The following is a 65739-nucleotide window of genomic DNA, read 5'->3' as shown; positions in this document are numbered from 1 at the left end:
GGTTCCACAGATTATTTAGGGATATAGTATCATCACTGAGTGATCCGGACTCGCGACAGGGGAAGCAAATACAGACATCACAACACGTACCTTTACGGAGCTTCTAGGGAGATCGTCTCACCATAGCTGTCAATCTGATCAACATACGTGTTCAATGGCATTAAAACGAGAAAAAACGCGGCTGAATCGGTCTATCCATAGGTTTTTAACGTCTCTGTATAAAAAAAATGATTTAATTTATGATCCATAATTCAATTTTTATGTAAAATTCGGAGAGCGGAAATGTTAGCTGCTAATGGTAGCCACCAGAGTGGCTGCTGCTTCCGGTCTAGGCTATGCGGCAGTCTCACACACACACACACACACACACACACATTACCAAATAAGGACTATGTGGGAGTTCCCCTCGATTCCATTGGCTTTTTTTGCTAAATCTGTCTAAAAAGGTCAAATATCACTTGTTTTGCATCAATCTTGATACAGGGTACTTATTATATGTTGTACTTTGGATTCCTAAAGCTTTTAGTCTACTAACCCATCATCCAAGGTGTATAAAATAAAAAACATCTATATTGAATCTGACTTTTATACATCCAACTCACAGGTTTATCATTACTTTGAGAAAAAAGATTATTAATGTAACCCTTTTAGAAGGGAAGATAGGTCATTTGTTCTGGGAATGTCATTTTCGAGCCTGAAACCTGAAAAACAGGCTCGGGGTTTAACCATTATTTCACACACAGTGACGTCACAGCTACCCACAATGCAACGCGCGCCATATATTTTTTTATAAAGACGCCATTTTTCTGGAGGTGCAAAAATCCTGGTGATGCTAATATAAACAGCTAGCTAATGTTGCCAGGCAGAGCGCACTAGGTTTTTTTTCTGAATTAACGACCGAAGAAATCGCTGCATGTCTTCGGATTACATCTCTGGACTTGAGGGGTGTGCTCTAGGTCGTTACCAGCGTAAACTAGAGCTGTGTGGGTTGTTGGATGTACAATGTATGGAATTACGACCCTCAAAAGTGGCCTTCGGTCGATTTTGGCAGCATCTACGTCTATCTTCTGGAAACACCAGGTGAATACCCCACTTGTCACAATAATATTATCATGCCAATGCATATATGTGGTATTTTAGAGTTGACTATATTGATTAAGGCAATAGACTATGATATTCTGTATGCACCTCGTGTGAAATGGTTGATACCGGAAGTACGGTGTCGCCCTCGGCCCAAAACCCGTATTTGTGTGTGAAAGAATGGATGTATAATAAGAACTGGATACAGCGTGGGAGGCGGGGCCTCATTCATTCCTATGAGAGCTGCTCATTAGCGCATGATGATAAAATGGCCCAACTTTTGAGAGAGTGAAACGTCACAGATTACCCAGCATGCCTGAGAAGTACCCGTATGTGCACTCATAGAGCATGCGCAACTTTAACCAAAATGCTCGTTCACATCAAGCACGTCAATTTGCGTACACGTAACAGCACCGCGCATTCATGACAGCATGGTAATAGATTGTTGTTATCATGGATTTGATATGAACGAGGCGGCAGTTAGCAGCTAGCGGCTAGCTAGTAATGATGCTAATGTACACATCAATCGTTATGTACTTATATTACGCTGTAACAGGATCTAGTGATATCCAACAGAGCTTCATTTAGCATGAAATAATTATTGCACTGTATATATATATATATATATATATATGTTTATATATAGCCTATTTATATACAGTGCAATAAGCTTCTTAGTGCAATACGAAGCTTAGGGACGTTAATAATGTCGGTAATATTAACTCTATTTAATACAACATTTACGGTACAAGATTTAATCATACAGCCCATGTAGTATGACAATGAATTACAGAAAACATGTGCAATATATCCATTATTACAGCTCCGTGGGATGGCAGTAAGACGATATGGATCCGTTCTTATCCATGGGTAAAGATAAACGCAACTCACATTGGTTTCTCATACAGCATCTCTGTAAACTACGTGTATTCACTGAATTTCACTCTCTGCCTTTAACGGCTCGTTGTAGCTCCAATAGCTCCAGCCCCACCCTCCCTGTGAGCACAGTGTGCTCTGATTGGTCGGGACACGTAACATGAACGTGCCGGGCGGCGCGGTCCCGTGGGTTAGATGCGCGTTCATAATGCAGAGGGAAATAACTCTCAGAATAACGTTATTAGCACATTTTTACAACTTGAGGAACGAATGTTTTTAATAAGGGCTATACAAGTGTTCATACTGGGTAGTTTATTTAGTTTAAAAAAAATTATCCAACGAGTTCCAGACCACTCTTTCCCCATGTAAGTCAATGGGAAAAAGTGTTTCCGGGCCTGGCAACCAAACGGAAGTGTAGTACCGCCGTTTGGCCAGCACAAATATTTTCATCTGAGTCCGGCGCACCTCCTGGGGGCTTGGGTTTAACAGGTGAAATCGTTTGTTTACGTCCCTCACTTCCGTTTCGCTTCTGATTCGCTAGCTGAACAGCCAATCAGAGTGATTGCTTGGTCCGACTGCCTGACCCGATGCATGGCCGATTCAACATGTTGAATCGGCCATGCATCGGGTCCATGGGATCGGGTCAGGCAGTCCAAATAAGGCGTGTCACGGCAGACGGTGCGGGGGACACCAACCTGACTACGGCGCCGCGAATGCCCGACAGCCTCTGACGGCCTCTGACTCCCAAAATCGGGTTGGTGTGTCAGGGCCTTTACATGTATATATCTTTTCTCAGAACAGACCAGGCATGGCAATCTAGTAAAATGCTAGATTAATCACTCAATTATTTCTCAACATCAGATGATTCAAGAGTACCATTTGCATATAGATTGGATTTGTGCTTTACGTGAGAAGAACAGTGTCCTAACCCCGGCCTGGTCTAAAATAGGGTGTAGTATTCACGCTGGCCCAAGGGAGGGATAGTAGTGAGGCGGGGGGGGGTGGGGCTCTCATACTGGCAGACAGGTGGTGTTTAAAAATACTTAGTTCTGCTGTTCCCAGACTGGAAAATGCATGAAACTGAAAGCAATACATTAGTTGTAAAGCCAACATTGAAAAAGGCTAAATAGTGTTGTAAGGAGATTAGTGTTTTCACAGGTGTTAAGGTTTTTTAAATGTTCAGTTCTGTAATCATTCACCATGTTCAGTTATAAATGAATGCTTTTTCTTGACATTAAGCAGGGATATTTAATGTCATTAAAACAGAAACAAAATGGATTCTACAATACACTGACTTAAATGAATACATTCCTATTGCATTTTCAATTGCCTCTTTGGTAGTTAATGGATTTTGTACATTTATGATCAGTTATTGGGCAGAAACGCATGCCAAATAAGAAATGTATTAAAGCTAACTTAATGTAAAATGTCACTTAATGCGTTATAACAACTCCCAACCAGTTTGTTCATTTGCAAAGGAAATTAAACTTAAAACCTTTGTTCTTCTCAAAAGCAATGTGTTAAATGGCTAAAAGATAATATAGCATATCTGGAGGGTGCTCTTCTCACTGTAAGACATGGAGTTAAGAACCATTCAATATGTTTTTCTCCATCTCACAATCATCATCAGGTAATTGGACTGTTTGGGAAATAAATTAATTTAGCTTTGCATAACTGCCTCTGACAAAAAAAAATCATACAACAGAATATTTTGAATGCTGAAAAGATGTGCACTTCAAAATGATACAAAAATACAGACGCATACACACACGGTTCCCTCATGCGTACACAAATTGACGTATTTGGCTCTACTAAAACGCCCTTAAAATAAGGCATTGTGAATCAGAACGGACGGTTTACTACACTAAAACATACATCAAATTGTTCATAGGCCAAAACATCACCTTCTGTTGTGTATCGATATAAATTGAGGAACTTACATCATACAGTGATTGTTTTTTTAACATAAATCCTCTCTTGTTTGCTCATTCTATTGCAACACATACACAACTCTCATTAATTAAAGTGAAGTACAGTGACTACATCCCTTATATCCCTTCACAGAACTAAAGTAGGCTATGCTTTTAAAAAAGGTTTAATGAGACATGCTGAAAACCCAACCCCAGAAGGGGGGTCTGGGGGGATTCTCTTAGAAATACTAACATATAAACTACGCATTCTGGTACACAGAAGAAAATAAATACATCTATTACTACCCGACACATCACTTTGTTCTGACAGCTGAACTTGCTGCTCGTCACAGAGAGAAGAGCAGAGAGAAGAGAGTCTGTGTGAATTACTTTAAATAGTGGGTAAGGGTAGATAGGCTAGCTCTCATTGTTCTGTGACCTGTCAATCATCAAACCGGGCATCATATTTCATTACGTGTTCATTTTTATCTGAAGTTGTGTCAAAGCTTTACGTGGCCACGTATTCATATTTTTCTCACCAATGTCACCAGGGGGGCTCCGTACAAATCTAAAATAGACCATCAGGAATTGACCAGAGAAGGTATGTGTTTTGGGAATATCCGTGAAAATGGCAAAAGCAGAAATCGGTCATGTCTCTGCTTTTCCATATTAGTCTATCATATAATACATTCAGCATGGTTTTCCATAAAGCACATCCACTTTTCATTTGAACAATGCAAAAACCACTTGCTGGGAAGATTTGTTTGTTTGTCAGCTAATGGTTTATCTGATGAGTATGATGGAAATTCTTCTTATATCTGTATCTTTTTATTACTCAAATGGAAAGCAGTGTAGGAAGATAGACAGGAAAAAACAGAAACAACACCGTGTCCTTGTGGTTGGAAGGTAGGACAATGTCAAGTCCTAAACTTGATGTGTCAAGCCCATAGACTGGTCAAGCCCTGCTCCTCTACCCAATTTGATGCATTATACCAGAGTAAGATGTTGCTAATTTAATTAAATAATCAGGAATTGGTTAAAAGATGATAACTTAATTAATTCATAATGGTAGAATCATAGGGTAGAATCTATTAAATAAAATGTAAAGAATGAAAAACATAACCATGACAATTCAAAACCAAGTTCATATTTTTGATGAAAGACGGAAGAAATGGCTGAGTTACAGAACACTAAACATTTATAATGACCAGGTGGTAAGATCGGACAATTAATGTACCTATTAACATTGTATCCATTATGTGCAAGCTACACCTGAGTTATTATCAATTTTTTCTTCTTTTACCTGAATTGTCGATTTTTATGAAGTTATTTTATGTTTCTAAATGTTTATTTTGGAATGTATAACTTGAAATCAAATCTTAACATGCAAATAAAATAAAATATCAATGCAAAAATGTTCTGATACATTACCTTAACTTTTGTATGTTCACACACTTTTTATAATGCTGCTTTTGTTTTACTCCATGGATGTGTACTTCTGTTTCTTAATGTGTGCTTGCTGTAACGTTTGAAATGTGCCAGTTTTAGGATTAATAAAGGATTTCTGTGACAGTTACATGTGTTCGGTACGTGTATCTTTCCATGTAGCTCACAAGAAGTAAATGGCTAAACAATTATTTCGAAACATATCTTTAGTCATGAAAGTGAAGAGTTGATTCCCAGCCGGCTCTTTAATATATCATATTTGATAAGTCCAAACCTCTGTGGTTTACTCTGTACAAACAGGCTATTTTTATTTTCATCATATTTTTATGAAAGACAGTTCTGTGCATAAAGACGAAAACATATCTGTCTGTTTCTAAATACATATTTGCTTATATAATACATAGATTACAAACTGTATGAAATCAGACCAAATCAAAAATCTTCAATTCACACTTAGTCAAGAAAGAAATTGACTACTATTGGTCCATATTTATGTTTTGTAGTCTTCACTTTGACCTAATAAACACTGCTCCCCAACCAAAACACAAAACTACATTTAAAAAGTCCCAAACATTTTATTTCTTTAGCGTCATTTCACCTTAATGTTTATTCTAAAATCAGCATTTGTTCACCTTGATATAATGCAGTATTTTTCAATATACAAGTATCAATAAGCATGACTAAAGGATCACAATGACTTTGTTATGTCTGTGTTAAAGAATTTCCCATATCCTATTATATTAAAATATTTCATATAGTCTGTATTTAAACAGAAGTTTAATAATAAAAAGTGACTTCCCATACAAGGCAATTATAGAATTTAATCAGAGTGGGAGTCTCATAAATTATTAGATAATCAGAAACAAAAAGAAGAAATGGACAAACGGAACAGGGATGTCGTCAGAGGAGTTCTGAATGAACGGAGAGAAAAGATGACAGTTTTTGAAAGGACAGATCAGACTGATGAAAAGGACTTTCCACACATTCAAGGCAGCGACAACCAAGAGGTCCACCGGCCTCCAAACATCTCAAACGTCCCTGCCTTCTACAGATGAGATTACGAATTTGTTCGACACATTATAAGGACTAAGAAATAAAAAAATCACACGTTCTGTCCTTCAGGTTTGATATTAAAGAATGTTGTTAGAGCTCAGATGCCGTGTGTACAAATACTCCTGGTGACACTCAATAACAGTCTTTGAGCGCAGACATACTCATCTTCCCCATAAACCTAGTCCTAAGCATACACACGTTTGAATTGTTTTAGTAAAGACTGCTTTTTGAACAAAAACACTTCACACATACGTTTGCCTGGACTGTATCTGAACGATACCTCAGTTTGACAGCATTGTTCTATGAGAATAAACACTGATTCATTCAATCATTAACATACATAATCACTATCATCATCATCATCTTGGATTTCTTGCTTTTTTTCTCATCTTCCGACGCACAGCTGCAGCTGGGTAAAAAGTTTCAAATAAGCATCGGAATCGATTTATTTGTCTCTCTCTCTCAGTCTTTGCAGTGTCCTCCACATAGTTTGATTTGAGTGACGCTTCAGGTCAGTTCAGCTTTTCCTTAGAAAGAGATGGTGGACCGGAGCTGGAGCAAGAGGGTTCCTTGAGTCTGACTCCCACTGCTTTCACACACACACACAAACGCACGTACACCGATTCACATCCTCACTTCAGTGTTCCCTAGTCTCCACAGTCCCACTGAAGATTATTTGGAGATTTGCTGTTGGAGGTGGAGCAGGAACTCGTAGTACGACAGGGCCGACTCTGTTCGGTCCTCGATCATGTTCTGCATAAAAGTGGGTTTCAGCTGGCTCTCTTCCCTGAGAGTCAAACGAAAAATAGTTGTTAGTCGCAATTGCTCTTTCATTTCAAGGAAGTGATAAGAGGAGTGTTTGTTTGTATTATCAAAACTCTAAAGATCTTTGGATGGCATCATTCTGATTCTTCCATGTTGTTCCCTTATTAAATCATAATATTTAAAAAAAAAATGCCTTCTGGATTCTGTTCAAGTTTTAAAACCAAAAAGAAATAACCCTCATGAGTAGCTTCAGCGGTACACAGTTTAATGATTTTGCAGCTACGTTTTTGGTCAGTTCAGTTGTCACTGACTGTAAGCTGAACAGCCAATATGTGAAGATGTAATCTGTTTTTAAGGGGTTTTGTCAAATTTATCTTAAAATGAGATAACACAAGATCACCTTCCAAAATGTGAATCTACCAGCAGCTGTTGGCTGGTTTTAATTCCCCCACACTCTTGCTATTTGATTGTTTACTCTCTTATTCAGGATTGTGTCTGTTGCCCACCTGATGACATGCATTGGGGGGAAGAAGGGCCTCTGATCCCTCAGCCAACCGATGAAAGCTCTGGTTCTCTGCGACTCGGCCGTGTCCAGCTCTGGGAGCAGATACTGTGAGAGGAGAGAGCGACAGTCAGGTTTCATCATCAGGGAGGAGGATGCCTTGGGTAGAACTTCAAATATACTGTACACAAGTTGTGACTATCATTTGATCCTCAGGACAATTTCAGGGAATGTGTTGGTGCAACATGAGGTTTCCTACCAGGTTATCAGGCACAGCAGCGTAGCTGGGAACTCCCAGGACTTGTGAGAGGAAGTTGGGGTGGCAGTTCCGTCCGATCCACAGATACATCACCTTTCGGAAAAGAAGAAAGTACATATTGAATACAATCACAAACTAGGATGGAAATCTGGAACACATTTTTTGTATGCAAAATGTAATTAATGCCGTACAAATCTTCCATCTTACAATGTTAATGAAGGTGAAACATTATTTGTGTATCTGCTAGGGATGTAACGATACCAAAAACTCACGGTACGATAATATCGCGATAAAAAGTCCACGGTACGATATTTATCGCGATATTGAAAAATAAAGGAAAAAAATGTGTTATTATTAAATAATAAATCTGATTTGTACAGCATTTTAGTAGGATAGTAGTATTTTAACCCTCTGAGACCCACATAGGACATTTCCGTTTTTGTATATTTTTGTGTTTTGCCTAATAAATTGTCATTTCTTTGCAGTAAAATCAAGTTTTACACATCCCAGAAATCAGCACAACCTCAGCTAATGATATATGTCATACATTAGAGACTTATATACACTATAATAGGGGATATTTGCCCATAAATAAAAAATAAATAAAAAACGGAGCTTGAATGTTTTACTTATTTCATTAAAAATAACTGCTAACCATAACATTGAAAGAAACATTCAACACAGAAAATTGCACACATTTATTATCATCATAACAGATTAGAAGATTCTAACTTATTCTGTTCATTAGTTATGCCCATTCTTTTGGGCAGTGTCCATGGGCGCTTTTTTTGCGAGGAATTGTAATTTTTTGTCCTGCCAATTTTGAAGAGTACACATGATATATCATGTCCACAATCACACATGGCATGCTGAGCAGATTCGTCTGAATTTTCATCAACATTGTCCCCTTGAAAAATCTGCTCCAAAGCCTCAGCTGTAGTAAACGTCCTTGCCATACCTCAGGCTACTTTCAAAACACTAAAAGAACGTATTCCAACTTTTATTTTGTTTTCGCGCGTGGAATTATACCGGCTCTCGTTTCAGTAAACATAACAACGGAACTGACAGGCAACCCTCTGAATCAGACTCCGATTGGCTGTGACTGCATCCACTCAGAGTGTCCGATTCAGAAACGTGACTCTTTCATTCTTTACGTCACAAACAAAGATGGTGGATGAGAATAGATCTATAAAAGAGAAAACGATAAGCAATGCGCCAGAATCAAGGTGAGACTATCTGCATCTTTTAAAACTCTACGCTCATTCGCTTCACCAAAATAAGTAAACACCTCTCAATGAAAAACTTAATGGAGTTGTTTATTGCCGTTTCTGTAGTTTAAGAGGAATAACACGGCATGTCTCTGGCTGAAACAGCTGAGAAGTTATGACGCTTTGAACACACCGTGATCTTTGGGATCGTATACGGCCCCGTGGGTCTCAGAGGGTTAAAGTGTCAACAATATAATAATCAGACCCTGCAATAGAATAAATAAAGTTTCACTTTAGTTTTTCAAGTAACTCAACTCTAACTCACTCACTCACTCAATCACTTACTCACTCACTCACTCACTCACTCACTCAGCATCATCATGGTGATCTTTTAGGAATATGAGCATGTTCACATTTCCAGGTAGAAGCTGGGATGTTTGGGCGTTTACAATATCCCCTGCTGTGGAAAAAACTCTCTTGCTTGGTACTGATGTTGCTGGGACAGAGAGATATGCTTTGGGCAGTGGGTAAAACTGAGACATCTATTTACTGCGATATCGCGATATATCGTTACATCCCTAGTATCTGCCCCGGCATATGGATGCAAACCAACATGTATAGTATTGTAGGCCTACTATTGGAAGTTAATGTTGAATGATAGAAATTAGAGGCTTGAACAGGGAAAATCACACAATCTGTGTTTATTATCCCTCTTGTAACATACTATAACACTTCAAGACATAAGCAATCTTTTTTCAAACCAAGCTTCATACCGTTCCAGCATCCATGAGGAATGCTGCCTCCCTGCTGAGCTTCTCAACAGACAGCTGCAGCACTCTGGGCTGAGGGATGGTCCGCTCATTGATGTTCAAAGCTCCCTGAGGACACAGGAAACACAAGGTAAAAGATTACTCAGTAACAAGGAGACACTTCAAATAAGATGGGAAACTATTGAGAGGAATGTTCAGGTTCATCCCACTCCTAAAAAAAGCTGTGAAAGACTAAATAATGGTCTTTGTTGACAGAAATCTCAGAGGGAAATGTTGATCCTTCTCACCTCATCGGTCAGATCGTCGACACGGTACAGAGCAGGGTGGATCATCAGCAGAGAGTAGACCAGTGGCTGGTACTTCAGCTGAAGCATGGCAAACACACGGTCATCCAGTCTGGTGCTGGTGCCCGTCCTGAAGGCTTTCTGCAGGATGCACACACATCAAAATACTAATTAGAGTGGCTTAAAACAGAAGATCTTGGGTTTAAAATGAGTTTCGTTAGTGTGGAAAGTGGTGGACAGTTCATTTTAGTGTTCTGTGTTTATTCAACTAGTAAATTAACTAACAAGGAAAAATATAACCACATCATATAGAACATTTCCTCTGACTTTGAACAAATAAGTAGTTTTAAGGGTAGCATTTGTCAGCAGTGCATTTGGCGTGTAATGACAGTTTTAGGGGAAGAGCAGACCTGTTTAAGCAGGGCGAGGATGAAGAGAGGGAAGAGTCTGAGGCAGGCGGGGGCCAGTAGGCCGGGCTGCTGGATGGTCAACACGGACTGCCGGTACGACGTAAGCGAGTCGATGGCAGCGTTGGTCATCGCATCTCTGGCGTCACTCAGACTGGCCGTTGCCGAGCGGTCCACAGCTGGAGGGAGAGAGGGATACATTTGCATTACAATCTTATTCTTTCTTGTGCAGGATGTTGTGTTATACATATTTTAAGTGTGTTGTATTAATGTTGTTTTTATGAGTTTTAGCATAGTCTTTAAGTACCCTATTAATATTATTATTAATTGTTACATTTCTGAAAGCACAGCTGCAAACTCAGACCTTGAAGAGGTTGTTCTCGACATATTGCATATTTTTTACAGTGTTTGAGCAGACTTGGATAATCATAATAGTTTAGTGCAATAAAGCTATTTTAAAATGTCAATGCAACTTTAGGACTTCAGTATTACCACTTTAATGAGCAGCTTAGAACAACAGTGGTAGTGCCATTTTGTGAATAATATTAGCGTTTGTTCTCTAAGTGACTGCGAGATGAACCGACACAGATCTGACTGCTCAGTATGCAAGGGTTGCTAGGCAACCACCGCTGTCGCCACTCATCTCCATCTGTCAGGGCTAATAACAGTGAAGTGGATGCAAACCCTGCAATGATTTGGTATTGAGCCAATCAAAAGACTATTCACTGCAACAACGGAGAATCATTTGCACGAGTGATGTATTACACAAATCCTAATTTATCTAGATTAGACACACAGAACATATTATGTGATCAAGTATCCAGAAAATGATCATCGGCATCTCTCTTGGAAATATGCATGAATATATTTTAACTTTATCTTCAAATCCCTGCTTAAAGTTACAATACACAGGAATGAAAGCAGTTGTTACACGTCAACTAAAATAATGAGTTATAACCAGTGTTGGGACTAACGCGTTACTGTAACGCCGTTATTTTTGGCAGTAACTAGTACTCTAACGCATTACTTTTTTTAATTCAGTAACTCAGTTACCGTTACTACATGGTGCGTTACTCCGTTAGTTTTTTTATATAGTCAACAGCCAGGCGAACAGAGATGAGAACTGTACTTAAGTACAGTACTTGAGTAAATGTACTTAGATTCTTCCTGTGTCACATGCGGAGACGGGCTGTGGGCGTGTTTGTGTTGTTTACTAACAAGACTATCATGGCGGCGGCGGAGCTCAAGTCTAGTTTCTCCACCTGGAGATATTCTCACTATTTCACTTTTGTCGAGCACAAAGAAAAGAACGTTTTAGTTAAATGTAAGTTGTGTCTTGGCGGGTCAAAGATTCTATCTACTGCCCAAACCAGTCATTCAAATCTCTTAAAACATCTGCAAAAACAACATGCTGGAACGAAGCTAGCTAAGACCACAGAGACTCAGCCGACGCCACTCCACCTCCACCTAAGCAACAGCGGCTGGATTTTAACCAAGGGACTGCTGGCCAGGGAAAAGTCGATAAAGCCATTGCACGGTATGTTGTAGAACACATGCAGGCTATTGCTACAGTGGAGTCACCCGCTTTCAGGGAGCTAGTTAGCATGATAGCATGTCCGGGCGGCACACGGCATATGGAACACTTTTTCCAACTACCTGGAGAAAGAATATACAAAAATGGAAAGCCAGCTAATATCGATGCAATCCAGATTGCATATAATGCATGCCAAGTTGATCAACAGATTGTATTATTCTCCAATGCAATAACAGTACTGAAATGAAGGCTAAGGGCATTAATGGGAGCCATTTTTCTAAGTAACTAAAACGTTACTTTTCACAGTAACGCATTACTTTTTGGTGTAAGTAACTAGTAAAGTAACTGAGTTACTTTTGAAATGAAATAACTAGTAATGGTAACTAGTTACTGGTTTTCAGTAACTAGCACAACACTGGTTATAACAAACATCAGGTAAGAACAAGTGCTGCATGAACAAAATATATCAAAGATAAAATGCGAAAACAATTTAATTTCATAGCTAAATGTGGTGGAGGGGGATCAAATGAGTTGCTACTGAAGGTGTGAACCATTACTCAGATTATCTTACACAATATCCAATAACTCTGCAAAGAACCGGGACATCTGGTTCCTCAATTTGTTATCATATTCATCTACTAAAAGGGGAAAGATTCTCTGTGCGCAGCAGGGTTTAACATGTGCAGGTATAAACATGATTTTGTGGCACACCAAACAGGTTTTATATCAACCTGGGTTTATATTTGCATAATCATTTATTCTTTGACATTTTATTGTCTGGAAGGTAGCTAAATTGTGTTTAATAGTGCAGTACCTACTAGGGCTGCTCAATTAATCGTAATTAAAAATCGCGATTATGGCTTGCAACGATTACGAAAACAACGTAATCGAAATAAAACGATTATTCTTTTATTATTACTTTTTTATTATTTTTTTTTCAGTTGAATTATAAAGTTCAGGGTAATCAACTGTTAAAAACATACTGTTCAAATGTTTTTTCTCCAATAAATGGATGTTTTCAAAGTCAATGAATAATCGCATTTAATAAATCGCAATTACAATTATTGACCCAAATAATCGAGATTATGATTTTTGCCATAATCGAGCAGCCCTAGTACCTACCCATGCAAGCAAGCAGCCCGCTGATGGCTTGAACATCAGCTCCAGCAAAGATGTCCGACAGAGAGTTGACCACAGGTAGACACAAGGTGTGGACACGGATCCTTCTCTCTCCTGTAATAGAAAACACATGTTATTCAAACAAAACAGGCAAAGATTAATTATTTCAAAATGTCAATATGGCTTTAAAAAGACAAAACAACATTGGCTCTGTGTGTGTGTGTGTGTGTGTGTGTGTGTGTGTGTGTGTGTGTGTGTGTGTGTGTGTGTGTGTGTGTGTGTGTGTACCTTTGCTGGACGTGTAGAGCAGTGCAGCCTGGAAGGAGACGACTTGCAGGTCGTCAAGGTTTTCCTCGATGGACATCTGAACCGCAAAGCCAGCGTCTGGGTTCACGTTGGGAAGGGACAACAGATCCGTGGAGCGCACAAAGAAGTTTCCGTGGAACGTGTGGATGGACAGACCTGCAGAGAGAGAGAGCGAGACAAAATCAATTAAGTTAAACTGACAGCTACATCTCGACTGCAAACAATATTATCTTCCAAATGACTTACAGAAGATCAAAAATGAAGGTTAAATTACGGAAACATTTGAATGGATTCAGGGGCTATATTGTTTAGTTCTGCCTACAAAATATTTAAACAGTAACCAGACAGTGCTACTATCAATAGCAAAGACAAAACATCCTAAAGTAGGATTAGTTATGAATGAAACTATTCTGCAGAAATATATTATAGAAGAAATAAGGGGTTCCTTTTCCCATCGCATTTACAAATCAGATGTGAATGAAAGCTAAACATCTGGGAATGCACATTCAGGTCAGCTGGACAGCTGTCGTGCTGCACACAGACCTTTGGTGCAGCGTATCCTCATGACGGCCTCGAAGCCGATCTTCCTGGTTAAGTATCTCTTCAGATCCTTCTGGAAGCACTCCACCTGGGCGGGGTTGCGCTGGTGGTGGTAGGATGGGTAGTAGTAAACAGTCCCTGCAGAGTATCTGGATATGCAGCCTGCGAAAGGGAAGCAACACAAGAAAATATTTATTGGCCGTTTTAAGTATAGATTTACAACCCTACACACTGTCTGCACCTTTTGAGAAACTTGTTTTGTTTCCAGCTTCTGTCTCTGACCTACAATATATAAAAAGACGTTTTTCACCTATTTTATAGACCGATAACTTTTTTTTTTAGCCCACAAAAACACTTTTATCTAGAAAATAAGGCCTGTGGTTGCTATAAGCCTAAAATGAGTTCAAAATCCTCCTATAAGAAACACATCATGATTTGTCGCATAAACGTTGAATGCAAACTAGGCATTTAAAAACTAAATTGCAACATTTCAGTTTCTCTCTTCACCTTCTATCTATTTAGTGCAAGACTTACCGAGCGATGCCAGGTCGCAGTACTGAGAGCTGAGCAGGAACAGGTCAACCGACACCTGCTGGCCGGAGCAGTCCAGAGCCAGCTTCTTGTAGAAGTCTGTCGCTGGGGATAAGTGCTGGATATCCTGAGGGAAAACACACCATGTATGACCAAAATTGAAAATCCTGATTACCCAAAATAAGGCAAAATCACAACATTTTTATATACTTTTTTGTAGAAAAAGACTTGGCTTCAAGACTCCCCTCTGAATCTAGGCCTTTAAATTAAAGAAGAACACAAACGTTCCCATAATTAAGTGATTGCTCGGTCAGGGTTGTTTTTGAGTGCAGTTAAAAGTCTAGCTAGAATTTCAATGTAAATGTGAAATGATCAATCAAAAAACAATAATAAATCACTCCGATTACTTTTTAAGTCAAAGTTGTTCTTCTTCTAACCCGGTAGACATAGGCTTGTATATTTTATTCCTTTTAAAAGACAATTGTATATTTCAATTGTATGAATATATCTCTGGTATTTATACAATGCTGCTGTAGAATATACGTCTCTTTAATCAATCACTTTCCATCTGTGTTTCTCTTACCTTGGCAGATGCCCGTTGGTTGGGGTCTTCTCTGGATTGAAGGGCCCCCACACCGAGGTTAGGCAGCTGGGTCTGAAAGATGGTCATGCGCCCTCCGGTGGGCGACAGCAGCTTGAAGGCTGCTTGCAGAGCTGAACCCAGGGCGGACTGGGTCTCCATTGTCTTTTGAAACAAAGTGGGGAGGCTCTTCAGCAGATCCTGCACAAGCTGAAAAACAAAATAAAAAGGGAATGAGTCGAGTGTTTGAGTCACATGGACAGTAGCTACAGTGAGTGTCAAGCTTAACATTCATAAATAAGACAAAATGAGAAGGATTTGAGTGCTAATCTACATCAAGGTTATTCAATTGGCGGCCCGTGGGTCAAATCCGGCCCCGGGGTGATATTTACTGGCCCTTTGAGTATAATGTTAAAAAGTAATCTACTTTTTTTTTTAAAAGATTTTTTCTTGGGCCAGAGTGCCTTTATTCCAGAGAGGGTGTTAAATTGAGAGATAGAGGGGAAGACATTGCCTGAAAACTTCGGCGGGCTCGGGTTTCGAACCCACCTACTAGCTGCTGTAGTGACAACTCCTGTCATTTGTTGCATCTCTGCGTGAAGGATTAGATCATTTCACCTAAATTAAATCAAATGATGTTGATGGTTAAATTAGCTTCACATGTAGGCCTACTGAGTTCTGAACTTGCCATTTAGATCTAGAAAGGCCTTGGGGCTATGTTGTTTGATTGAATTAAACACAATATATGCACTCCACTATGCTATTGTAGTATTTACTGTATCTGAAGCTCTTAATATGATTGGCTCATATTTCAAGCCATCTTTTTCCCGGCCCCTCGCTTTGGATCATTTTCATCAACCGGCCCCCATTCCAAACTCATTGAATTGCCCTGATCTACATAATATTCACTTCAACAAAACACCTGATATCAAGGAACATTTTCGTACCTCTTTGCATTCATTGAGGTTTACTAGAAGGCTGTCTGGTGTTGGTAAAAAGATATCTGTGGGGGTCAAAAGTACATATTTAAAACTCTAATATCATAGCAGTGATATAGACAGATGTTCAAGTGCAGAAACCATGAAGAAATTAATTAAATTAACACATAATAACAACAAACAACCCTCTTCATGGTTGTATGCTTCTGCCAACTAATTGAATTGCATCATTAAACTCTTAAAAAAAACGATTTATTGTAACATTAGGCAAAATGATTCCGGTACATTTTGAAAGATTTTCACCAAAAACAGAAAAACAACAGTCTACCCAAAAAGAACAGTGATCTCTTGATAGCTTTTACATTTATTAGTGTCACTGTCTGATGCGCCTCACCTTCGATGTCCGACACGATGAGCATCTGAGGCTGTGAGAGTCCCTCCTGGAGGTTGTAGAAGTGGATGGTGCTGTCAAAGGTGATGAAACCTACCTTTGTCCGAGAGTCTCCAGGAAGCCTGGCACACAGACAAACAAAAACCTTAACGGAGCAAACTTTAAAGTTATTTGTGTGCCATGTTTTGGCAAAATCAAGTGTATTTTTTAACCGATAAGAAATAACTTATACTCAGAAAAGAATGCATGTAATCTACATATGACATTTTAAACAATTAAGCGAAATGTGTGTTGGCCCACTGTACAGTTTAAAAGCACTGTTGATTTTCTTAAATAATAAAATGCACCTGGTCTCTTTCAACATTTATAACACCTGGAAATGAAATGCTGTACATACGCATTGATGTTTTCCAGCATTGACTGGCAGAACACATTCAGGTAGCCTGTTTCCACTGCATTGTGGGATACGTCGAGAACGAAGAGGTAAGCTGCAGGCTGGGGGGGCCTCAGCTGTGTAAATCAAGGCACATAAGGTAAGTCAAGATCGATGAAAACACAGCATCACAATTATATATAGTTTGGGCCTGTGAACTAAAATGGAAATTAGCTATTCATTAACAATTAACAGAGCATGCAGATAACTTACAGTTCCTAAGCAACATTAATGTCAATAAAACCGGTTGAAACCTACCATGTATTCTGAAGGAGCAATGAACTCGATGGTGGCGTTCTGGACCTCGGGTCTTTTGTGAGGCTCTCCGTACGATCGGCTGACTGGGTTGTACATAAACTCCTCTGGAACTACACACATACACAACAGTTAGTGAGGTTTAGGTATGAACTACAGTTCCCTGTAGTTTGACTAATTCTATTCTCAACCATGAGCGTGAAGGACCCAAAGAAAACACGTACAAAACTGATATCAATATTATCATCATATCATATCATTGGATACTTGTTTATCGAATCCAGTATTTTCACTGACAGTGGTTCTTTCAGATGATCGTATCTGAAAGACCTCACCCCCTTTCTTACCATCATTGACCCGATGACACAGGTTGCACTTCCACCTCCTCTGGTCCAGGAATGAGACGAAGGGGTTGATGTAGGTTCTGCAGGACCGACACCGGACGATGGTGCTGGATGTCACCACAGGAAGCTGCTGCAAGGAGACCGCAGAACAAAAGGAAACTGTGTGAGAAGGGCCTCTAGGCAAACTCATTTCTTGTAACTGGTATTTCAACAAAGTCAAAGTTGTCCTCAATTATCCGGGGAAAAAACACAAATTCATTCAAAACCCTTTTTCTTAGAAAGGTGTTATGAACATTTGCAGTGTTTAATCAGTAAAAGTAGGAGATATAGTCATCTAAATATAAAGGAAGATAACTGAGGATGAAGATCATTTTTGTAAAAGTATGTGTCGTCCTCTTGAGGACACATACTTTCACGTTAATACAATAAAACATATACAGATTACCACCCCAATTTGCTGCGCGGTTCTTAAATCATTTAGCCACAGTAATAACTTCCACATTAAAAACGACCCTTGTCAAAAGGTATCACTTGCTGTTAAGGAAATGTATGTATATTACTCACTTTCCTAAACCAGTATGAAGTATTTTCCCTTCACATTCTAAAGCCTGGTTTGCCAGAAAATGTGTTTTTCCCAGGGATGAATGTAGTTAGGTTTACCATGTTCCTCTGAATCCATTACCCGGAAAACAGGTTATACGTTAACAGTTTACATGACTGCTAATTAATAATGTTATGATAGAGAGCCAAATATTAAGACATTATTTCAGTTGATGACTGATGTGTGCAGAATAAATATTAGAGAGGGTTGTTACCGAGAGGTCTTTAAAGGGGTGGAGCATCAGGCCCAGCGGCATCTTAGCTTTATTGAGCAGCGACTGAGTCTGAGGGATGCTAGTCAGCGTGCTACGAAAAACCCTGGAGAAACACAAACACAGCGTCATAGTTACTTTCACTGCATGCAGAGATCATGTTCAGTATTTCACAAGCTTAAAACTGGTTTTCTAGGAACAATTTATCCAAGAAACTTGGGCAACATTTGCAAGTGACAAATGATATGACAATTAATAATATCATTGTGTGATTATTATTTGCTAATGCATATTTACTACTTCTCACACTTCTTGGCTAAGCTTGGGAAAATTCCTTATTACGAAGATGTGTTGCAATGTTGTTAGTTACAGTCTATGTGCACCAACAGCATGACCTTTAACTCAGTTGAACTGAGAATATCCTGATGGCCTCCCTAACTTCCAGAATGCTCCTTTCATTATCATCAAGCTTTCTCCTCTCTCTCTCTCTGTGTTTAAATATGCAACCCAAATTCTATTCTTCAACAAAGACAGCTGAATGGTTTGATTCTCTATCCACATTCGATAAATAAATTCCCGCCACAATTGAGTCTCTCAGTATTCCTCCATGGCTTACTCTGGGTTGCAGTTGATCTTCTGCAGGTCCTGTGGAAGGCAGGGTGTCGGAGGGGGGGTGGGGCTCGGGGGTAGCAGGTTCCTCTCCTGCAGCAGGTTGACCACCCTCAGGGACTCTGGGGTGTTGGACTGGAGGCTCATGGCTGCCAGGGACGGGCTCAGCTGCTGGGCGGGCCCGGAGCCACCAGGCGGCTTAGAGAAGAGAAAAATTAAATACTTAGTTAATCTATTTAACATTAACGTATGAATGTGAAATCCTTTAGCATGGATGGCAACCCATGCTTTGATATATGCCTGTTATATGTATATGTGTATTCATTGCCTCAGAATCTGAGCCCATTTAAAGGTCCCATGTCATGGCCATTTCTACTGATCATAATTCCATTGTTGAGGTCTACTAGAATAGATTTATACTGTGCAATTTTACAAACTTACATTGGTTTCTCATACAGCATCTCTGTATAGTATGAGTATTCACTCCGTCCTAAACGGCTTGTTGTTTGTGACTTTGCAGACCGTTTACATGCAAAAAAGCTACATAACACACAAGGGGACGGGTAATAACCAGAAAAGCATGACATGGTACCTTTAAAGCCAAAACATCACAAGACCTAATGTTTCCTCTAGCATGTTATCTAATCACAATGAAGCCATATACAGTTATACAGTTACTCTCCACCATATGTTATTGAAAACAAATGAAGCCATGATTTGCCTTTTTTTTTTTTAACATACATTAAAACGCCCTTTGGTTGCGTAAACAATGCAAGTATATCACGTGACAATAAAGCAAATGTTATGTATAGCTGCTCCTCCTTTTGTCAACTTTGCCTCTACAAATTCTCAGAAGTGATATCTTAACGAAGCTTGAGGGAACACTTTTTGTTGAACAGTTTTAGTTTGAGCTTCTGGCTCAGGAAACATCGAAGACTGATGAAAGAAAAGGCAGAGGAGCGACAGCCAGAGAAACTACCAGAGTATGCTGAACAGAGGAATGAAAATAAAAGAGAAAATACAGGCAGAGGGCAGGGTCTCTACAAACACAAACACACATTTCTAGACTAGTGGATTCATGAGGGGGATTATTCTACATATTGTTTTTAGTAGAACATTTTTTATTGTGCATTTAATGTTTCCAAAAGGCTTAGATCGACAAGGGAGTCTTGCCTGTCTAGAAGGTGAAACGCTACGACACAAATGGTAGAGCATTTAGTTCCACACCGTTATGGATGAGCTGACGAACAGCACTTGTGAAATGCTCTAACGGTCTTTACATGGCTGGGACTCACTTGCTGGTACGGCTGATGTGCTTGAGTGTAAGGCTGCGTGGCGGCCTGCAGTGCAGGGTGCATGGGTGGGGGGGGCGTTGTGAGGAGCCGGGCTGTTCTGGTACCCAGGGGGGAGGGAGGGGTAGTGGCCCAAGTGCCGACCCGGTGGACCGTGCTGAGGCATGCCAGCTGTAAAAGAAAAGAGAACAGAAATAAGGTCAGCTTTGCCCTCTGGATTATATTTGATCATATATTATACTTGTCCAAACACTGCAAGTGGGGAGAAGCTTTGAAAGTTTAGTAATCAGACTGTAAATGGGGTTTGGGTGAAATAATCTAATATGTCGCAGAAAATGGCCTTACCCATTTTGTTGTCAACATGATTATGGCTGTTTGATGCTTGGGGGCCATTGCCAGCCATGGTTCCTGTTGCAAAACAAACACAGATGTGAATCATTTTAGTGACACTTTTGCTTTTTCTATCCCAGTGGGCTAACCGCGGCGGGCGATGGAAATGGAATGATCTGTTTTACAGTAAAAGCAACAGAGAAGACACAATAAAGTAATGAAGCAAAACAACAAAACTAATGACGATGCAGATGATGGGAATTGATGTATGGTGTCTTAAAGAAATATGAATACTTCTGTCTTTCTAGGATGTTTATTCATATGGGATGTCTGGTAGGAATGGAGGAAAGATAGGCAAACAACCTACAAACAGGAAATACGTTACCAGGGATGCACTGATTCTATAAAAATACTGTTTACATTTGATGTCAAATACATATTAAAGAGATCAAAGCAAAAAATATTGACCAATTTGTGTTAACGTATTCTCTGCTGTAAATTGGAGCTCTATAAGCTTATTCAGCAGAGATCATTACTTGGTGTCAACTTTGAGGTAAAAAACAAAGAATTAGTGCATCCCCAGATACAATGACCAACAGCACAGAGAGGACAGGATGGGCATTACAGCACTGACACTAACAGCTACAGACAGATTAAGCCACACCTGGACATTCAATATCCCCGTCCTGGCAGTCGGGCTCAGTGGGGGGCAAAGTGCTGTTAACGGCACCCCCACACTGAGCTGGCATGTAGAGGAAGGAGGGGAGAACAACAGAAGGGTATCAGATTTAGAACAAAAAACTAAAATGATGCTTATAAACAAGACATACAGTTTCAGACTCAGCACTGACATCTGATTTCACAATCAACACGGACCAACAAAATGTTTGCACTGCATAGAGTTAAAAAAATTGATGTCGCCATCTTTGTTGGTTGTCGTACCTGAGGACACAAAGTACGAAAATGTAACGTCTCAAGATTTTAAAAACCCTTACCATCGGCCCTGGGGGGTGGAGGTTTGACATTGGCCATTGGCGGTCCAGTGGGAGGGGCTATGGGTTTCATGGTTGGTGGTGGGCCTGTAGGTGGGGGGCCATAGGATGCTCTGCTTGGTTGGTATGTGTTAGGAGCCATGGGATTCATAGGTGGAGGTGCCGTACCTAGAGAAAAAACCCCAAAACAATCATTCTTAGGGCTGCTAGTCAGATTTATTTACATATATTCAATATAGATTTTTGATTACTCTATTGATATTTCTGACAGATTAATTGAGCCCCAGTTAACAACATAAAATGCTTAAAAAATAGTGAGAAATTACATACACATTTCAACAGAGAAAACTAATAATTGAATTTCAAACCAATTTTTTTGTTGCATTTTTGTTGGATAAAGGACTTTAACAACACATATCAAATAATCCTTTTACTTTAAACCTCCAATTGTTTTATAAAATGATGAAACCCTTTCAACCAACATCCTCTATCATCTCAGACATTAACATCAGTCATCCAGCATATAGAGTTAGGACTTTATGTCAACAACATTACTCTCATGTAAAACAAGAACACTCATGAACATGATATGTGGCAATACTGTGGTATTGTAGAAGAGATATGAGGCGTCGCTCTCCGATGGGTAACATTATTAGCTCAGAGTTAAGCCGACAACAGCTGGTGGCTCTGCTGACCCACAGCCAGTTAATGTCAGAACAGTGACAGCAACAGAGTTCATCTCCACCGACAAACCAGCCAATTCAGAGGTGTCTGCTCCCAAAGAAACTCCTTTATTATCCTATTGAGCAATAGTTTCACATTTTTGTATTCTTATATTGTTCCCTAAGGACATGGTGGTTTTTGGCTGCAACTAACGATTATTTTGATTGTCAATTATTTGAACATGTTTAGTTTTTTTGGGCTATATGATCTCCCCTTCCAGTTTTTCTAAGTCCAAGGCGATATCTTTAAATGCCTTGTTTTATCAATCCAAAACCTCAATATATTCAGCTCTATAAAATATAAACAGGATATCTCCATATTTGAAACATTCCTGCATGAAAACATTATTAAACGATTGATCTATTGTGAAAATAGTTTGCGATTACTTTTCTGTTGCTCGACTAATGGAATCATCAACTAGCAGCTTCACTGTATAACCATACACAATGGATGAGGCTGACTATTCTTACAGCAGTGACAGCAAATGGCAAGTACCAAGTATAACGCCAAACTATTATTTATATGGAAGATATCATTTCAGAGACACAAGGCCTTGAAGGCTTAATTAGAGTAGGGAGTAGACTGAGATGAAGCTGAATGATAAGGACAAAAATGATAACCCTCTTTACTTCACATTGTGCATTTCTTAATTTCATAACGGCACTGTGATAGGTTACTAGTGGTGCACGATAATTATCGGCTCGATAATTATCGGTCCGATATTAGGAATTATGACGTCATCCTGATAAAAGTATTAATAGCCCCGATAATATACAATATATATTTTGGGTAAAAAAAGAAAAACATACTGCGGTGTGGGTGGATTGGGATGAGGGGCGCTTGTTTTTCCCTCGGCTCCTCCCGTTTTGCCAGTACTGTGGTATTAGTGGTTTAGGAAGAGGGGAGTTTTTCACAAATCCAGCGCTCCCTAACTCATGCCTGGCTGTGACGTAAATGGTGTGCGGCCGTGAAGCCAGGACAGTAAACAAACATGTCGTTGGTAGTATGGGACTATTTCAAAGTTTCAAGTTAGATGGTTCGCTTGCTATTTGTATTAACAAATGCAGAAGTTCCACGAGGAGGGAAAAAGGCCACGAGCTATAATACTTCCAACCTGATTAGTCACCTGAAACATCGCCATCGCTACGATGGTGTGTTAAAAGCGTACGAAGACGCCTGCGCTGCTAAACTAGCGGCGAATCCAAAGCCAGCTGCAAAGGCACCGGGGCTTTTACCTATCGACGAGGCTTTTGAAAAAGGCAAGAAGTTTGCCAGAGACGACCCCAGGGTTAGTTTTGTTCATAGTAGCAATGCTCATGTCATTTGCTCACTACTACTCTTTTTTTTTACCACCAGGTGTGCAAAAACTACAGGTACATTTAATATTAGGGCTGTCAGTCGATTAAAATAGTTAATCGCACATTTTTTATCTGTTCTAAATGTACCATAGAGGAATATTTTTCAAGTTTTTAAAATATGCTTTATGCTAATGTTTATTATCATTTGAACAATGACAAATATTCTCATGAATATTAAACACAACAACCTCTGAACATTACAAATATTCGCCTCAATTCAACCTGGAACCTCTCTCATACAATACAAATGGTGTGTGTGTGTGTGTGTGTGTGTGTGTGTGTGTGTGTGTGTGTGTGTGTGTGATGGATCGTTGGAGCTATGTGCAACTCAAGGCTATGCTCCAACGGGAGCTGCCTGGACGCTGCAATCATGTTGCGCACTATCCGTGCCGAGTGTGCTGACTTTTCGTACAATGTCCCACTGTCTGGCTTCCTGCATAAAGTCAAGTGCTCGGCGCAGTTGTGGCGAAATGTCGCTCCTCTGTTTTCATTTAAACAGCTCCTTCTATCCATTAGCGCAGCTAGCTAGCACCAGATGCTAACAACAACAATGCACGTAAGGTCTCTCTCTCGCTCGGGCCACACATACACACACCCTCCCGGTCCTCCCAATAGCCAGTCGGTGCCTGCCGGTGAGCGTGGAAGTGTGGTCTGCCACAAGCGGGCGGCAGGAGCGGGGCTCTCAGCATCAGCTTGTAGATGGTATTTTAAACTCGATGCGCTCTGAAACTACGGGGCGGCCGAGAAAAAAAAAATACACATGCGTTAATCGCGTTAAAATAATTAGTGGTGTTAATTATTTTTTGCGTTAACTTGACAGCCCTATTTAATATATATATATAAAATATTATTATCGGTTATCGGTATCGGTCTTGAGAAGCAGGAAGTTATCGGTATCAGTTTCAAAAAACAATATCGTGCATCCCTATACAGTGTTTCCCACAGACATGAAATATACTTGCGAAAAAAAAAAGTTTTAACAACATTATTTATTGACTTTTCATTCCGGTATAATCATTTTGCGCAAAGATGGCACTGTTTGCCAGAGCACTTCATCCTTCTGGGATTTCATGAAGAACAGCTCCAACGCCTGTGTGTATGGGAATGCCTCTGGTGCTGGTCCATTAACTGCCAGTGTTTCCCACAGATCTGAAATATACTTTGGGGGGTGGTGGTAGCGGGGGGGGGGGGGTTGAGGTGACGTGCAACAACATGAACCTTTCTGTTGGTCGCTTGTTAGCAGACCCTTCACGCGATGGCAGAGCGAACAGGTACAGGCAGGGCCTATAATTATAGCCCTATAGTTTAAATCTACTACCCACACATGAACATATGGAAATGGGTTACTATTTTAAAAAATAAATGTATTTATTAATGTATTTAGGAACCTATCCATGTGATTTTTAGTGGGGGTCGACCTCAAATCCTCTAGAGGGGTCCAGGGGCATGCCCCCCCGGTAAGATTTTATTTTTTATTTTGGAGTTAAATGCATCAATCTGGTGCATTTTGAGGGGGAAATAAAGAGACTAGATCTATGGAAACACCTATATTTAACAGAACTGTATACATTTCAATAATCCTAAAATCAAGGCCATAACCAATAACATCCCATTTCCAATATGAAAAAAACACTGAAACTTGTTTATTAATTTAGTTTTGGTTCATTTATAGTTGTGAGTGTGTCTGTGCTCCTGAATCAGCCTCTCCTGTCTCCCTCCTCTCCCCCTGCTTCCTCCTCTCCTGTCTCCCTCCTCTCCCCCTGCTCCTCTTTGAGGCAGCAGCAAAGACTAGTTTTCTCTCAACAAGTTTTAAAAGTGTATCTTACCTTTTTTCACCTAGTTAACTTTTTATTTATTTATTCATGCATATTTTACTAATCACATTACATTTCATTTAGCTGACGCTTTTATCCAAAGCGACTTATAATGACCGATTACAGGGACATTCTCCCTGGAGTAACTAAAGGCTAAGTGCCTTACTCAAGGGCACACTAGTGGTGGTGTTCCTGGCGGGATTTGAACTCACAGCCTTCCGATCTTCAGCCCACCTCACTATCCATTAGACCAATCACCCTCTCAAATAGAAATATGTGTTTACATAAATGGTGACCACACCGTTTGAGACCCACTGAGAACTTAGACTAAGTTAACTATCTAAACACTCAGAGAGTCCTTTACCTCACCTGAGCTGAGGTTATCCCGAGCTTGAATGACACACAGAGACCAATCAAGGGCTTTGATTTATGATCTGTATGACAGTGGCCATGTCGGCAGGCCACATCATGTGGACAGCCAGTCACCCTGTGTGAGGCAGGCCACTTAACAGGCCAGAAGGAGGCGAGATCAGAGCAAGGGAGCGAGGGATCATTGTCTACAAGTTAATCGATCGCAGATGGCGTCGTGGTCACGGACGAATAAAAAAATATATATAAAAAAAAAAATGTTATAAAAAAAAAACTAAAAAAAAACTAAATGGGGCGCGAAATATACTTGGGCGGCCGTTAATATACCTGGGCGGCCCGCCCAGGTATAGTCTATGTGTGGGAAACCCTGCTATAGGTTACATTTATCTGAATGCTTTTACTTAAAAACACTTTTTGATAACGTAGACTATAAAACTCTAAGAAGCTCAATTGAGCCAGAACTGTTCAAAAGATTATTCGTGCCGGTGCCAAAAATGCTTGACCTTTAAAAAATTGCTGGTGTTACATTTACAGTAAGAAAGCGTTCCACAGAGTAAACATCTCCACAAAGACACAATCCGGGGAGCTGCTTTCAATTGTCACCATTGTACTGGGCAGATATGCAGACTGGGCTGCTGGGGTAGAGGTAACTAAGATCAAGCAGGCTCTTCCAGTTAGGGGTGTTAATGTGAACAGCAATCTTTCGAGCCAATACCACCATAACATTTACAGATATGCAGGAAACAGCCAGACTGAGGTCATCATGTGACCTCTGCTTCTATGCAGAACTACTTCCCTGTCCTAAGCTTTAAAAATGCAGACACTGTGGCCGCAGATTGCAAAACCAAAGTCATACTTACTTCCTTCAGATAAAAAGTTACTGAGATTCTCCATGAGTGGTCTTTTGTTTCCGGCTAAACACTTCTCAGTATTCCAACAGTAGTTGTGTCAGAGAAAAGCTCTAACTTCACAGAGTGAAATTAAACTACTAGCTGAATTAATCAAATGTTATGACTGCCCGTACGAATAATCTGTGGGATTTCTGTTAATATCGCCAGTGGAAATCAAAAATGTTAACAATACAATATTCCCCCTAAATTGAAATTAAGATGTTACTCTATCCAAAATGCCACGTCATGCTGCTAAATAAGAATCACACACAATTCTGATTTGAACTTTGTACAGATTCAGAGTAAATTACTCCGTGCCAAAGACTGCAGCCAGCTATCATGTACAAAGTAGGAAGAGAGGACAAGGTCCGCCTCCAACATATCAGCACTCTTGATACGCACATGTACATCAGTGAAAGAAAACAATGACAATGAAAGACAAGACAGAGTAATATGGCTATAAAAAAGGTTTTTAGAAGAGGATCAATCTTAAAAACAGTCTTAGTCTTTAAAAAACAGACAAAACACATATTACTGTGGCTAAATAATGAGGACCCCGGACTTAATGGGCTAAAGTTCACCTGCCTCATTTATTGAAACTAAACATGATTCATCTTTTTATTGATGTGACCCAAGGAGTGTCTGCATCATTATATGGCATTTAAATTGGCCCTTTTGACCACGTCGAATCAAACCATGCTGCACCGTCTTGCGTTCCCAGTTTTACGGGGGCGGGGGAATGCGTTGACGTTCTGGTTTCAAGTTTAGATTTGCCACTTCCTGTCTGCCTGTTTGTAGACTTTTTTCAGGTATCTGCTTTATTTTATTGATTTGCTTTGAGCTGTAGAAGAGTTGTGTTGTGTTAAGTTACTGCTGATGAACAAACTGTGTTTATCTACTGTTGTGAAGCTGCTTCTATGACCATTAGTTAGAGTCATGGTTACACACATCTTAAAGTGGGCAGCCTTTTGGTAATGGAGATACAAATGACTGCTGTCCTGGGAGGACGTACTGAGTGAAACCGAGTCAAGCCAAGCTAGCAATTGTGTATTTGTGTATGGAAAATCTTATCCTTTATTAAAAAATAAAAAAGTGATGTGCATATAGATGGAACAGTTCAGAATTTCAGTGGAGCCTTTGTGTCTTACCTGGCTGGATATATCCATGCAGAGAGGTGGGGGGGCTGCCTGGGCCTGGAGGCTGTGCGCCACTATGGGAAACATGGGCTGCCGGTGCAGAGCTGTAAGCTGCCGATGACGGTGGCAGCAGCGGCGCTGTCGAGCTTGCAGCTGGGTACACATGATTGGCCATGGCGCCACGGGGAGGGGTGCCCATGGAAGAGGGTGACCCCATTGGTGGGGGAGCGTTGTTGTACTGCCATGTTGGAGGCATGTGCTGGGGCTGCTGGGGGTTAGGGTAATAGTTACTTGAAGACATAGCAGGAGGAGGAGGTGTGGCCTGTGGAGGGGGCAACCTCGGACCAGGGCTGGCAGGACTGGGGGGGGGGTGTGGGATGGAGGACCTCCCAACAGCGGTCTGGGTCATCAGCGGCTGGCCTGGAGGAGCTGGTTGGTAGGAACTGACTGGGGGGAGCAGGTTGGTAGGGCCCAGAGGGGTAGAGTTCCAGGGCCGAGGGGTGCAGGGAGCTTTGGCCTGCATTGGATTGTAGGTTGGTTGTTGAGTCATTCCATAGCTGCCCCCTGGAAGCTGCTGCACAGCAACTGGATTCTGTGACGGACCTGGAGCAGACAGGGAGAAGGAAGGCATGTTAGGACATCTCGATCAAATACCAAATACAACAGGCCAATGTTTGTTTTAATAAATATTACATATCTCTTATCATAAGACGACACAGATCCTTCCAACGAGATGGCCCTTTCAGACACTCTTTCAATGTTTCAATGTTAGAGCAATTCAATTTTCAGCGGCAAATTTTCACGACTACTATTAATTTCAAATTGTTGTTCAGCAGTGCCCAATGCCCAAATCTGAAAAAGGATTGCAGCTCTCTAGGTAATGATCTTGTCCCACTTGACCAGAGCCCTTATGCAATGCTTCTGTGGTACTTCTAAAGGCCCGGACACACCAATCTGACAACAAAGAACTGACACAGACCGACCCCGACTGTTGCGTCGCCTTGCGTCTCTGCGTTTTGGCCATGTGTCGCACTGGAACACACCGCACAGACTTCAGCTGACGGCCAAGAAGCACGTACGAACTGCGCATGCGTGAGTGGCAATAACTCTCCTTGTCAGCAGGTGGCGGCAGTGTGTATTTGTCATTCAAAAGAGGCAAAAACTGGAAGACAGACTGCGTGATAACCGAGAGAAGAAGAACAGACTGCGTGATATAAACAAACAACAAATAGCGTGTGCGTTCCATTTTCACTCTACAGCGAGAAGCTCATGGGGCTTATCCGAACCTGTGTCGAGAGCTGGAGATAAATTCAATCTCAGATTTGCCTTCTTAAATCGTTTGTTTGGGTCCCTCACTTCCGTTTAGCTTCTCATGCACTGATTCGCTAGCTGAACAGCCAATCAGAGTGATTTATTTTGCCGACTTTTCGGCCGAAAAGGCGTCGGCCCGGCTGAAAAGACCCGACGGTGCGGGACACACCAATCTGAGTAGGGAGTGTCGACACTCATCGTTGGCATGACGCCCACCGATGCAGATAATCGGCCTGGTGTGTCCGTGCCTTAAGGCTTAGAAGCCACATTAGCTAGCAGTTTCTTAAACCCAAGAAAGTCCTTGGTAGCACAGATCCAAAAGGTGAATGGAAAAACAGATGGTGCAGTACTGGTAGTGTAAATTTACCATAGTAAAACCAATCAGATCCACCAAATTACCAAGGAACTGACAGCCCAGGGTCTAATCTCTTTACCTGGATTTAATTCCATGATCAGCCCTCAGTGACAGTGAGTAGGGGGCTCTAAGCCCCTACTAGACACCTCAAGCTGTTTACATAACGGGAACATTTTCAAATGCAAACAGATGCACTCTAACCACTTAGTCCTATACAACAAACTCACAGCCAGGCTACGAGTGTGTGTGTGCTCAGGCTGAGTTCAGGTGAGTTTCGCGGTGTCTCGCAGACCCCATGCAGCAACCAGGAAACGACCCCAGTAATCCAGCTCACACTGTCCGCAGCAGCGAGCCCCACAACATCCCGCCAACACGGCACCCAGACCCCACGCAGCATTCTCAACTGTTTGTCCTTACTGGTGCCATTTTCTGGTTGCTAACGCCATTGTAAAACATAATCACTGATGTTCCACTGTAACGGTGGTGGACTCATCCAAACAGAGTGGGCGATCTGACCAATCAGAGCACAGTGGGCTCATAGGGAGGGGAAGGGGGGCAGGAGCACCAACAAGCCATTTAGGACAGAGTGAATACACATACTATACAGAGATGCTGTATGAGAAACCAATGTGATTTTGGAACATTGAACAATGTAAATCTATTCTAGTAGACCTCAACAATGGAATTATGATCAGTAGAAATGGCCATGACATGGGACCTTTAAACACAAGCTGCATCTTCACTGTGTAAGAAAGCTCCTAAACCTCCATCAACAATAGGGTTGCAATCAACCAAACTTGTGTCAGATGTCACTGAGTGGGTTTTGTTTTTTCCACAACATGCCTGGGAAACTGATACAAATATGTAAGTAATCTCTAATGAAGTTGGTCATTGTATGAGCCTGCTGGAGAAAGCTCTGTAGCAACAAATCTGGAGCATCCCCAATTTGCCACATGTACACTGAAACGTAGAAAGCAAAAATGTCCAAGCTACCAAGCCTGCAAAAGACTAGCAATGCAAAAAAAGAGAGGGGACTAATAAACATGAAGATGTGATTATTCAAGGACAGTGTAAATGTATAGAAAACACTCTAAGAAGGTAGCTGCTAAAAGAGTATTATTTATGTTTTACTTTGACAGGAAAAGTTTCGGCCAGTTTAGCAGCATGACAGGAGCAGAACAAGTGTTATCATATCACCGCTGTTGTGTTTACTGGGAGAATATGGGACTGACCCAAGACTCGTCTTAAAAGTTTTTGATGTCTGTTAACCCGTCGTGTTGTCAGTCTTCCAACAAACCAAAGGTAGCACACGTTTGAGTTAATTGGCATGGCAAGTATAGTTGACACACCTTATATCATTTCAACCATCTCAAGTCAGTAAAGTAACACAGGTCAATATTAACCTAAAACCTCGCTATTGCTTCGCTTCCTTTAATTACAGCGGTGTTAGGAAAACTAGCATTTAGCAAATAGAGGCAAGATCCAAGAGCTGCTAATTTTAGCGTATTACTTTAGCGTATGTCGGCTTAGCTCATGTTAGCTACTTTGCCTTTACCTGTCTTTACTTTCATAAAAATGCTACTCACCATTCGTGTATGTCTGTCCTGTCCCGGTCCCATTCTGAGAGTTAAACCCTGCAGTTGACATTTTGAAATAGACACCAGGACTTAATTTAGAGGTGCTTGGGTTGGCGAATAGCTAGCTTACGTGTTAGCTAGCTAACTAACTAGCTGTTAACGTTCAAACCTGTGGCTCTGACGATGCGGTGTTTACTAAAAGCAGCGACTATAGCAGTGACGTTTCCTTATTTCTTAAAAAAAGTAAATAACCTGACTCGTTGATGATCACAGAGCCATGGTTATTACCGAAAACCCCGTCCAACTACCTAACGGGTGAGTAACGATAGGCCTTGTCAAGAGTAATCGTGTAAGACACTTCTCTTTCACCGGAAGTTGGGATCACCCAGACGGATACACGTAAAACTCGTCGGGCATGCGCAGTATGTACACGTGGCATTTCCTCTGCTCTGGTGCTCTGGGTTTTCCAGTGTACTGGAAACAAGAGGAGATAGTGAAGTATTTGTATTGCGTGTATTTCATAGTATTTTTACAGTATGTAATAATATAATTTGGATGTAGTAACATCTGCCTAGTTGGCACAATAATAATCTCACAATCACAAGGGTCATTTTGACCTAAATATTAAAGAAAGTTTTTAAACTGTGATCATGTTCACAGTAGCAAGTGTTTTCATTTAAAGAGATACCAATTCACACTTCCTACCCAGCACAACACAAATAAAATGTCTTATTAGTTCATGAATGTACATGATATATAGCAAAACTGTTATCTAACAAGCAGAGATAAACCGTTTCAGGGTTGTTCGTTTTGTTTCGTTATAGTTTGTTTAACCAGGGGTGTAATGTAACTGAACACATTTACTCAAGTAGGTCTACTGTACTCAAGTAAAACATGTGGGTACTTATACTTCACATGAGTACTTTCAAATTATGCTACTTTATACATTTTATGCCACAACATTTATTTCAGATATTTATTTACTAGTTACTTTGAATATTATACTAATACAAAAATAGAAATCGATACATACATAATCATATATTTACATAGATTGAGCTAAACAGTAGCGTATCAATTAATCTATAAACCCCATCTTTCCTAAGTACAACATGAAATTGATGACCACATTAATGCACCAAACATTAAATCAAATAATTTAAAAAACTTGCCTTTTTGCATAACAAGTAGCCTACTTTTACTTTTGATAATATTACAATTTTGAATGCAGGACTTTTGCTACATTACTTAAGTAAATCATCTTAGTACTTCTTCCACCTGTTCCTTGATTAAATATGTAATTAACAATACATCCAGTGACATTTGTGATAGGATATGTGTTAAAGAACACTAAGTTTTATTTGAGTTCTCCTGCCGGAAAGATGATTGTGAAACATAAACAGGAAGCGGCCGGTCAGAGTTTTTTTGGGAGTTGCTTGAGAAGCCATTGCACTGTCGTGGCTCAGTAGCAAAACACAAAAAAGGAGAGGAAGACTTGGCATTTCGCTGGACCGGGAGATCAATTTACATGACAGAGAGAGCCAACACACTCTGTTAACTAATCTACACATAAATAACGGGTAAGTGTTAAAATATATGATCTCGAGAAAAGAAAAATAGTCTTATGTTAGCCGTCGGCATCTCGGCTAGCAAATGATCCCGGCTGCTAACGGTGCTACATTAGCATTGCTAACATCAACTTGCCTATTATTTTCCTCGAGGTGCATTTAAACTGAAGTTGACCCACTGTTGTATTCATCTCAACATTCAAATGTATTAATAGAACCAAAATACTCGAAACAATGTAAGTATCTGGTGTTGGTTAGTGAAGTATCTAGATAACGGCTGATTAGCTAACGTAGCAAGTTGATGCAACGTCGCCTGTCAGAGAATATGACACGTAGCTAGTGGCTTCCTGCTAGCCTCCCTACAAGTCGGCCTAAAACTGGGTTTAAATAGATACAATTAACGTATGCGTCTATCATTGACATTATTAATCAGATATTTGGACGTTTATTTTATTTTATCTTTGACACAGAAATGGTCAGACACCGATCTTTAGTGGAAGAAGTATTCAGATCTTGTACTTGTAAAAGTAGAACTGCCAAAGAGCAGAAATACTAATACAGGTGTAACTAAAGTCTTATGTAAGAGTTGATTATGATTTATATCATTAATCCATATCTGCAAAGAAACTTTGGAAGGAAAATATTGAGCTAGTCAGTGGTTGACTTAATGTGTGAACCGAAACACATTTTGACTGATAAGCTTAACGTTAGACTACATAAGAAACACATGTTGGACGTGAAGAAACATTTCCAGTTATTTTCAGCAATTTAAGAATTGAGGTAGATAGTGGATAGCAGAGGTGGAAGAAGTATTCAGATCTTGTATTTAAGTAAAAGTAGAACCACCAAAGAGCCGGAATACTGTGTTCAAAATCCTACTTAAGTACAAAAGTCCTAAATTATGCAGATTGTCCCCTTTCAGAATTATATGTATTATTTGTTTTGATCATACTTATTGATGCATTAATGTGTTTATTCAAAGCTGGCAAAGGTGCAGTTAATTTGTATTTTATTTACTGCTCTGTGGTTCTTGAATTGAGTCTAGGTGTACCTCTGCATTGTACATTTTTAATGGACTAGGAGTAAAAGGTAGCAAGATAAGAAAGTACACGTATCTCAAAAGTGCACTCAAGTACAGTATTTGAGTAAATGTATAATATTTATATATTCCTTCTTATTATTTAAAAAATAATGATTGGTGCGTTTATGTGTTTATTTAACCTTTATTTAACCAGATAAAAAAGCATTGAGATAAAATCTCATTTTCAATGCTGACCTGGCCAAGAAGGCAGCAAGGTTACACATAACACAAACATATAAAAATACAGAGAACATAACTAAGAAAACAAAAGACGAAAAAGCAGTCACTACATTGTGCACATTAGGACAGTAAGAAAGGTACACTACTTATTACTAAGAGCAGCTCGTGGTAAGGACTTCAGACAACTTCAATTTAAAACATGCTATTGAGACAAGTGCTGTCAGTTTGAGGCGTGATTGAAGGTCATTCCAAGACCAAGGACCATAATAAAAAAGACTCCTTTTTCCAGCCTCAGTCCGCACGGCAGGTACCTGGAACCGTATCCAGGCACTGGATCTGAGGTTGTCACAAACTGGAGCAAATCTGGCACATATGTACAGTGGAAGCTTACCTAAAATGGCTTTATACATTAATAAAAACCAATGCTGCATCCTACGCATAGTAAGTGAGGACCATCCAGTTAGGCTATACAGTTTGCAATGATGAGTCCTATAGGGTGCATTTGATATATAACGCAGTGCAGCATGGTAGAGTGGGTCAAGTTTGGCCAAAACAGTGGGACAGGCAAATCTATAAATGGTATCACCGTAGTCCAGCTGGGACAGGAATAAGCCAGAGACCAACCTTTTACAGGATGAAGTTGAAAAATAACATTTAAGTCTGAAAAGGAGGCCAAGAGTGAATTTCAATTTCTTTGTTAGAACTTCAATTTGGTGTTTGAAGTTCGTCACTTCAATGTTTTACTAGGTAAAGGTGAGGATTATTTGATTTACTTTATACTCTACTGGGTAGCTTCACCTATAATATTAATAATATTATAATGTGTGTTGATTTTTATTTTGTTTTAATAATCTAGATCTGCAAAGTAACTAGTAACCAAATATGTCAAATAAATGTAATGGAGTACAACATTTGCCTACAAAATGTAGTGGAGCAAAAGTATAAAGTAGCATATTGTGAAAATAGTTAACTTAAGTACAACAACCTACATGTTTTACTTAAGTACAGTACCTGAGTCAATGTATTTAGTTACATTACACCACTAGTGGATAGTTATTAGGGCAAACCGTCACAATTTGCAGTCTGGTGACTTTTGAGTAGTAACACTTCTCTTCAGACTTAATGAAGCCTGTTCTGAAAGAGTTAACCTAAAATAATGTCAATAACTAATCTGATATATTTAATACACAACAGATGTCTCATTGATAGTCAGTTTAGCTCTGGGGGCACTTCTAACCAAATTCCTCCTGTTCATTATCCATGAACTCAATTATGAGTAAAACGGATCATTTTAAGCACGTTACGGCTGCTGCCTTCTGGCAAACGTCCTCAATGCAACAATTTGTGTCTTAAATGAACATATTACAGCTACTTTGAAACAGTTTTACATTCATGGGTGCATCACGTCACACATGGGAGCTTCAGTCCATGAGACCAGCTCACAGCCTCGTACAAGGTGTGGAAGCAGGCATGAGAGAATATGGGACAGGAGTTAGCAGCAGCTGACGTGCAGTTCAGCTGTGTTTGCGTGTTCTTGACCTTTGGCTACCTTATACTTTAGCCCCAGAGTTGTTTGACTATTATGTAACTGGTGCTAGAGGTCGGTGAAAACGTACCTCTGCAACAGTGAAAGAGAAAAGACAAGGAACTGAGATGAAGTTTGAAAAGACTGTGTGTCTCCCTTGTGTAGCAAACATGATGAATTATAGGGAAGTGTAAACAAACAAACGTATAAACAATTATATAAATTAAACGTTGTCCTGAAGTTATAGAGTTTTTTTGCCCCCCCTTTTCTCAGATTCTCACTACCCACAAATCACTTAAAATAACCTTCAGTGAGCTAGAACAACAAATGAACAAAGCAAAACTTTAGTTTTATCAAAACCAACACGCTGTAGCATGTAGTGATTCAGGTGTTCTTAGCTCCCCACATTTAAAGCTGGTCCTATATAAGATCTATTTGGTTTAATTTGAAATACAATCTGGATTGCTTATCATGAAAGGGTAAGACTAGGCTTAAGTTCCAAGGCCCTTGTAGATTAACTGTGTTGAACAAAACACTTGTGTTGCCTATTGAAGAGCTGTCAGATGGCATGTGATCAGTGCTGTGAATCTCCTGTCCTGCTGTTCAAAGGCTCTTACTGGAACAAGCTGTTGTTATCATTGTTACAATCATTGTTACAATCATTGTTACAATCATTGTTACAATCATTGTTCTTATCATCTGCCAATATCCTGCTGATGGGTTAAGGCAGGCGTCATTTTCTCAGGCAGTGCCTTCGCATCAATCTGGTTTAGTTCCAATGTTGTAACAAATTTGGCATTAAGACATTATTTTATCAATATGGTAACAATTATGTTTGACCAAATAATCTAGGAATATGCATTATGTATATACTTACTTATTCCCCTCTCTACATTTTAAATCAAAAATATTGTTTATATATTACACAGTAAGGTAAAACCTCCACGTTTCCCTACAGTTGAGCTATTTTTAAAGGGGACATATCATGCTATATTTGAACAATATATTGTAGGGCTGTACCTATAAAGTATATAAATATAGTTTGTTTTTTTTCAAAATACCAAACAGATCCTGCATTTTAGCCATGCCTCATTACGCTCTATTTGCTCTTTCCAGCCCTGTTTTTGCAGGGGGCTGATTCTGCGAGCTGCAGCGGACCATGCCCCCCTGCAGGAGAGGGGAGCATGCTCTGAGATCAGCTGCTGAGCTGTCAGAAGAGGGGGAGAAAAAGAGATCTCCGTCCTCCGTGTTTTATTCTTATTATGATTATATAGTCATTATTCATTTGTTTTAAAGCTCAATAAATAACAAAGGAGACCTTTGACCGGCACTTTTCTAATTTTGTCCGGAAGATTTAAACTTTAACGGACATGTTGACCGGCGAAAAAAAATCTAACTCTGCTGCACAGTCCCCTCGTTCCTTGGAAGAGGTGGGTGTTTGTCATCTGCTGGTGGACTAACCGAACTAAGAGAATTACAGTGCTTGCCTCGACGGGGAGGGATTGCATTGAATTACAGGAGCAAACGCTTGCCTCGGGGAGGGAGAAAAAGAGCCACAGCGGAGAATAAACAGAAGGGCAACCATGGCAACCATGTGCAGGAAGTCTTCTTCGCTGCTTTTGTGGCAGACCACAGCGCCACTTACAGGCCTGGCATATGTACTACAGCGTCTCCGCTGCTTTCGAGCGGCAATGGCCAGCCGTGGCTCAACCCCACCTTCCCCTGATAGGTGGAGAATTGACCACTAAGCGGAGCACCACTTCTGTGATGTAGAAAATAATTAAAATCTGGATCAGTCTTTATCAGATCCGTTGCAGCCCAGTTTTTAGAGATTTGGGTATGGAGGAAAAGAAAGAGGGTTGTGTTTTCTGACACTCGGTGAGTTCCATGGAACACCGGGGACACATATTCATGTATAAAAGACGTACAAAAGTGCATTTTGCATGATAGGTCCCCTTTAAGTAAAGTGTAAACTTAGCAGAATGGAAACATAAACAGCCTGCCATTTTAATGCAGATTTCAGCAGAGATTATACATGCGTGTGTCATGCCAGCTATTGTAGAAACTCTTTGTATATCAGTATTCTGTTCATGCTAGGGGATGAAGGATACTGTCTTAATAAGGCTGTCCAAATCCTCCACGAAGTATACTTCAAGAGTTAAATGCTGACACTTGTTTCCTTGATATTGTTTACTGTTCAGTATATAATGTTCAGTGGTAAAAACTGACAGTCTGGATAAGATCAGTAACAACCAAATGTACAAAACAACACAACCTTAGTTATGGTCGTCAGGGGGAACCTTTCGGGAAAACGCTACAACATAAGACGATTTATTCACACCTATTTGCTACGTTTTTGCTCACACATATGATCATGATAGAGGTAACATCCAAAATAAAATGTTAGCAGTTCATTTTCTCGTCCTGTGCACATTCATGTCTTCTTACATCTGCTTTCCCCCCCATTTGTTGTTTTTCAGGATTCAACAGCTCCGGATATGTCTTTCATATTTGATTGGATTTATAGCGGTTTCAATAGCGTACTACAGTTGTTAGGTAAGTACTGTTGATCAGACACACTAACTAAAAATAAACAACAGTTTGGACTGCTTTTGTATTTTAAATCATTAATCAGAAGGTTATTGTGAACTACAAAGCTATTGTATTGGGATCAGAGTTGATAGTATCACACCGAGTTGAGTCTGATTAATGTCTTTAGTGATCACAAGAACAACCTAAATTGATACGACTGCTCTGTCTCACACCTCAGTCCTGAAGTGTTCAGTGAAAACCGGGGCTCAGTGTGTTCTTCACAATAGTGCTCTTTGTTCTTAGAAATACATCCCTATTGTGGTAGAAGCGGAGTAATACTGCAAGTGTTAACGTTGTGCCACACAGACTCAAATCTGAAACTGTTCCGTAGGCACCCCTTCTTAACTGCTCCACATTACACGTTTTAAAGCTATAAAACCTTTCCAGTAAAGTTGTGTCCGTAGCTTAAACCCGTGGCTGGGTGAACGCCAGCATGAAGCGTAAAAGTGCTGATTGAGTCTTTTCCCTGCCAATGAAAAGCAATTCAATATAATGTTTTATAAAATGAAATCTCAAATCTGCCCCACAATGTACAGAACATGTTTCTGGTAAACTGTGCATTGATCACGATCACTGTTAGTCAACACTCTGCTTCTTAACTTATAAGCAACCTGTGCCAATCCTAACGTTTTCAGAGCACTACCTAGTACATACTACCTGACGACAGTTAAATGTTTGGCCAACCCCCTCTCAAAGTCAACTCTATTGTCAAGTGTAATTTTTAAGTGGACCAGCTGCTCTTCTCCCCAAAGAGCGCTGTTGTAGTTTCTGTGTTAGCGCACCTCCTGTGAAGCAGTCGTTCCTGTTCTCCTGGTCCGACAGGTAGCAAAGTGCTGTTGTGAGAAATGGCGATGTCTATTAGAGGTGACTCAGTCACACATTTACAAATCCAACTGTTATCAGTACGCTGAATCAGAGAGAGGTCAACGCAAAGCCTTGTAATCATGTCTGGAAAGTTGAGGGAGGATTGAGTTGAACCTTTTTCTCCTGTGCACAGTTAATCAGTACATCTGAGGTTTTGTATTTTTTAATACAAATGAATATGACTGAATGTCATTCCTTCATAGAATAAAACAAATCAACTGCTACTTATTTTTTCCAGCAAGGTTGCCTTTTAAATGTAACATTCACAAAGTAAAGATTAGAGAAAGGGAAAATCCGAGGGTGGAGCACCGCCACTGGTGTATCAAAGTGAGACCAAGGCTACGTTTGACAACTCTTTTGTCCTCTTTATGCTTAATTTAAAATGAAAGCCATGACATACCTTCAATACCACTTGACTCATCACCCAAATTCACTTGACATGTTCCTTTGTGTGAGAATTCAAAAAGACTAAGCATAGTATACAATGCAATATTTCTATTGTCCCAGCTTTGTTTTCTAAAATGCCTCTGGTTTTGTTTCAGGACTGTACAAGAAATCAGGCAAGTTAGTATTTCTTGGCCTGGACAATGCTGGCAAAACAACACTACTGCACATGCTCAAAGATGACCGATTGGGACAGCATGTGCCAACTTTACATCCAAGTGAGTTGGTGCTACTCTCACATACATGCTCACTCAGTGATGTGTTGAGAGATAAAAGTAGACATTTATGATCAGTGACTTTTGGGTTGCCTGACTTTTCATTATAATCTCCTTTCTTTCCTCCAGCCTCGGAAGAGCTTACAATTGCTGGCATGACTTTCACAACCTTCGATCTTGGAGGCCACGCACAAGGTATGTGTGTGTTACGTATACTAATGTCTTTGGGCTTTATTGGTCACGGTATGTGATATTAAAGCTACAATACCAATTTGTACCACTGTTGCAAATGAAAGTGCCCATCCTGTTAATACTCTTGTTAAAAAAAAAGGAAGGCCAGTGCCATATATCACTGTAAAATCAGTTAATGCAGAATGTGTCTATTGTATAACAGACTGGAGTGTAAAACTCAAAATGTTTGTGTTTTGTTTGTTCATACAGCCCGAAGAGTGTGGAAAAACTACCTCCCGGCCATCAATGGCATTGTGTTCCTTGTGGATTGTGCAGACTTACTTAGATTGGGCGAATCTAAATCTGAACTTGATGTAAGTACCTGCTTCCACTTAGACTACAAATGTTAATTGGCTGTATAAAAGCAAATCCATTGTAAAGGAGGCAAAGCTCCTCATTTCTTCTCTCATGATAGCTCATTAAATGCAAAGCATTGTTTGATGGCTTTTTTCTAAAATGAATAATGATGCACCCTTCACTGTCTGCCTTCTAACAAATACAACGCATTCCACTTCTGTCAGTTCCTAGGAAAGTGTATTTCTGGAAAGTCTGGGAAATTAAAGTAGACGTCAATGATAATACTGTAGTAGTATCTGAGGGGGAGATTTTTTATTTTTTTATTTACGGTAATGATAAATATGAAAGCTGCATAGTAATACTCTGGTCTACCCTATCAGGCATTAATGACAGATGAGACTATTGGAAATGTGCCTATTCTGATCCTGGGCAACAAGATCGACAGACCAGAGGCCATCAGCGAGGAGAAGCTGAGAGAAATGTTTGGATTGTACGGACAGACGACAGGAAAGGTGAGTAGACACAGCAGTATGATTCTTATGATCAGACAAATAGAGTTCTAAATAAAGTGGGAAAAGATTCATTTCTGAAATTGTCGACCAGAGACGAGAATGAAAAAAGACCTAGGGTTTGACTATTGGAAGATGAAAAACATTTGTCAGATATGGTGTCATGTACTAAAAACAGTGGATCTAATGGGACTTTTTTTCCTGCTTTTCTTTAAGGGCACAATTGCCATGAAGGAGCTGAACACAAGACCACTGGAAGTGTTCATGTGCAGTGTGTTGAAGAGGCAGGGCTACGGCGAGGGCTTCCGCTGGCTCTCCCAGTACATCGACTAAAGCAGCCACGCCCCGTAACACCGACACCACCACCATCATCAGGGGGGCGCTAAACCTGACCACTCAAGACGCCCAGCAATGCCACCCGTACCATCATTCTCAGCCCCATGTTTGGTTAAACAAGTCTGCCTCCACCTTCAGAGAGACCAGTTCAACTTGATCCCAATAGACTTTTATTGGTCGAACATTTGGTTCCGCACTTGCAGAATTCATACCTGTACGTGCACACACACACACACTCATTTCCATCTTTGTCTTTTTCTAAGGGAGTATCATGGCGTTGGTTCGACAGCAAAGGGTGTTCAAATTCAAACGGATGAATCTTTTCTATATTGTGTCTTTTGTTTGCTTTCCTCTCTCCCTCGCTTCCTGCCATCTGTTGAGTGTGATGATAGATTCATTATAACTGTAAATCAGAACATGATTCCATCGCTTTATCAACAATCCCAGCTGTCTCTTCATCTTAGTTCGAGAGAACATCATAGTTGTATACATTGCAGTACACTTTCTTTTTTCTTTGTAACAGTAAAGTCATTCATTCCAAAGTTGTATTTAACCAACACATTTTGGTTTGTCCTTTTTCTTTCTTTAATTTGTTTTACTTTGACATGATTTCAGTAAATAAACAGTGTGGCCACGTATACAGCCGTCACTATGAATGTGTGGCTGTTTTCACCCATTTATTAAAATGGAACAGTGCATTTATCTTAGTGTATTTTAGGTTTCTTGGATGATAATACTTTTGTTCCTGACTTCTATCTTATGGGCACAGTAGAATTGAATGGATTCCAGTAAGCTGTGATGGGTTCCCTTTTTTTAAAGAGAAGCATAGTAAAGCGGTAGTAAAGCGGGTGGATGAAGAATTTTAATAGAAAGTAATACTGGCTATAACCCTGCAAGGTTTGAGGAAATCGTGTAGATAGCACAATGATCAGTGGATGCGACGAAAACTATTTAAGTAAATGAAACTTTGGGACAAATAGCTTGATAACATGCAGTAAGCGGTGAAGGGAGGAAAGATGGTTGTAACACCTAGTAATCGTCAATGTAAGGAGTCCATCCAACATATATATTTTCTGGCCTAGACCTTTGTACAGGGTGAATCTAGTGACCAAGAGTAGATAACGGAGGGCACAGTCCCACAGCGGGAACAGGTAGATAGGCCTCAGACACCTCTAAGAAAGGGACCATATATATGAAGTGTACATGAACATCGTACGCTGATTTTGTACTTTATAAGTGGTATCCTTTTGATCTATGTGCATTACCAGAAACTATTATGCATGCCTTGTTCTTTTGATTTTTATTGACCCTTATTCCAGAGTACAACAGGAGGGAAAAGATGCCAAAATGTACAATGAGAGCTGATTGTCATGTTTTTTTTTTTTAACAAACAATGGAATTACGTGTAATACACACTTTTTCTGTCCCTGTCCCTTATTGTCTCTTTCATTCCCTCATGACTAAGTGATGAGCTGTTTCAACAAGGGTGGGACTTGCTGTTGTTTGCATCATTAAAATGTAATAAATGTTTTCAATGAATAACAGGCTTTAACATTGATCCAAAATGCAGACTGATTTCTTTTGTCAAATTATTTTTGCGAGATTAGCCATGGAAAAGTATTCATTTTCTCTAAGTGAAAGTACACATTTATTTATATAAATACTGCACTCAATATAACCAAACCTAAAATACAGAATTACCAGCTAAATGTACTTAAAGTAATACAATTCAAACTTCATTATAAAGAAAAAGGACCCCTGTCTTATTTGTTATTATACATGTAATATTGTTGATCGTTATTATTGATGCATAAGTATTTTTATAATTTGATAATCACTTATTTTTTGTTATGGGTTACAAGCTACACAAATTAAAAGGTTTAATCTTTCAAGCATATGTTAGTGCAATTTATGGCTCACCAACCTTAAATGTTAACACAGAGAGAGATCAATAAAACACAGACACGGTTGAGATTAATTATTATTCAGTTGCGCAACAACAATCAATCAATCAATCATCAATCAATGTTTATTTATATAGCCCAATATCACAAATGTTACATTTGTCTCAGTGGACTTTACAGTTTGTACAAAATATCAGTATGACAATACGACACCCTCTGTCCTTAGACCCTCACATCGTACAAGGAAAAACTTCCGAAGAAAACCCACAGTTTAAAGGGAAAAATGGGAGAAACCTCAGGGAGAGCAACAGAGGAGGGATCCCTCTCCCAGGACGGACAGACGTGCAATAGATGCCGTGTGTAAATTGAAAAGATAATACATTTGCAACATAGGTAGTCCAAATGTTTGGAAATGCATGTGTGTATAATAGGAAGATGAATCCACGAGGATATCCATCCAGGACCTATGATCCAGGACCACAGCCACGACTCAAGATCCAGGACAGAGAAGCGCAGGATCATCCATGACTCCGGATCCCGGCGTATACAGACACCAAAAAGAAAGACATTTGGGGAAGCTGGGTTAATCGGAACATGAGAGTACACAGGTATAGACAGAGAGAAGGAAGAAGTAAGATGTCCCCCGACAAACTAAGCCTATATCAGCAAAACTAGGGGCTGAATCTAATCAGCCCTAACTATAAGCTTTATCAAAAAGGAAGGTCTTAAGCGCACTCTTAAAAACGGAGGGTGTCTGCCGCCCGAACACAAACTGGAAGCTGATTCCACAAATGTGGAGCTTGATAAGAAAAGGCTCTGGCTCCCATTGTACTTTTAGAGACTCTAGGAACAACCAACAACCAGTGCTTGAATTGGAATGAAAAAGGTGCCAGTACTCTAAAATCAGCAACTTTTTCAAGTCAATTTTATATATACAGCCCACAAACAAGAATTTGGCTACTATAATGCTGGTGGGTTTGTCTCTTTACTACTGTATATTTTAGAAAGGTTCACTGTACTTAACATTTTTTATGATAGGCAGCGGATATGGCTAAAGCTCAGTAAGGTCAATATTAACTGAAAATATAGCAATCAAAGTCTAGATCTTCTGCTGAAGACACATGAAGCAGAGACCTTTCAGGTGAGAGCCCCTCTGGTGGTGTTCAACATTAATGACAAGGAAACAAAGCTCTGGTCAGAAGCATTTTTTATAAAAAGCTTTAACAAAATTAAGTATTTCTGTACATTTTGAATGCAATCTAACTTTCCAACTCAGAAAACGAAAAAGTGCCAAAAGTCTTCTCACATGGCTGAGCTGCTTTGCAATATACTTCACCACTGAAGAATACAAATATGTATAAAGTAAACTATGATGCAATCTAACATTCCAACTCAGAACAATGATAAAGAGCATGAACAAAGAACATGTAAAAACAAATGCAAAATTTGCACAATCTAAAATGAGAAACTGTAACTGCAAGTAACAAAGTCTGAGCCATGGTAAAGAGTTACATTGAACACCAAGCTGATCAGATAACTCCCTGGTTGGTCTGAAGTCCTTCTATCTCCAGGATCTGTACAAATCGGCACATTATGCCAAAAGTCTTCTCACTGGGTGAGCTGTTTTGCAATATACTTCACATTGTTAGAAAAGGCTCCAGAAGGCCTTGGGGACATCAGTATCAGGGGCTGGAGCTGGACAGGCTCTTTCATCAGCACTTCTCCTTCCCTTTGCCAGCCAGGACCTCACATACTGTTCCGGATTGAACTGTCCTAGTGATGGTCCATTACATTTAATGAAAACCAGGCTGGACAGTCGGCTGACAGAGAGAGCATTCCTTTTTGCAGTAAGGATATCGTTCATGCAGCTGAATGCCCGCTCACACTCACTAGTGGAGACAGCGATGGTTCGGACTGCTTTCAGTAGAGGCTCCATGGCAGCAGGTGTACGGGATGCCCTGGTTTCCTTGTATTCGCGAAAGCCCTGAACAGTCTCTCTTCTGTCCACTTTCAGCACTTCGCACAAACGTAGCACCTCTACGTCCCCATACTGTACGTCTAACTCCTCTTCAGGCCAACTTCCAGGATGGATAACTTTCATGTCCTGGATTAGCTGATTGTCCCGGGCCTCCCGGCCATGTAATGGGATTTCTCTTGTGCTGACATGAGAGGAGGTTGTGGAAGTCATTCTGTGTCTCAGATTCTCTACCATACTGCGGAAAAACTGACCTGCATGAATCTGTACAAGCCTGCCATTCTCACGCAGGGCAACACCCTTGAAGGACTTCTCAGCTAGAGCTGTATGAACTGTAGTCATGTGTGGGCCAGGCATGGTGACCATGGATTCAAAAACTCGTATTTCTCGAGTTAAGAGCCTATCTGCTGTAGGCAGTGTCATCTCTCTTTTTTGGAGTTGCCGAGAGAGGTCGCTGAGCTCTGTGAGCGCATCGTACATCAGTCCCAGATTGCTGACAAACGTTGCAGATGTGAGCACATCATCCAGGCCCTTGTACTTTGCTCTGTCTCTGGAATCCCTGCTCCTGTCGTTTGCAGCATTTGTGAAGTGATCATGAAGCACTCGGTAGTTTTCCCAGACTGCTCTGACGCTCCTTTCACTTGAAGCCACCCAGCGGATGGACAAAACACGCCCTATCACCAGGAGACGCTGTCCGACTGCTTGCGCACACTGCGCTAACTGCCTCTGATTTTTGGGGGAGGCATGGAACAAGGAATAGAGTTTGTCAAAAAAGATCTGGAAATGATTGAGCCCTGAGACCTCCTTGACCACATCCCCAACTGCCAGCTTAAAATCTCTTCCAAGACACTCCATTAACGCCTTTGTGATGTCATCAGCCGTTGTTCCATCCAACTCGATCAGCTCCCAAAAAAACGTTTCCGGCTCAGCATCAGCTAATGCTGAGCGTAGACACACAACAAGCACCGTTTTACCACTAATAGTGGTAGATTCATCGACCAAAACACAGAGTTTTCTTTGGTTTTCTGTAATGTCTTTTGCCATTTTTTTCTTCAGCTCATGAGCTATGTGGTCGATGATTTCGCCACAGGTTTTATTGGAGTGCAAAACCCTGCCCACGTTCAGCCCATTCAGTTTCTGTACATTGAAATCAATTGGCATGTCTGTGAATGGCCGGCTATGTTTGCCAATTTTATATGCCGTTCGAAAAACTCTGATAGTGGTGTCTAATTCAGATGTATGCATAGACTGCACTTGATGTTGAATAGTTTCACGTGAAGCAGATGTAAGGATGTCAGCAGCTTTTACATGGGCTTGTGATTCTTTATGTTCTTTGATTTTTTTTCTCAGGCTAGCTTGTTGTTTGCCCTTGTCAACACCGAAATGAGACACTGCACACTCACCCCATTCAGTTGACAGTTTCAGTCCTTGTCCAGTGTGTATTCCCAAAGATTTGACATCTCTGCTTATCCGACATCCTAGCTTCTTATCTTTAAGAAGGAGCCATGCATTGGTCTTGCAAAAAATATTGCACCTGGTCCGTTGTCCAGCAGTCAGGTGCATCGCTTTGCCCGGTGTTGGTGGTGGCAGTTGCGCCAGCAGCAGCTAACGTTAGAGGCTCTGGAGGAGGCGGCGGAGCTAGTGCTAATGCTAATGCACTAGAACTTGGAGCAGGAGGATCAACCAAAGAAAGCTCCCCATCAGACACAATTTCCAACACAGGCACAGCATTCTCTGTATTTGAAGTTTCTTCCGGCGACAACCGCTGTCTTTTTGCACTTTTATTAATCCACGCTAACATTTTAGAAATGCTAATTTGTGACGTGCCTTGCTTTCCTTCTCTCGGGGGCGTGCCTGCTCTGTTCTATCACTCTACATAGCCACCCACTGGGTGGGAGTTGCACTGCATAAACACAACACACGTGCATCTAGGTATGTAAATTGTAAAGCATTAAAACATGGTTTTACTAACAGTTTTCAGTATGTTGTTACTTCGGCATTATTATTATTATTATTATTTTGAAACGTGTATTACTATTAAATCACGGTCAAATAGGTTAATTTTGACATAGTCGTTTCCACCACAGTATTTACATGGAGAAGATAAGCCCCGCCCCCTCTCCAGCACGTTCTGTTTGAATGACAGGAGTAAACAGCTGACAGCCGCTGTGAAACTCCAGCGGTTAGAGCGATGAGAATGTCCGTTCGGCACCTCATGACGCATCTACTGAGTACCGGGCGGCTGTATATATATATATGGATGTATAATAAGAACGGCGGGAGAGTGTTGAGTACTGGCACGGTGCATGAGTACCGGAGTACCGCCAGCATGCCGGTACTGAGCAAGAAGTGCCGGTACGCCATGGGTCAGAACCAGAAGTGCCGATGTTGCAGTATAACGTGAGTCATGACAACTGGCGACATTCTATTATTTTCGTCATAGGAATCCGGGGCGTGTACATTGAGGACCCATTGTTGACTTACCATGTCGATCGCCTCGTTTGTCGTTTACGTTCATCTTTTGCTATATCTGCCTTCCTAAGATCACTTTGATGCACATTCAGTACTCGTATGTGAGGTTGTGGGTGAGAGGTGGATATCGTGACGCTTACAGGGAGGTATCGAACATTACAAAGTAGGTGACTGTGTGGATGCCTGTTCAAAATATTGCAAACTTAAATAAATCATTTAAATTATATATTTGTGTCCGACTTTCATTTGTACATGGTTATTAATGTAATCTATAGTAGCTTTGATAGCTGCCCATACCTTCAGACAGCCTAAAAGTAAAACACAAGTCGTTTATTCACAGCCCGAACGCTCATCGACATGACTGGATCACTCATGACAAGTTGTGATCAGCTCCGATTAAATTGTGATATAAATGCTGTAGCTATTCTCCAGGGAGCCCGTTTTTTTAATGAAATACCTGTATCCCTCTCATCACAACAAGACTCTACACTGTGCAGGAAAAACAATTACATACATGAAAATAACCTTGATGCATGGGAATGAATCACACAAACTATCTTCCGTGGCTATACTGATGTCACAGTAACGGTCAACCACAGAAACGTAAGTCCAGCGGGACACAAGTTGAATACATATAAAACATTTGTACATCGTTCTTAATGTGATGTATAGTAGCTTTGATAGCTGTCCATACCTTCAGACAGCCTAAAAGTAAAACACAAGTTGTTTATTCACAGCCCGAAAGCAGCATCGAGATGACTGGATCATCTGCAGTGTTGGGCAAATTACTTCCAAAATGTAATACAGTACATTACTTATTACTGTCTTTTTTAAGTAATAGGCTACGTTACATTACAATTAGGGCCGGGACTTTAACGCGTTAATTAAGATTAATTAATTACACAAAAATTAACGCGTTAAAAAAATTAACGCATTTTAATCGCACTTATTTTTGCACCGCGGAACGTTTCTCACTGGATGAGTTTCAGGCGTACCGATTATACTGGAGCACCAACTAACGTTCATGACTTCAGACAACAACAAACCACAGTGAACAACAGTGGGAAATGTTGTTTTAAAAAACGGACGGATGGAAGCGTCGATAAGAGCACGGTTGTGTGCAAATTATGCAAAAAGGAATTCGCATATCACCGCAGCACATCAAGCCTCAAGTATCACCTCAATGCAAAACATATAGCAGCTAGCGTGGACGTTAGCCTCTTTTATCGCGTTCACACCAAAAAGAGCCGGTACTAAAATTAGTTCATGAGAACCTTTTTACCCCCCACGAAAGTCCCTGCTAGAGAGCAGAGAGCTGCTAGAGAGCAGGGACTTTCGTACGGCTCTCTTGTGAGAAAAGAGCTATATTTCTGATTGGCTGGGCGGATTGCAAACCACGCCCCGTAAAACTCCCAAAAAGTTTTGTGAAGCCGCCATTTTATTATCCTCGCATTAGCATTATTAGCATTAGCCCAGCGCAGAAACGCAGAGAGACTAACTTATGGCAACACAAAATAAAACATGGGAGCGGTGGAGATGAGGAGGTGTCGGCGTTCTGGCGATTTACTCGGAAGGCTGCTGGGACTCCCAGCAGCTTCTACTGAAGCCAGTCCCCAACTCCGGGGACTTCCGGCCGGGGACTTTGGGCGGCAGTATACGCCGTGAAGTGGTTTGCGGCCTGCCAGTAAACCCAAAGCAGAAGAAGAAGAAGTGACGTCAGCGGCTTCATTTGCCTAATCCTCCCCCAGGTTCAAAGAGTTCTCATGAACTAAGTTCTCATGAACCTTTGTGGGAAAAGTACTGCGGTGTGAATGCGCATAATGGTATACTAAAATCCATGTGAAAAAAATTGCTTCTCACTGTTCTTAGGTCAAATATTTATATGTGATTAAAAATGCGATTAATTTCGATTAATTAATTACAAAGCCTCTAATTAATTAGATTAATTTTTTTAATCGAGTCCCGGCCCTAATTACAATATTACTGTCTCTGAAATGTAATGATCTACACTACTTTTATATTAGCCTACTTTTGATCACAAATACATGGATCATGAGATTGAAGCTCAAGCCGGTGACCAGTGAGATTGTTCTAACAATTTCCAATAAATGTTATTCTGAAACATAACTATCACTGTTGTCTTTCCTTCTATAAATGAAGCGAAAAATATGTCAAGCTGGCGCTTAGCCCTCCAAAAAGTGCATGGTTGCAACTTAGACAGTTAAACATTTTATATCAGTGGGTCCTCATGGTGCAACACGGAAGGCAGACAGAATTGCTTAGACACAGGTGTCACATGAACTTTAAATGTTCTGGAAAGTTCCTTATACAGCTTTAGCCTTTTTTATCTCATGAAGTCCCTAAGTGACACACACTGAACAGTCTGGTGGGTTATGGTCCTTGTCATTTGCTTTTGTGTTCCCATAACAACATGTCCAAGATGTCCATGTGCCAGGCTAACACATGTGACAGAACTAGCTACATTTGGAAAGGTTTTTTGTTGCTAAAGTTAACATTCAAGCCATTTAAGAATAAAAATGCTTACATGACATGTCATTTGTTAAACATTAAGCTGTCTTCGGCTCTTTTCTGATTCTGATTACATATAACCTGTTGTAGAAACATTTATTGATGAAATTGATATGAAACAAATGCCATAAATATTGCTGTGACACTGATGTCACATCGGGACATTAACCCTAAACATTCACAGTAAACCCGGAGTGACATATATGCACAATTACAAATATGATTATGATCTGCTCAGTTAATTTAGCTGATTCAATTATATTTAGTTAACATATTCTTTATTATTCAATTTAAAGTATGTTCAAACAAATGGAAACCAAAAAATCATCCTCATTCATGAAGTTATAAATAAGAGTTACTTTACCATTAAAGCCCAATGTGACACATATGTCACATTTCAGATATTTGACACTAGGGGGGGTTACTTGTCAGAAATGTGTTCTAGGTCTATTTAGGTCTATTTAGTCTAAATGACGTTCCCCTTAATTTCCCCAAAAGTAGAAATGGGTCCGGGTTTTTATGGGTTAAACGTATAGGCTTAAAGGCATAATAGAACTACTGTATTATATGTATTCAACGTGTGCCCCGCTGGACTTACTTTTCTGTAGTTTACCGTTCTGTGACATATCAGTATAGCCACGGAAGATAGTTTGTGTGTTTCATTCCCATGCATCAAGGTTATTTTCATGTATGTAATTGTTTTTCCTGCACAGTGTAGAGTCTTGTTGTGATGAGAGGGATACAGGTATTTCATTAAAAAAACGTGCTCCCTGGAGAATAGCTACAGCATCTATATCACAATTTATTCGGAGCTGATCACAACCTGTCATGAGTGATCCAGTCATGTCGATGAGCGTTCGGGCTGTGAATAAACGACTTGTGTTTTACTTTTAGGCTGTCTGAAGGTATGGACAGCTATCAAAGCTACTATAGATCACATTAATAACGATGTACAAATGAAAGTCGGACACAAATATATAATTTAAATGATTTATTCAAGTTTGCAATATTTTGAACAGGCATCCACACAGTCACCTACTTTGTAATGTTTGATACCTCCCTGTAAGCGTCACGATATCCACCTCTCACCCACAACCTCACATACGAGTACTGAATGTGCATCAAAGTGATCTTAGGAAGGCAGATATAGCAAAAGATGAACGTAAACGACAAACGAGGCGATCGACATGGTAAGTCAACAATGGGTCCTCAATGTACACGCCCCCGATTCCTATGACGAAAATAATAGAATGTCGCCAGTTGTCATGACTCACGTTATACTGCAACACCGGTACTGCGTACCGGTGAGTACCGGCCCAATTCCAGCACTGCCAACAACCCTGCATTCTTGGAACGCAATGCCCTAGTAGGACAGTAGGGTATAATGAGTTCTTTAAGGTAAGATGGCGCCTGCCCATTAAGGGCTTTGTAGGCGAGAAGAAGAATTTTAAATTCTATCCTGTGTTCTATAGGGAGCCAGTGTAAGGCAGCCAGAACAGGAGTAATGTGGTCCCTTTTCCTAACTCTGGTTAGTACACGAGCTGCAGCATTTTGAATCAGCTGAAGCGACTTGACTGACTTCTTGGTACACCCTGATAATAAAGAGTTACAATAATCCAGCCTTGAAGTAACAAATGCATGGACTAGTTTCTCTGCATCGTTTTGAGGCAAGATATGCCTGATTTTTGCAATGTTACGTAGATGGAAGTAGGCGGTCCTTGAAATTGATTTTATGTGGGCGTTAAAGGATAAATCCTGATCAAATATAACACCAAGATTCCTTACAGTCTCACTGGAGGCCAAATTAATGCCATCCATAGTTAATATATCCTTAGATAATTTGTTTCGTAGATTCTTCGGGCCAAGTACAATAACTTCAGTTTTGGTCGTGTTTAACATCAAAAAGTTTAAGGTCATCCACGTTTTTAAGTCCTTAAGGCAGTCTTGAATTTTATTTAGATGATTAATTTCATCAGGCTTGATTGATAAATATAGTTGAGTATCATCCGCATAACAATGAAAATGTACAGAATGATTCCTTATAATATTGCCTAACGGAAGCATATATATTGTGAACAAAATAGGTCCGAGCACTGAGCCCTGTGGCACTCCATGGCTAACTTTGGTTTGCGTGGAAGATTCATCATTGACACGTACAAACTGAGAGGACCTAAACCAGTCTAAAGCAGTTCCCTGTATGCCAACTAAGTGCTCTAGTCTTTGCAATAGGATATCATGGTCGATAGTATCAAATGCAGCACTGAGATCGAGCAAAACAAGAATAGAGACACGTCCCTTGTCAGAGGCTATTAGAATGTCATTTGTGACTTTAACCAGAGCTGTCTCTGTGCTATGATGTGTTCTAAAGCCAGACTGAAAATCTTCAAATAAATCATTGTTTTTTAAGTAATCACACAACTGTTTTGCGACCGCTTTCTCAAGAATTTTTGAGAGGAACGGAAGATTGGAAATAGGTCTATAGTTGGCTAAAACCTCTGGATCGAGGTTGTGCTTTTTAAGAAGCGGTTTTATCACTGCTACTTTGAATGATTGTGGAACATAGCCTGATAATAAAGACATATTCATAATATTTAATAAATAAGTGCTAATTAATGGAAAAACTTCCTTCAACAGCTTAGTTGGAATTGGGTCTAACATACACGTTGATGGTTTAGAAGAGAGAATCATTGAATTGAATTGTTCAAGGTTTATGGCTGAAAAGCATTCTAGTTTACTATCTAGTGTAATATTAGAACTTACGTTTCCGGGAGCTGTTGATAACACTATACTGGTCAAAGGCAAGAGGTCATTAATTTTGTTTCTAAGAGTAACAATTTTATCATTAAAAAAGCACATAAAATCATTACTACTGAGTGCTATGGGAATAGAAGGCTCAATCGAGCTGTGGCTTTCTGTCAGCCTGGCTACAGTGCTGAAAAGAAATCTTGCATTATTCTTATTCTCATCTATTGATAAAGAGTAGTAGGCTGCTCTCACTTTACGCAGTGCTTTCTTATATTCATTGAGAGTAATATGCCAAATTAAACGAGATTCTTCAAGTTTAGTGGAACGCCATATCCTTTCAAGTTGTCTCGACTTTTGCTTTATTTTGCGGGTTTCGGCATTATGCCATGGAGCTAATCTATGTTGTTTTATTTTCTTCTTTTTCAAAGGAGCAACAGTCTAATTTTATTCGCAGCGCATCTGTAGCACTATCAACAACATGATCAATTTGGGGTGGTGTACATTTTGTATAAGTTTCCTCCCTTACATGCAGACATGCTATCGAGTTAAGTATTGGTGGAATCTCTTCCTTAAATTTGGCTATAGCACTAACAGATAGGTTTCTGCTGCAGGAGCTTTTGACTAATGCTTTGTAGTCTCGTAACAGTACTTCAAAAGTTACTAAGAAATGGTCGGATAAAGCAGGATTATGCGGTTCGACTAATAGTTGCTCAATTTCAATACCATAAGTCAGAACAAGGTCGAGAGTGTGATTATAGCAGTGGGTTGGTTTATTTACACTCTGACAAAAACCAACAGAATCTAATATAGAGTTAAATGCAACAGTAAGGCTATTTTTATCATCGTCAACATGAATATTAAAGTCACCTACGATAATTACTTTATCTGTTTTAAGTACCAAAGTTGATAAAAACTCAGAGAATTCAGATAAGAATTCTGAATAAGGACCTGGTGCACGGTACACTGTAACAAATAAGATTGGCTGCAAAGTTTTCCAGGTCGGATGCGTAAGACTAAAAACGAGACTTTCAAAGGAGGTATAATTTAATTTTGGTTTAGTATTGATAAGTAAACTTGAGTCAAAGATTGCTGCAACTCCACCTCCTCGGCCCGTGCCTCGGGCAATATGAGTATTGATATGGATGGGTGGAGTGGCCTCATTTATGCTGACATATTCTTCATGTCTCAACCAAGTTTCAGTGAGACAGCATATATCAATATTATAATCTGATATTAAATCATTTACCAATATTGCTTTAGATGCTAGAGATCTTATGTTTAAGAGACCACATTTAATATTCCTGTTTTGTTGCACTGTAGTAGTTGTTACATTTACTTTTATTAGGTTATTATGTATGACACCTCTATTAGGTTTTACCTTAACTTGTCCTTGGGGCAGACACACACACCGCTAATATTGGGTATTTTATTGGGTTCGGGATTCCTATGGATGACTGCCTAGGAGAGAGCGCAGAGAAGCGTGTAAGACGATAACAATAATAATCTTGGAGTACATCACCTGCCACAGCAGTCAATCGTGGAAATGCCCCCCCGAATACAAGAAACACAGGGGAAAATATACGTTTTCTAAATGACACAAACATGTTCCCTAACCATGTTTAACGCACACACATTGTCAGGTCTCCTAAACTTGGCCATGTTCCAAATGTAGAAAGGTCATCATCACATGACGTCTTTAGGAGTCTTGCAGGATATGAATTATCCAATTAACAAAGTATATATACGTCTGCACATGAACGCACATACATTTCTTTACATTAACTAACACACAAACCTCAATGTTTTCCCTCTAACTCTATTATAATCTAAACATCCTCTTTAAACAGCTCACTTTAAGTGAATAATTAGCAAAGAGACGATTAGCCTCTTGGCTCTGAAAACTGTAATTTAATAACATACCTAGTTACTACTAGGTCCAAGATTGATATAACACATAGTATTTACAAATATTATTATAATCTGAAAACATACCTGCAACTGTCAAATTATTGTACTGAAGTAAAAATTAGTGTTTAATCACTGACAGCTATAATATCTTGTGGCACAGTTTGTGGTATTGGATTATAGAGCAGTATGTAGACCAGTGGTCCCCAAACTAAGGCCCGCGGGCCGGGTACGGCCCGCCTCCACATTTGGCCCGGCCCCCTGAACAATACCAGAGACGCATTATGATTTTTTAATTAAAAAAAAAAAAAAAAAAAATGTAATTTGTTTTTTTCAGTCTGGCCACGCGAATCCTAGACTAGCCCCTGTCAAAATGTTGTGACCTGCTCTATCTAAATCAGTCGCATTGACCCGAAGACACCTTTTGAGTTGAATACACTGTTGGAAAGAGGATATTCCTAGCTTTCTAATGATATCAGGATTGTTTTTGTACTTCAAATATTAAGCGAAATATGTCACATTATATAATGACTGTCACCGAGTCATCATTTTGAGAAAAAGGCCTTCAAAGTTGTCTCTTCTCTGGAATCCATCGATCTGATTGATTATTAGCGGAGCAAATGATCAAAATACTACCGAGGGAAGATATTTTTGTTTGGAGGGGAAGCTCGCGAGTGTGTGTGTGTATACATGTGTGTGTGAGTGTGTGTGCTTGTGTAATTTTGCGTTTGTGTGTATTGTGTTTGTTTCCCGGGGAAAACAATCACAAGAAACACCGGCTGTTGTTATGCCTGCTGTGACGTCAAGTTACTCCGTTCTCCGCTTGTAATTATGCCGAAGCTTCAAAGTTGTATTTATCATCTGAATTTGCCGAAACAAGTTTAATATTCTGAAAGCCAAGACTTTGTTTAATTGAAATCCGATGAAAACAAACTGTAACGGACCCTGCAGTGTTATCTATGATTACTATACTCTTACATTCATAATTTCAGCGGAGTGAGGGGGGGCGGCGCTGCGGAAGAGCAGATTGCGAGTGAGAAATAAATAAATTGGAAATAAAAGTTTCATATTCTGAAAGCCAAGACTTTGTTTGTTTAAAATCAAACAAAACACCCGAACCCCGAAAAAATAGTTTTTTTTACGTAAATCCACGTTTATTTTGAGAGATTCTGCTCTGACAACTAAGCTAAACTTTTACCTGTTAAGATTGTGCACGGCACAACAGAAAGTTACAGTAATTTTCAATGGACTTTTTTTCTGTGAAGAACCCAGAGAGGGTTATTTGGTTATTATTTATTTCATAAATAGTGTTATTTATTTCATTAATAGTGTTATTATTATTTCCTGACTTTTTTCTGTGAAGATCCCGGAAAGGGTTATTAATATTTGGTTATGTGTGGCTTTTCTAGAAAACAATAAATGTTTACGTTTAGACACCCATGCGATCGTCACACTTTTTCTGTTACAAACTGACCCGGCCCCATCAGAGAAGGGAAAAGTTATGTGGCCCTCACAGGAAAAAGTTTGGGGACCCCTGATGTAGACGGTTAATTGGAGATTATTTAAAAAGTGTATTTGCTTCAATACAAGTACTATCAGGCCACTAGGTATAGCACATGAAATAGAAAAATAAATACTTTTAGTAGTCCTGTACATTGTCTCAACTTTTTGAATATATCCCAGTGGGTAGTATGATTGTTTGAATGAGTAAAAACTAAAAATATTTAAAATTGCATTTTAAAAGCCAGTTTCTTAAATGCATTGTAAATTGCTACACATTGATAATTCAATTCAATTCAAAACCTTTATTTATCCAGGTAAAATAATAATGTAAACGTAGTTCCTCGCAATTTATCGTATTTATATAATCTGTTATTCAACTTTGGCAGCAGTTCTCTTTTAATATTTCTTAGGGAGTCACGTTGGATATTTTAATGATGGATTTTTGTTAAGTTTATGTCTGACATGACGCCTGTTTTACATTCTTGAGTTTGAGTGTTTTTTATACATTCTTTGTGTTAGATTGGTTGTTTTTGTTTGTATTACTCGTTTTCAAGGCTTTTTGATGCATATGATGAGAGGGAGGCTAAAGGGATGCTGGCAGGATGCACTGTTTTCTGAGCAGTCCCTCTTTCACAGAAGACGCCTTGGACTGTCACATTATAAAATTCACTGTCACCATGTCACTGATTTCTGAGACACTTGCATTAACTGTAAATGAGCAACACATAATATTTGTTTTCTTTACCAGGTCAAATATCTGCTTTGAAAAAGGACTTTATCTGTCCTGCTCCATGTTTATGGGAGCCTCAGTTCCACGAGCTTCCGCATGTTAATTTTGCTTTTTAAAAGCTGACACGTTATTGACTTTTATATTCATATTTAAGTCTAACTTGGGTATTTCCTTTTGCACTTAAAAGCACCAAGTCTTTAAATTAACATAAACAACGTTTATTTTGTGAACATTCAACAGCGTTAGCTCCCAGGAGGTGTTGCTGGTGGAACAGGGGCTAGTTGCTCTACCACTCATTTCTGTAGATCCATACAATCTTTCATCTGCCGATCTTGGCCCTTAATTTAATGTTAATTAATATTCCCAAAAATGTCTTCGGCTTTTAGGAAAGACAGTTCAAAAGATAACTAATAAACAAACAAAAAAACCAAAGTAAAATAATCATTGGTAGCTGGATAATGTGTAAACCAAATCCTGGTGATCAAATCTTTGTTGGATTTGTCATCTTTTGTGTTCATGTGATTTTAATTAAGATTTCCTTACCTGTAAAAGTAATTATTAATTTAACTTAGGACATGGAAAGAATCCCCAGGAAACATTTTAATCTTATTAAGAAGATTGATGAAAGAAAAATAATTGAGATACAAATGTTAATAGTACAGAGACATTGTTTGACATGGTTAAGATTTGGGTAACAAATAAAGCAGGACTTTAACATCTGAACATCACAACACTTTTGTCCTATTATCGGAGATATTCGTTTTTCTGGACTGTTGCCAGATTAGTTTTAAAGAGCCAATACCTTCACATGTTAACAGTGTAATGACTGATTTTGTCAGCATGTAAAGAGTCGCCTCAGAGCACCCTGTGTACGTCTGTTTCACTGAGTAGCTCTGAGCTCTTATTTAACCCTCCTATTGTCTTGGTTCCCCCCCCCCCTTACTTTGGTGTTCGCAATAAAGCAACACATGGTATGTTGTCTGAAGGTGATAATTTCCCAAACTTTAACTCACCTATCGAGTGTTTTTGAGACAATGTGAAGCCTGTAAAGCTTTCTATAATTCCTATTTTATTCCTGCATGATTGTTGTGGAATGTTCAAAAGTGGTGTAATAAATCAGAAAATAACACAAAAATATTGTCTTGAAATGTTTTCCTTTGCAAAAGAACCAGCATTTCACAAATAGGGTTTATCTGACTGAATTATCTACAGGTTTTTTTGTTACTGAAACATCTTAAAAACTGAACGACTGATACTCAGTAGAAAAAAACGGACAAAAGTAATTTTTTGTATAAATTATAGAAGTTTGCTGTTAAATGGTGACAACTCATCGATGTATTCATTTATTTGTACAGATTTGAACATATACTTTTTACAAATGATTCCTAAAACGTGTTACAATGTAAAGACAGATGAATTTACCCATAAAAAGATGATCAGCAAGCTGTTTTTCACAAGTTACATTTAAATTGTACCCTTACTTTTGCGGTCACAACAAAATAGATGGAATTTGTATTATCAGAACTAGAGCAACATAGAATGCAGTACAGACACCATTATGTGTCATACTAAATTATATTTTACATATTATAAAGAATCCAAATACATTCATACATAATTACACCTGTTTATACAAAATTTGATTAGATATTTTGTAAATGTTGTACTTTTCCAAGCATAGTAATGAAAATGTTGAGAAAATATAACGTACAAATCTTCAACTTCAACAAACAAGTTCCATATTTTATGCAAATAAAAATACACAGACAAATCAAACCCAGTCCTGGTTTCACTCTGTAAGTCAGTATTTAAACTTCCACCTACTTCAGCTCACACAACTCAGCTGAGCTTCCAGGATTGTGTGGAAGCCAAAACCCAGGATAGAGAGGCTGAGTGAAGGTGGTCTGCTCTCTGTGGAGGAGGGTCATGGTGTCAGAGACGCTGTAGTAAGAGAGAGAACCTGCTCTGTGATCCAGGTACACTCCTATTCTGGAGGACTGAGGGCCGGAGAAGGGAGTAGAAACACTTCTATGGTAGAATGTATATTTACCACCGATACAATCTAATGCCCAAGATTTGTTATTTAATCCAAATCCACATTGATTAATTGTCCCAGTTATGCTAATATCCTTGTATGCCACTGCTATCAAAGCTCTCCTGCCCCACTCCACCTCCCAGTAACAACGTCCAGTTAGACCCTCTGTACTCAGGACCTGACAATACTCAACAAATCTGTCTGGATGATCAGAATATGACAGATCTACTTTCATTAGTGAAGCTTTCCTGTTCCCGTCACTCAATGACAACCGCCTCTGTGCTGTATTTAAATCCAATGTGATTTGACGAGAATATTTCCTGAATTCAGCTCTGGTTCTGGGCTCTGCTTGCGTCATTAAAACATCCACTCCAGTCACTGCCAGAGAGATGTTTTCCCACTCCTCAGTCACAACACCCTGCAGTTTATCTCTGGTCTTTGACACCGCCGCGGTCACATCCTCAAATAAGCGCAGAGGACAGATATCAATGCTGGGTAAGTGTTCAGACTCACTCAGACGTGACAGTGAGGGGTAGTTGTTTTAGGAAATGCAGGTGGTCCTCGGTGTGAGAGAGCTGCAGCAGCTCAGCGTCTTTCCTCTGCAGCTCAGTGACCTCCTGCTGCAGCTTCTCCTCGAGATCTTGAGCTTGACTCACTTGGGCTTTCTGCTGGGATCTGATCTTCTGCTTCACCTCAGAGCTTCTTTTCTCAATGAGATGAATGAACTCAGTGAAGATCTTCTCACTGTCCCTCATTGCTTCATCAGCAGAGCGATTGATAGCCTCCACCCTCTGTTGAAGCGCCTTGACGTCTTTCTCTCTGTCCTGGGCTCTCTGTTGGACTTTTTCCCGGCTCACCCCGAGCTCCTTCTGCCTGTCAGCCCTCTCTGCTGCAGCGGAGACGGTGTCATGGCCTTTGTGGTCATCCATGGAGCAGAGATAACAGATGCACTGCTGATCAGTGTGGCAGAAAATCTTCATCACCTCGTCATGACGAGAGCAGATGTTCTCCTGAACTTTGAGGTGGCTGCAACCAACTTGTGTTTCTTTAATGGAGCTACATCAAAGTGAGGTTGGAGGTGTTGCTCACAGAAAGAGGCCATACACACCAGACAGGACTTGAAGGCTTTCAGCTTCACCCCGGAGCAGAAATCACAGACCACGTCTCCAGGTTTTGCAATGGAAAGATCAGGTGAAGCATCTTGAAGCCCTACTTTCTTCAGTTCCTCCACTAACTCTGCAAGCATGGTACTTTTCACCAGGGCAGGCCTCGGTGTGAAGCTCTGCCTGCACTGTGGGCAGCTGCATGGCGCGGACAACAATTCTCCATCAATAGCCTAATATAATACATTAACCGTGCTTTACCTGAACCTCATCATGACACTACACTGTAAAACCTAACATCGTGTTAAATAAGAATGAATAAGTAAGCCTTACTTATGTTTTATTAACTTGTTAATAACACTCAGTTTAAATAATTAAGCTGTAATGCGGGGTCGAAAAACCTAACTAACTCAATGTAATTGATGTGAGCTAATTTAGAAAAACTAAGTTAGTGGAAATGGCGAACATTATGACATGCGCAGATCACTCCTTGACCACTTGGCGCTCAAAGTTACGTTCTGGAAGTTTCTGGAACATTTACGAACATGCCCTGCAGCAGATGGACGTTTCCTCAATGGCTAGCCGCTATGGTCATTGTCATTGTCGCATTACAGTGAATCTTGTGCTTTGCACACTGCTTTGGTGAGTACATATTAACATCCCAACCGTTTTGCTGTCTTGTTGTATTTAATCTCAAGGTTTATATTAGGGATGCACGATAATTATCGGCCCGATAATTATCGGTCCGATATTAGGAATTATGACGTCATCCCGATAAACCCGATACCAGTATTAATAGCCCCGATAATATACAATATATTTTTTGGGTACAAAAAAAGAAAAAAATGCTGCGGTGTGGGTTTATTGGGATGAGGGGCGCTTATTTTTCACTCGGCTCCTCCCGTTTTGCCAGTACTGTGGTATTAGTGGTTTAGGAAGAGGGGAGTTTTTCACAAATCCAGCGCTCCCTAACTCGTGAAGCCAGGACAGTAAACAAACATGTCGTCGGTGGTATGGGCGTTGGAGCTATGTGCAACTCAAGGCATATGCTCGAACCGGAGCTGCCTGGACGCTGCAATCATGTTGCGCACTATCCGTGCTGAGTGTGCTGACTTTTCGTACAATGTCCCACTGTCTGGCTTCCTGCATAAAGTCAAGTGCTCGGCGCAGTTGTGGCGAAATGTCGCTCCTCTGTTTTCATTTAAACAGCTCCGTATATCCGTTAGCGCAGCTAGCTAGCACCAGATGCTAACAACAACAATGCACGTAAGGTCTCTCTCTCGCTCGCTCGGGCCACACATACACACACACACACCCTCCCGGTCCTCCAGATGGCCAGTCGGTGCCTGCCGGTGAGCGTGGAAGTGCGGTCTGCTATAAGCGGGCGACAGGAGCGGGGCTGTCTTTGATTGATTGATTGATTGAAAAGTTTATTAACAGCTTGTATATTGGGTACAGTACAGTACAGCTCAAAACATACAATTGTTAAGGGGATGCAGACCAGAAAAATACTTTCGTCTTGTTTACATCAGGGTCCCCCATTTCCAATTCATCATATCATTTAAGACATATAAGACATATTTGACATACAGATGGCTTATTTACAATTTACATACAGGTGGTTTTTTTACATACAGATTGCTTATTTATCATTTTCATTTTAGATTTCGTTCTAATACATCCTAACCGGACATTTAAGACATACCAAGTCTACAGATATACAGTTAGTAACAGAGTCTAAAATGCGAGTATATACATAGATGGGGGGGGGGGGAAGCTGTCCATTGAACGACAGGTTGAGATTTGTACCATTACCGGGGCCAGTTTTGCAATGCTCTCCCCCGAAGGTGCTCTTTAAGAGAGGTTTTGAAGGTAAGTATAGTTTTACTTTCCTTTACAGTTGTGGGAAGAGCGTTCCACCTTGATGTGGCATAATTGCGAAACGTGTATTCCCCCTTTTTTGTGCCAAATCTGGGTTTCACATGATTTGTGGAGCTCCCTCTGGTGTTATGATCATGGTATTCCTTGACCTTTGGGAAGAATTTTGACATGTACATGGGTACCATAGAGGTGTAGTGGATCTTGTAGACCAGGCCCATTGCAAGTAGCTGTACTCTGTCGTCTACTCTAAGCCATCCTAGGTTGTCAAAGTGGGCAGAGGTGAGGTGGGTTCTAGATGAAAGGTCAAGCAGTAGTCTGACCAGTTTATTTTGCGATGTTTGAAGTTTTATTTTTAGCGCCTTGGAGGTGCTATGGTACCATGACGTGCAAGCATAGTCATAGTACCCTTGAATGAGTGCTCCTGCCAGAGTTTTCAGGGTGTTTTTGTTTACCAGAGAGGAGATCCGGTATAGGAATCTAGTTCTTTGATTTACTTTTTTTATTACATTGGATGCCATTTTGTCACAGGAGAGGTTTGCCTCAAGAATAGATCCTAGGTATGTAATTTCCTTCTTACTTGTGACAATAATGTCGCCCACTGCAACTGAGAAGTCGTCGGATTTGCTGAGATTATGTTTCGAACCGAAGAGAATGGACTCTGTTTTACCCAGGTGTAAGGATAATTTATTATCGGCGAGCCAGGTGCAGATTCTGCCGAGCTCGGAGCTGAGGGTTTTTTCAACCTGCAACCTGTTCCTGTCAGAGACCAGCAGGGCTGAGTCGTCCGCGAACAGGAACAAGTTGCAGTCACATGCTGATAACATGTCATTTACATAAATTAGGAACAGTAACGGACCTAATATGCTTCCTTGTGGAACACCACAGCTCACTGGGAGGGGGGGGGGACAGAGTACCGTTTACCTCCACCATCTGTTCTCTCCCCTCCAGGTAGGATTACATCCAGCTCACCGATAGTTTATCAAAACCAATTGCTTTTAGCTTGTCAATCAGAATGGGGTGATTGACAGTGTCGAAAGCCTTTTGTAGGTCCAGCATCACCATGCCGCAGTACTTGCCCTCGTCCACCTCTTGTTTGATGTGGTCGCTCAAATAAAGAAGGCATGTGTCAGTGGAGTGGGATGTTCTAAAGCCAGATTGAAATTCATAGATTAGTTTCTTTTCCGCGAGGTACTTTTCGACCTGTTCATATACTATTTTTTCCATGACTTTCGAGATGGAGGTAAGTATAGAAACAGGGCGGTAGTTGCCTGGGTCCAATTTGCTGCCCTTTTTGTGCAGGGGGGTTACTCTTGCAATTTTGAAGTCTTTGGGTACTTTTCCCTGTTTTATGGAGAGGTTAATTATGTGAGCTATGACTGGTGAGATGGCGGTTGCTGAGTCTCTGAGGAATTTGGAGGGGATATTGTCGTGGCCAGTGGCCTTGTTAGGTTGGAGGGCGCTCAGTTTAATGAGTACCTCTGCTGTTGTTACCCTTGCTAGACTGAAATCATCTTTGCGTACCCCTAGGTTTTTGGAGTAGGTCATGATGTGATCTACTCCAAAAGCCCTGAGTGGGAGGGTAATTTATTTACAAGAGTTGTGGCTATGTTTGTGAAAAAAATGTTCAAGTACTTGGCCACATCCAGTTTGTCTGTGATGAGCCTGTTATCTGTCTTTATGTTTAAGTTAGAAAATCTCGTTTTGAGTTTTTTACTGCAGCCAAGCTGGTTATTGAGTAATTTCCAAAGTTCACGGGGTTTATTTTTGTTTTCCTTAGTTTTGACATTGATGAAATTCTTTTTGGCAGTTTTGATCATGGAGCTTACGTCATTTCTTAGTCTGTTTCTTTCAATTTTGAGTTCAGTCACGTGGGCCTGGAGTTCACTGCTCGTGCTTTTGGAAAGCATTGACTGACTTTTATGAAACTCAGAGCATTTTTTGTCTCTGGTTTTCATGGCGGTCAGTATGCCGGAGTGCATCCACGGCTCAGCGCGATTTTTTACCCTGGTTGTTCTTAGGGGGGCCAAATCATTGAGTATTGCAGAGAATTTGTTTTTGAAACCAAGCCATGTTTCTTCAACTTGTGTACCACTGAGCTCATCTGACCAGTCCAGGCTCTCCAGTTCTAGGTTAAAGGCCTCGCTAGTAGTTTTTAGTTTTTGAGGTCTCTAGATATGACTGTTTTGTGAGAGCCGGCCCTTTGTTTTAGCTTTTTGCGGGTACAGAATATCATATAATGATCACTTAACCCGCATGCTATAACCCCTTTACTGGAGATCCTGGACTTGTCAGAGGTCAGAATGAGATCAATGGTAGTTTGTGTTGTTTCACATACCCGGGTGGGTTGGGTGATTAGCTGGCTGAAGCCGTGCAGATCACAAATCCTACTGAAGGACTTGAAGACGGACGTGTCTTTACGTTGCATATCCGTGTTCCAGTCTCCAATAATAATTGTCTCTACCCAGTCTCACAAAAAAACGTGTAATAACTACGTTGGTCCACAACGTAGGACGTAGTATATCTACAAAAACGCCTCTGAAATTGTAAGATGCCTACGTTTTTTTTCACCATTCATTTCAATGGCTGGCTTCTATGTCACGTGATCTTCAAATTTCTCCCTGCAGAAAAAAAAACATGGCCGACCTTCGTTTTATTCTCGGTGTAAAATGCCTATTTTAAGGTTAGTTTGGTCATTAAAATGCGTTTTGATGTCATTTCATGCGAGACATATGAGTTGTTATTTAAGATTATGTGTGCAGTGGGTGTACATGATCTTTAGTTTGCTAGTTATTACGAAGATTACTTCAGGAAATTGTATCCATTCAACGTTTTCATTGTTACCAAGATGGTTGCTAGGGACGCTGCTATCGATATTATTTCTGTTATGTTGTGTAAAATGGTGTTATCTTTATTGCTACCCCCCTTCCCCGTCAATGTATAGTGTTGGTCCACAGTGCAAACGTATTAGTTATTAGCTAGACTTTTATTTAGCATCTCAAAACACATGTAAACAGCTTCATGCCCGGGAGGCGAAGACCGGCAGTCCGGCTCACTAAAATGTCCGTGCAGAACAATACCCATGAAATGGGATGGGACCACGGCAGACTGTCCAAAACTGGATTTGAACGGGTCCACCGCGTCCCCCCCTCCCCCACCCCGTCCCCAGAACTACACATGCTGGCACGTCTCTACTGGGAATTGTAGTTTTAAAAGACGTTTTCATATTTCCCATAATAAGAAGTTGCCAGTATTAAACTGTGTACATCCCTGGAGGACAGAGGGTGTCGTTTTTCTCATACTGATATTCTGAACAATCTGTGCTGTTGTATTTGCTGTAAAGTGTCTCTACTGTAGGCTATTTTTATTATATGTACAGCACTTTGGCTCGACCAAAAATCGTTTATAAATGTGCTATATAAATAAAACTTGATTTGATTTGATTTTGGAGGTTTAGGGGATAGGAAACACTCAAATTAAAAAAATATAATTAATAAATGGGTGAAAATTGCTTGTGCCCAATGGGCAGCATTAATATATATACACACATGACAGCTAAGGTCAGAAGAGCTTTATTTAACTGCTGGTCTTATGTCTGTGACCCCTCCTGTTGTTCATTGATAAGCCTGAAACATGCACTTGTCAAGGTTCAGAGGCACATTTTGCAAATCTGGCAGTAGCCATCGATCAGCTTAAGATAAGATATACTTTATTGATCCCAAGTTGGAAACATTTGCGTTACATCAGCATGTGTATAGTTGTACATATGCAGTGGTGTTTATTTGTAAATCATTTAGTATAATCACACAAATTCTGTGTTTTATATTTAATAATTCTCTGTTCTTTATTTATTGATTGTTCAATACCTGACAAGGCCGGAGATGAAAAACTTGGGTCACAGGTTCCTCAACAGTGCATCACAAGACATCTTTCAATATTTGTGTACCTCCACCATTAAATTGTCATATTCTGCACATTTCTTATACTATCTACATCTTATAAGAGTATAATACATATGT

The 65739-nt window shown here is 40.1% G+C and overlaps 2 protein-coding genes and 1 pseudogene across 2 annotated transcripts; 1 reads left to right on the top strand and 2 right to left on the bottom strand.

Moving 5' to 3' along the window:
• Positions 1–5538: 5538 nt before the first annotated feature.
• On the bottom strand, positions 5539–31493 carry sec24a (SEC24 homolog A, COPII coat complex component). Its single transcript, XM_034206443.1, is given in 25 exon segments — positions 5539–7152; positions 7637–7740; positions 7892–7984; positions 9873–9977; positions 10157–10294; positions 10564–10739; positions 13217–13327; positions 13502–13675; positions 14063–14221; positions 14594–14717; positions 15174–15380; positions 16118–16173; positions 16503–16621; positions 16897–17009; positions 17191–17300; positions 17535–17661; positions 18347–18449; positions 18960–19150; positions 20248–20310; positions 20312–20415; positions 20590–20652; positions 21239–21316; positions 21570–21734; positions 27869–28459; positions 31109–31493. Coding segments are annotated over 25 exon segments (3450 nt in total). The 5' UTR covers positions 31170–31493; the 3' UTR covers positions 5539–7037.
• Positions 31494–32407: 914 nt separating this feature from the next.
• Positions 32408–42510, top strand: sar1b (secretion associated, Ras related GTPase 1B). The gene is made up of 7 exons (XM_034206444.1): positions 32408–32679; positions 37934–38009; positions 39452–39571; positions 39698–39763; positions 40010–40113; positions 40477–40608; positions 40822–42510. Exons 2-7 carry the CDS (start codon positions 37952–37954, stop codon positions 40936–40938), a joined length of 597 nt encoding a protein of 198 aa, XP_034062335.1. The 5' UTR covers positions 32408–32679; positions 37934–37951; the 3' UTR covers positions 40939–42510.
• A 16014-nt stretch (positions 42511–58524) lies between these two features.
• On the bottom strand, positions 58525–60114 carry LOC117540152 (annotated as a pseudogene).
• Between the last annotated feature and the right edge of the window lie 5625 nt (positions 60115–65739).

This window comes from Gymnodraco acuticeps, unplaced genomic scaffold (assembly GCF_902827175.1).
Source record: "Gymnodraco acuticeps unplaced genomic scaffold, fGymAcu1.1, whole genome shotgun sequence".
NCBI lineage: Eukaryota > Metazoa > Chordata > Actinopteri > Perciformes > Bathydraconidae > Gymnodraco > Gymnodraco acuticeps.
The sequence above is the reverse complement of the archived record's forward strand: the minus strand, read 5'-3'. Positions and strand labels throughout refer to the sequence as shown.

What these genes read in the sequence shown, in the direction of transcription:
- sar1b (XM_034206444.1), top strand. Translation starts at nt 37,952, where the DNA reads ATGTCTTTCATATTTGATTGGATTTATAGCGGTTTCAATAGCGTACTA. An exon ending in TAGCGTACTACAGTTGTTAG is followed by an intron (nt 38,010 to 39,451) that starts GTAAGTACTGTT and finishes GTTTTGTTTCAG; the next exon opens with GACTGTACAAGAAATCAGGC. An exon ending in TCTTGGAGGCCACGCACAAG is followed by an intron (nt 39,764 to 40,009) that starts GTATGTGTGTGT and finishes TTGTTCATACAG; the next exon opens with CCCGAAGAGTGTGGAAAAAC.